At 34.5% G+C, this 72089-nt stretch overlaps 1 protein-coding gene across 1 annotated transcript; it reads left to right on the forward strand.

Moving 5' to 3' along the window:
* Positions 1-1981: 1981 nt before the first annotated feature.
* LOC128236247 (homeobox protein Hox-A7-like) lies at positions 1982-21691 on the forward strand. Its single transcript, XM_052951130.1, has 2 exons — positions 1982-2560; positions 20552-21691. The coding sequence occupies exons 1-2, from the start codon at positions 2044-2046 to the stop codon at positions 20869-20871; spliced, it is 837 nt and encodes a 278-aa protein (XP_052807090.1). The 5' UTR covers positions 1982-2043; the 3' UTR covers positions 20872-21691.
* The last annotated feature ends 50398 nt before the right edge of the window (positions 21692-72089 follow it).

Genomic DNA, 72089 nt, shown 5'->3' on the forward strand with positions numbered 1-72089 from the left:
CGTCACTTTTCCGTTTTTTCAAGTTCTCCGAACGCGGATTTAGGTTAGTTTCATAATAAAGGGCCTGTTCACATATAAATTGTAATATGAGCGATAAACGCAAGCCAATAAAATGTATAATTAAAGTTCGCAAAACTGGTCTGTCGGCAGTATTTAGGTCTGTTTGTCTGATTTTGATGTATTATATCAATTCACATAAAGCTGGCAAATTTCAGCGACATGTCGAGGGTAGTCTAATATTGCCTGATAAAATGTTAACACAACCCTGAGCCTCTGTTGTTTTACAATTGTTGCTCAATTTAACGACGTGACACGCATTTTATTGGGTTAGTTCAAAGTAAATCATATTCCTGGAATGGGTTGCATGTTTATTATGTGCAAAGTATATATAAAAAAACAAAAGTATGATACATTATAAAGCAAAAAATATGTAAACATAAATTACACCTTCTCTTACTGCGAAGATAGAACAAATTGTTTTGTACAAATTCTGGTAAAGATAATAATTATACACTTCTATGGTAATACGGTAACCATTTATATGTCGTAAATACTTCATACTTTGTTATAACTAATGCCTGATTAAGTATGGGAGGATTGTGAGTTTAGTTTGGTTTTATTTTTAATTAACATCTGTAGGTATTTCCAGTTGCCTTTGATGTGGCGGCGTTTATGATCTGGTCATTAAGGCGGTCAGTCTAATTATCGTGAATGAGTTGACACATATTTGGAATGATAAATCAAATTTTTAACCTTGTGATGATCATATATATGTGTGTGGATGTGTGAATATCATGAAAAACACATATATGGCACATACTTATTATCATTTTTAATTACAAACTGAATATAGGTATATCATGTGTTATAATATGTAATATATTGCGTGTAATATAATGTGATCCATCGTGCGATATAGTTTGTACCATATTGGGCGATATATTATCTGATATATTCTGTGTTAATTAATTCATTCATTAGTGCAAGAAAGAAAAAAGAATAACCTTTATCTACAAAATAAATTAAAATCACATATACGAAAATCAACACCAGTAGAAGTAACAGTAGCAGCATAGCACCAGCAATAGAAGCAGCTGTAGCAGTAGCAGTAATATCATTTTAAAAATTTAAATACTGTAGTTTTATTTCAGTAAAATATCATACACTCTATTTTAATAATCAAACGAATCGCCCGTCTGAATTACACTTTAGATAATAATTATTTGACTTTTATTTTTACTGTTATTATACTCAATTGATCAGTGCTAAAAAATTAAGAATAGGTTTTATCATTATAAAAATAAAATAAATTATTTTAAGTAATTTATGATGAGTATATAAACTCAATGATTATGCAATAGATAATTTCCGTTTCCTTAATGTATTTATATATAATATATCCTCTCGAAGACAAAGAGCCATAACTAATAAAAATGTTTAAACTCTCCCTTACTTATTTTAAAAGTTTATTTTATTGTAATGACTTATTAAACAATTTACATTCCTTTGCAACATAAGGTGCTATTCCTAAAAGAAACCAGACAGTCGGTGCTTAGCTTTATGAGAAAATTAACATCGAATTCAAAGTTTACATCGGCAGCAAGCACCGGAATGTTGAGAGAGGTTTCCCGTTCTTTTAGTTACAATGAAATTGATTAATCAGTTATAAAGACAATTTTCTTGATCAAGAGGAAATAAAACCAATCTTCACTGCAAATAAATGCGTAAATTTACAGCTACAAGTATAAAACAGTTTTCATTTCTATATAAATTTACGCTCTGCGCTATAAAAATCTACGTCCGCTGAATTATTTTCCTCCAACGAAGAAAACTACTTGTGCGATACGATTTGATTCGCGCGTAGTGAAACAAGCGAAGTCGATACTCCGCGCTGATTGGACGGCGCGTTTCGCTACTGACTTGTATGCAAATGATTTATACAATCCAGCAAAGGCAGGAGAACCACAAATCACGGGTTTTACTACCATCGGAATAGGTCATGTAGCCAGATATTAAAACATATAGTAAATTTATAACAGAAAAATGAACTCGTACTACCCAGCATCGCTTTTTGCTCAGTATTCTAGTGAAAATCACCATGTTGGTGCTAATGTAGGATACGGAGGTGGAAATTACGGACTATTTGCATCGAGATTCGCGGAACAAATGGGATATCATAATAGTACGTATAATAGTGAACATCAGCGTCTTGCGAACAATTATCCCGCACACCAGAACCATGACTCGAGCTCCGTCTACGCGAGGGAACACGGATCCCACGGGGCGCTCCACGGCGGCCTCGGCGGCCGCGTCCCCAGCTACCCGCCGGGGGAAGATCACGGACAGGCGCCGCACCGGAACTTTCCGAACTGTTCGACGGCCGAGGGGTCGTGGAACGGAACTTCAAATTCGCCAGATTCCACGCACAATAGCGGCAGTCCGTACTCGTCAAGTTTGGACGCACAAAACGGAAACTGTTCCGTGCTTTCGAAAGATTTGAAAGAACCGCAGAGTCCGGCGGAATCCTCGACACCATACTACCCGTGGATGGGAATCGTAGGTAGGTGATCTTTGCGTCCGTCTGTCCGTCCAACTGCCTGCTATTGAGTGTGTGTGTGGGCAAAATTTTGAACTTTCAAAGAATTAAAGACACAAATGTAATTTTAAGCTTTTGTTATAAATGTTAAGAGCTTAGAAATTGCAGATGGCTGAAATGGCATACATATTGTGTGGCTAGAATAATGTGTGCGGTAAATCTATAAGGAATTCACGCATTTAGATCAGAATCACTTTAAATTTGCCAACAACCAGCGGGGCTTTCAATATAATGTACATTATAATCATAAAGGCGGCCATTTTGCCTTTTTGTTAGTAAAGTGGTTTCGCTAACATCTGCAAAAATAAAAACATTAAATTAATTTACCTCAAGGGAAGGTTTCAAATACTCAGTTAAATGTCGGTCTTAACATTTTTAACAGGTGTGAATATACATGAATAAGTGATAAATCTTATGGATTCGGTAACAAACATTTCGCCACGTATATAGATAAATTGTGCGATCATTTACATAAATTATACATTAAATCTTCAATACCTTCTATTTACAAGATTACGTTGTTTTCAAAGATATTGAGTAACACCATAAAAATTAATGTTTACTTCAAAATAAATATGAATCAAGGATGCCACAAAATAAAAAATAAATATTCTTGTATGAGACTGAAAAAAATAGTTTTCTATCAGTCCGGTAGATAGAATTATGCGTTTCCCGTGAATAAAAAAATAATAAAATAACCAGTATTCCAGTTTATAGCATTTATGTGTGTAGAAATATAAATGAAACACGTCCAAATACCAGGGAATTCCATAACTATCGGAAACAGGGTGAAAATGTTGAAGCTAATAATAAAATCTCTATCTCTTTTATACGGGTTTTATTAGTTTTATTAAGACTTCAAGATTACTAATTTCCCGACATTATTAAAGGTCTCGTGCCGACCATATTTTTGAACAATACGGGTGGAATTGAGCACGGGTAACTGGACCCGAGTGTAAAACCCGGCCCTCTATTTAATCCGCATGTTTTATGTGAAATTTGTGGATTTTATGTGTACCCATTTTGAGGGAATAATCGCTAATTTAGTACTCGCTCATAAATAAGCAATAAACAATAAAAATAGCATTAATGGTTGGAGAAAACACAGGGACTGTTTTGTGTTTAGCCGATTCAGACATCATGTTTAGTTTCTTTCAGAAATTCAGATGTGCGGGAATTTCATGTAAAACTATTTTGGTGTTTTGACACAAGAACTATTTTCTAACACATTGGATATAAATTTGTGCTGCGTTTCTGTAAATATTGCTTTATCTTTAAGTATATTTTTTGTGTGATTTGTTTCATATACAGTGTGAATGAAAATTGCATTTATATTAATAGCGGTCAATTTCGTTAACAATTTTATTATATTTTAATGATTTTTTTTTCAAATTCTAAGGGCATAAAAATGTGTTCAGTATGTTTATAATATGCCGGTCGATTGCTTTAGTTTATCATAGCGTATTTCTTGTGTTGTTTTATTTTTCGAAATCCCAAAGGCAAAAAAATGCATAGTTGATAGACATATATTACGGTGGTCAGTTTTCAGTTTCAAATTTATGGCCTGTCGACATTAAATTTTAACATGTCGATGACATGTAAAATTACGGAGACATTTTAATTACAAATTTGAAGGATTAATATATAAACTTTGATTGAGGAAAAAAATGACAGTAGTCCATTAAATTGGGAATAAAAATGTACTTTTGACTTTTGACAAAGACGTATTGATGGGTATACCAGGGGTGTGATCAATTTTAACATGGACTTTTATTATTTCCGAAAAAAAATATTCGGCGCTTTTGCATGTTTTAAATTATTTTTGTTTAAGCGTTCATGGAATAGGAAAATAAATCCGTTTATGAATATTCAGAATATGAGAGAATTGTTTTACTGGTGAATAAAAAGATGTAATAATAATATTAATATTAATAATAATAATAATAAAAATAGAAATAATAAAAATACTACTACTAATAAAAATAATAATTAATATCATAATAATAATAATAATAATAATAATAATAATAATAATAATAATAATAATAATAATAATAATTATAATAATAAAGTTAGCTAACTGAGCAAAAGACAAAATTCAGTACAAACAATGAATTTAATGAAACAAAATTCATACGAAGTGAAACATTTTTAGCCAAAGAATCATTAAAATGTTAGTTTTAAAATAATGTTTAGGTACCGATTAATAAATTGAATGTGTCTCAATAAGTTATCAATTAAAATGGGGTCAGTTTAAAATAAAATAAAATGGTCTGTTATGTTTGTTTAGCGTTAAACAGCGCATTTATTTGTCACATTTTTCAAAATCAACACAAAAATAATTGTTTAACTTTTTTGTGTTTGACATTTTTTGTAGTTAGTCATGCGATGAGATATATCCATTTCAAAGATTTGGCTGTAAGCATAGAAATCACACAGACATGATATTTGATAAATTTGGACTACTTTTTGGCTGATGTTTTCAGAGGATATTCGTTTTTAACAAACACAATGTACATCAGAAAGATTTTTTATTTTCAAAAAGGTTCAGGGCATTTAAGATATTTCAATCGCCTAAATAATTATTCCATTTTATTTGTATTATTAAAAGTATTTTTTTATAATAATAATAATAATAATAATAATAATAATAATAATAATAATAATAATAATAATAATAGTAGTAGTAGTAGTGGGGATGAAATTAATAATATAATGATGATAATTATATAATCATTTTAGTAGTAGTAGAAGTAGTAGTGGTAGTAGTAGTAGTAGTAGTAGTAGTAGTAGTAGTAGTAGTAGTAGTAGTAGTAGTAGTAGTAGTAGTAGTAGTAGAAGTAGTAGTAGTAGGAGTAGTAGTAGGAGTAGTAGTAGTAGTAGTAGTAGTAGTAGTAGTAGTAGTAGTAGTAGTAGTAGTAGTAGAAGTAGTAGTAGTAGTAGTAGTAGTAGTAGTGGTAGTGGTAGTGGTAGTAGTAGTAGTAGTAGTAGTAGTAGTAGTAGTAGTAGTAGAAGTAGTAGTAGTAGTAGTAGTAGTAGTAGTAGTAGAAGTTGTAGTCGTAGCAGTAGTTAGGATAAAATATCTTCGATAAAATAACCTGTTTTACCGAAAGTAAATGTGACAAATAACTTCAGAATGTACATGAAGTTATTTTCAGGACTCTCGGTTTAATGTGTGTTATTCAAGTACGCTTTCATTCGACTGAGATAATCGATTAAATGCACCATAGAGTATTCCTTTAACTATCTCGTTTTTAATCAAGCATACCGCGTGTTTTTAACTCGTAAAATTGTTTTTACATCACTAATTTTACTAATATTGTTGCTGTTGTATCACAAACTGTTTGTTGCATTAAATATAAGATATGAATGCCCTAGATATTTATATATTTATGTGTATTTTTGCTTTTTTAACTAATTATTCGTTTCGCAAGATTTCTAATAAAATCTCTAGCGTCTCATACAAAAACACACTTAAAGGAGCGTATGCGTTTACTGTTTTAAGTGCTGTAAAATGTATTAATTCCTTAAAAATATTATTGTATTCCTTTTTTCATCAATATAAGACTTGAGAAACGGTTGGTTTTTAATTTTATACAAACTTAAAATAAAACAAACAGTAAAATAATATAATTGTCTGAAGACACCCATGATGTTTTTTGACTCTCAAAAGAAACAAAATATATTTTTTATTGACGTTATAAAAATCGTTATACGTACAATTTGAATAAGTGTTAAGCGAATGAAGTTGTGTTGAATTAACTTTATACTTATTAAAATATACATAATTTGAATCCAACGTAATGAAAAGTCCTATTTTTATTAAATTAACAAATAAGAAAACAAACTAACAGTCTTAAAAATGCTTAGCCGCTAGGGCATTTGTACTAACATCGCAAAAACAAAATCGGTAATACTTATACCTTTCATACATGTTTTTTAAAAATAAATTAATACCAGTGGATTTATAGAATTCAATTCTAATAACACATACAAGAATGCGTATTTCAGTATAAGATACCGTAATTTTCAAATGTGTTTTTTTCAACACCAATTTGAACAAAAAAAATCAATGAATATTCATTATCAATTTTAGCAAATTGTATATTTTATGTAAAGTCCGCCTTTGTTTCCCGAATAAAATCATCGGTACAAGCATCAAACAAAAAACAGAAATTTGCTCTACTTTTATCTTTTAAGCACCTTTAATATAAAAAGATATAGGCTAATCAGTGAACAGTACATTCTTTCAGATAGGCCACCGACCGACTCTATGACACACATTTATAGAATATTAGTATTTTTTTTTTTAAACATTAAAGTATTAAATATCCTATACATGTTTGAAACAGATAGGAGGTATTAAAATAAATGCCTTTTATAGACAAAGCGGCAATGATCTCTAATGTTCGTATGTTATTATTGTTATTAATAATTAATTCCATATAGTTTAATACCGCAAATATGCCATGAAATTCAAAGTGCACAAACGTCGCTTTTATAAGGGTTTTATAACTGTTCTTTAGCATTGTGATTAATTCGTTTTAGAATTATATTAAATTCGAATAAATGAAGCATTTTCTAGCAATAATATACAGCTATATTATAAACAGTGGAGCACATACATGTTATGTACATGATTAAACTATATCTCGTGAAAGTTCATTAAAGGAACCCGACCCCTAAATGAGGTGGGGTCTCATAGCTCTATAAAGACCTTTAATGTTAAAATTAGATGACTGGTGACCCCCATATAATTTTGGTTATTATTTTATAAGTAGTTAATGTCTGATTACTTACACTTCAAAATTTTAACCGAAAGTACATTATAAAGAACAGAACAGAACATAGCATGTATTGTTGACTTGGAACATATACAGTTAATCGTTATTACAATAATATAAACACATAAACACATAAATATATTACAGTTTGTATATTTTCTCTGTATTCACCAGAAATCAAACGAAAACAGACCTTTCTGCAATTTTGGAAAGACGTAAAACGCGTTTGAATCAAGATTTTCGGTAAAACTTTTACTTTTTAATTTCTACAGACAGACCCCTTTCGAAAAATACCATAATAATATGGGATGACCAGACATCAAGAATTTAAACATTTGCATATCCGATACCGTAACATAACGTGAAATACTTGTGTATTAGACACCTTAACGAGTTCTAGTAAAATGAAACCATATCTACAATAAACTTCATTTTCTAACAATGAGAAAATAATGTCTAAATCATTTACGCGGGGGATTCTCTCCATTTATGTGGTAAATACAACATAAAATCTCACAAATTAATGATGGGAAAATACAATCTAATGAGCGGATTTCTTGAATAGATTCACCTTAATTGTCAACTAATAACAGGGGCTTTCGATCTAATTATTTCGTATTATGCAACCTATATTTGTATCGTAGGGGCCTCAAGCATTGTAAGGGCCATAAAAATGTTTTATGTGCGTTTTTGACACAGCTCGGACAAGGGTACGCGTATGAGAGAGTTTCAGATGTGTCGTAAATAACGAAATGTTTTAAACATGATGTCCAAGCTTTATTCATGCAACAGCTAGAATATGTCAGACAAAAAACAACATAAATCATGAAAATGTACCCCGTATTTCAAAAAAAATTAGTGTTGATTTTCAACACTTTACGGTAAACAGTTTATTGACATATTAGAGTTATGACACCAAATGTTCATTTAATTGACAGCAAATATTCAAGATAAGCTACTCCGATGAAAAATGAGTTTGGTATATTCAATAGTCCAGCTGTGAGTCTTGCCAAATTAAACAAATTGACAGATATATGTAAGCTGAATACACAATCCAGCAGAGATTATGACTAAAGAACACCTTAAAGATTATCTTGTGATATCTGAAATGATATCGGGCCATTGCATTGTGTATGATATTTAGAATAGTATTTAGTATGATATTTAGAATAATATTGAGTTTGATATTAAGAATATAATTATGTATGATATTTAGTATGCTATTGTGTATAATGTACAGTTCTGATATAAAAGTTTGAAAACATTTAGATTCAACTCAATTCAGTATTTTTGTTTCCTCATATAATATACATTCCATTCGTATGCTCTGCAAGATTTAATGATCTTATTTCTATATTATAGTTTAAAGTCGCTTTCAAAAAAAGACTTAACATAAAGATCAACATATAAAAAATCGAAAATCATTGATTTTAAAACTAGCTCAAAAGCATGCTCACACAAAATATGGACAGTCAAGATAATTGTAGCATCATGTCATTTGGTGCGTAACCCTTGAAGGGTTTTGTTCAATAATTGTCAGATAATACAATAACATTATTAAAGAACATTTGCTCGGCTATCATACCTTGATAATTCCTGAAGTTTTACAGCGAGTTATGAATAATGTTTTATTGATAATATTAAATTTAACTGGCCATAAATCAACATTTCTGAAAGAAAAGATTAAACAGATAATTTCATCGGGGTCTGATCCGATCTTAAAAGTGAAAACAAAGTTGTTTTTAATGGGTATTGCTTTTCACCTTTGAAATTGAGTATATTTAAGTGTGCGCAGGGTGCATAAACCCACTATTGAATACAGAGCGATTATGATCTGGGGGTATAACCTTTCTATGTGAAAACACGACGAGGTCGCGACATTATTACGTGTGTAATGTCATTTGCCATACACAAAAGTCTTAAACCATATTGCGTGCGAGTTGCTACTTAGCAAAGGTTTCAAGTCGCCCTTTTGTAAACCATCGAGTCATTAAGAAGTATAGTATTTTAATCATTTTGCGTGGGGCATGCAAAATCATATAGTAAATAAACAAACAATTGAGATAGATGTTTATTCGTGTATTTTATTGAATTTCAGACCGAATGTCATCATTGTTTACATTCAGTTTACACATGAGTAGGTATTTGATCTTAGTGCGTAACCTTCTTCTTAAAATAACTCGCGGTGTATAAGGCTGCATGTATTTTCTTGATATAATATTATTCGTTAATAGATTTATATATGACTGTTTAATTATTTTGGTTATTTACCCATTATAATAAATATATTATGCAAACAAAACAGTATACATGTATGGGCTGAGATATATACATAATTGGGACAAATCTGTTACAATAGTTATGTGCATTAAAATTGCTATACAATAAATCGGAAATTGTTTCATGAGAAGTGTATATTTCTTAATATACCTGACAGTTTAGAAAGAGCCCACCTACCGTAACCATAGTGACTTATAATAAGTTTGGTGGCAACCTTTCTGTAATTCAAACCTGCACTAATATCATTGTCACTTGTAATGCACCAGTCAATTGTGACCCCCCCCCCCCCCAGGTCCGGCGGTATACCGGGGATAGCCGGGGAAATGGGCCGTGTTTTTACCTTTCAGGTGACCCCGCAGTGCCGGGTGAATGTGGTAGTTTTGTCTTCGTTTTAAATATAGCGGGGATTGGGCCTTACCTAGGGTCCCCTGGGTGCGGGGGCATTTGGCGGGGATTTTACCATCTGTTCGTCCCCGCAGGGTGGACATAAAGTCAAAGTCCCCGCTATTCCCCGGATCGGGGGGGGGGGGGCGTGGTTACAATTGACTGGTGCATAAACAGAAAGCATTGACCATTCAACACAGTAAGACCGAACAAATGTTTGTGTCCACTAGCGGATCGGGGGGGGGGGGGGGCGTCAAATGTTCCTATTTATTCCAATAAAGAATGAAAAAAGTAATAAAATACGGTTCTACGGGATGCAAGTAAAAGGTTTCGTCCCCAAGTTAGACACTTCGTACGTCAAGTTCTGGATCTACCCCTGGTTTCCGGTTTCGGTTGCATGACCTTACCTTCTTGTTTTGCACCAAACTTTATTTTTGCCAACGGACAAAAACATTCTTTATGTCATTTCATCATCCTTTTGCGATATTTTTTGGGTAGTTACATGCAGGGGAACGACGTAAAAATGTACTCTGACAAAATAGCGACGATTTTATGTAGAATATTCAACGCAGAAAGTCCGAACTAAAAAGTATTCGTTTCCGGTTTCTGTTTCGTGACCTACATTAATTATATTAAGAACAGAACATAACAGAACAGACAGTTTATTCGACTTATACATGTTTACATCGTGGAAATGCATACAATTATAAATAAACACATCACGCTTCTAAACTCAAATATATTATATTATATAATTGACACAGCTTAAGTATAGACGAAACAAAAACATCATGATTAACCTACCATATATATCTTTGCATTGGAGTTGGAAGCAAACATTGTTTCATGGCTGATCAGTGTGAGGAATCACGTGACATAAAGGGGTTCTCACATGGGTCACCACGGGTCACAACCGATGCAAACAAGTGACGTTTATTTCTGAATCCCTTTTTTTGACAGAAAAGATATGAATATATTTCTTAGACTATAAAATACTATGTTATTTTCTGCTTCTACACGTGAGAAATATGTTAGATTTGCTTGTATTTCCATGATGCTATCCTTGGCCAAAATTTCAACCTGACGGAACATATCTTAAATATTCAACACGTGTATAAGCAGAAAACATTATAGTTTATACAGGGTAATTTTCCATATATTTTGCGTCAAAAAAGTATTTTAGAAATAAACGTCACTTAAACGTGTGTTTACATTGGTTGTGACCCGTGTTTAACCATGTGAGAACCCCTTTAAGTCACATGATTCATCACCCTGTAATGTGAATCGAATGTACCTGCAGGGACAAACCAATGAATAAAGCAACAACAACAACAACTGGAGTTGGTCATAGTACAACTGCAGACTTTTACACTGGCCACAGACAAAATGAAGAACACCCGAAGAATCATGATTTTTGTTCTTTGTATATAAACATATATCTCCATTAATACATGATGACCAATTAAGTATGCTTTGCAAAAGTGATTGGTTAATATATTCTGGTACTATGCGTGGCTTAACACTTTGCCCAGACAAATGAGTTTTATGGTCATTTTATGATCGCCAACAAAATGATCTCCTATATTTTGTGTTCATTGCTTACAGAAACTGGAATCCCTAGATCAATGCAATTTTCATCGACCAAATCGCAGAAACATAAATTCGCCAGCAAAACTTGAGCCGGCTAACGTCAGTTCGTATGAGCTGCTGAAAATTAGTAGTATATCCCAACACGCAAAGCGGATATTGTTCGGATCCAGAAGCCGCCGACGATCAATATATCTCTCTTAATATTTATTTTTTTGGAAAACTCATGAAATGAACTATTCGCAAAAAATAATGATAATATGGCAAAATGTTGGGATTGTTCGATGTTGTCTAAACATAGTGAAGATGGAAAAGGATTAAAAATAAATATGACTAAGAAAGGGAAAAGTGTAAAATATAAATAATATAGAACAGAACAGAATGTTTATTAAACTTAGGAAATAAACAACTCATCGTTAAAACACAAAAAGAAAAAAGGCATCTATGAACATATGTGTTTTGCATATGAATAGTTTTATAAAACATTCAGTGTTTTTAAGTCATATAATATCAACGTATATATCTGCCCTCTAGACAAGACGCAGACAACATGAATCATACTCTTTTGACTCAGACATAGATAGACACACATTGGAAAAAAGAACAACCTTTATGTAGACTGTATTTGTTGAATGGTTGTCTCTGGCTGGTCCTCTGATTTGCGTTGCTCACTGATCCATATGCCATTGAACAATAGCGCAGTAACATTTAGTGCTGGACTTGTCCCTGTTATTGCCTTTGCTCTATTGACTAAGACTAAGAAATATACTAAAGCTAAGATGATGAATGAGACTTAGACTGAACAAGACTAAGAGATTGGACAAGACTTAGAAATTGACTGAGACCTAGAATTAACACGATTAAGAGATTGACTAAGGCTAATATATTGTCTTGACTTAGACTAAGAGTTTGACTAAGACTTAAAATAGACTAAGACTAATAGATTGACTAAGATAAAGAGATTGACTAAGATAGGTGCATACATCTAGAGTAAACATGACTTCAAAATAAACATTGACACGTAAGCAGATAAAATGAAGAAATCTTTAAGCATAAGTAGTAAACTTAGAAATAGACATGAAAACGAATATAGAAAACAATTGTATAATAAGTAGACATGAGAAAAAATAAAGACAAAACCTGACTAAGAAATTGACACGAGAAAGAATAAAGACCAAGCAATAGCCATGCAAAACAATACGGAAAATAACTGATTACAAATAGACATGAGAAGGGAAAAAAAGCAAAAAGTTGACCAAGAATTAGACCAGCATTAACATACAGTAAAATATAACTAAGAAGAAAAAGACAGTACACTCATAAAGAATAAACAAGACCTACCAGTAGACAACGGAAACATATAGAATGGTCGATTAAATCAATGTTCTCCTTCGCCCTAATGGTCTGTTCTTGTCTGTTCTGTCCAAAGATACCGCCACGAAGTGACCACCTAATAGTCGAGACCTCGAGATCACCAATGTTAATGTTTAGGATAATATTGACCACAAATACCGCAGAATATAATTTAGTTACAATTAACCTTCCATCCCGAGGAGTTGAACTTAAGCATACAGGGATTTGCCAAACTGATAAATGCTATTATACACAAAGGGACCATTTTCGGTGAATTATCCAAGGCACGAAGCCACACAAGAGAAACTCGAGATAGATAGTTGGGGGCATTTATAGTCCGTTTAACGTGATCCTTAGTGTTTATTGATTGGCCAAAAATAAAGAAATCAAAAGTTGATGGTAAATGAAATTTCTGAATATGATATTTATTATGAATATGCGATAAAACATTAGAATTCAAATTACAGGGTGTTTTGACTTTTAACTAAATGCAAGGAGTTTGAACGTACCGACAAGGACATTTCAGTGTAATGCAGGCGTTTTTGGATGGTGGCGGGGCCCTGTGGTAGGGAAAATGGCGTTGTTTTGGCAAAAAGGGGAAAATAGTAACAAAGTTCATATTATGTTCAACTTGTTTCCAAACCTTTCATTCAACAAACCTATCGACATATCCATGACTGGTTGAATATTGCTACATTTGCTATGTTTCGAGGTCAATGCTTTTCTTTTCCTTTTAAGGGGGATGATTTTACCCGGGTAGGGAAATAATATATACATTTTCAAGAGGAAAATTATGCTTAATTTCGGCCCTCGAAAAAGGCCGGAAAAACACTGAATGCTTAACTATATAGGGAAAAAACAATGTACGTTTCCTTGACATTTGTGTGGGCATCATAACAGAAACAAGATCACTAATAACTGAAACTATATCCAGCAGACCATTGCCCACGGCAACACCTCATATCACCAAGTGTTCCGTCAGCGGCCAACAGTACCGACGCTAAAGTTATAAAAAGGATATATGTCACAAAGCGCTTTGAGGCCCCCTGATCATCAAGTGTCTGTTCCGTCAGCGGCCATGGCTCGCGTGACAGACGGTCGTTTCGGGGCGCCTGATGGCCGATCGGCCCTGGAAACACGACGTTGTCACATCCGCTTGTCCACATGACAATTATATTGACTGAAAATATACATCTTTGCACACAACACTACGTCAAAGTCTGCTTGTTGATCTGTTGGGCAAAATGTTGTACAATAAATTTGCCTTTTGGGTTTTTGCATAACAAACGAATGAACGAACTCAGCCAGGACATGATTTTAGACAGAACGGTAGTAAAATGATGAATTACAATGTTTTTTCTGTTTTTATTCTCACTCAAACATAGTTTAATCTGCAAAAGAAGCAAGTTTAGAAAATATCCTACATTTGATATCATGTCACTGTTGGAAAATTTCAGTCTGCAATAAAACCGCTTTCTGTCCTTCATGCACCTCGGTTTCATTTTAGTAAAAACAGAGAGAGTAAAACAAATATTTTCGTTAAAAACATGTAATCAGATTTATTGTTCTCCTACCGAGATGTAACTAGCTTTTATTCGCATTGAATTCGATGCAGAAAACAAACAAGATTATCTACATGCGCATGTCTGCAGTTTGTCAAAACTGGAACATTTTTATGATTCTAAATGCATATTTACCACCAGATAAACTTATTTTTGCGTCACGTGATCATTATGGAAATAATTCTCTGAAAGAAACCATGATAAAAATATAACATTGAAAAAATGCCATTTTTTTGTCTGGTCTTAAGGCTTACCCTAGTAGGCAATTAGTTTTTGACGTTTCTAAATATACACAAACACATTCCTCATCATTATAATGTGTGCTATCTTATCTTACACATAATTACAGCGTTCCTCACTGTAATACACTACTTGATATGACATCAGAGAGAATGCATCTAAATTTGACACCAATGTGCTTATTTCCTGTGTCTATTTCATCCGACTACACGCACAGGTGTTCCACAAGTGATAAACATTCACACGCCGTTGATATAACCCATTCATTACACGCTAATGTTTACCTAAGGCAATAGTCGTGTAGAGAAGTGGAGTACAGCGGCGGTGAATTACAAAAGCAACAGAACAGGCCAACTTGAAAATGTCGCCCATAATCGTTATTTCGTTACTTTAATGTCTTAATTATTATTCATGTAAAAGGTCCCGTGATTGAGCATATGGAGCTATGTACATTAAGTGACAAATGTGTTTGCAGACAGGTGGACGGTGTTATTGGTGTTATGTTCATTACTGAAAAATGTACTAAACGTTTTTTTTCTAGACCACCCCAAGTATGTAGTAAAATTTGAAGATGGAATTCTACGGTTTGAATTAGAAAACAACAAACACAACGACGATGAATAAGACACTCTTATGCTCTTTAGTAATAACATGGCTTTGTTCCTTGTCCATAATGTTCAATTTGTCATGAATTGCTACTGAACTGTCCCTTGTAGGTTACATTTTCCCCATTTAATATAAATTTTACTTGCAATCCATCGGATACTTGAGAAATACTATTATTTGGAAGCCATGTTGAAGGAAGGTTTTCATTTTGTACGGTCGCAAGAATTGGCATTTAGTTAACATAAAACGATACTAGCATTTCGTTAGTTAACATAAGTTAAACAATACTAGCATTTCTTAAGTTAACATAAATAAAACAATTCTAGCATTTCTTAAGTTAACATAAATAAAACACTTCTAGCATTTCTGAAGTTAACATACATTAAACAAAACTAGCATTTCTTAAGTTAACATAAATACAAAAATACTAGCATTTCTTCAGTTAACATAAATACAACAATACTAGCATTTCTTAAGTTGACATACATAAAAAATAATAGCATTTCTTAGGTTAACATAATAAAATAATACTAGCATTCCTAGTTGTTAACTTTAGTGTAACATGTCCAGTTAGTTTACGATTACGTGCGTCCAATACAATTCGTGAATGAACCATCTCGGAATAAACCTTAATCACACAAGCTCGTAAATAATTTACAACGCGTCAATTACATTGACATATGAAATAAATCACGTGATATGAAATCAATATGGTTTCCTATATGCTGGAAAAGTATGAATGATTCAGGGGGAATCTTCAAAGCAAATTCAAAACAATAAATGGAACTCAAAACAGTGACAGAAAAGAAAAGGCTTCGGGGAATTCTAAGTAATGTAAGGAAGCAATTAGGTAGAAACGGGTTTCTTACGCTTCACTGTTTTTCACTAGAATGAAATGAAGGAAAAATAACCTCATACAAACTAGGGTTGACATGGCCAATGTAGCTTACACGGCAGCTTTTGTATTCGAACATTGGTTTGGAAATGTACATTAAATTCAAGCTAAAGAGTTCGAGGTATAAAATATTGATGGAGAGCTTTTATCAGTTTGTAGTGATGACGTTGACAAGATAGCTATTTCTTATCATCCATTGACAATGCATAGATTGTCATCCACATGCAACTACGACAGAGTAAATTCGGCGTGAAAACGTCAGGGTTTTTTCATTCTTGAACTTATTCTAGTCAATTATTCATTGAATCAATATCATAACTGAGCTGGTGCAATGATTATGAGCAAAACAAGCACGTGTTATTGATATGTAGGTCAAATAACATGTTGCTTGAACAGTTTAGGCGAGATGCTTCTGCAAATATCTATTTATCAGTCTGCTTCCATTTTGATTCTTACTTAGAACATGCTCGATTTTAACTCTCTCGTTAAAACATTCATTTTGTTTTTCTCGTAAAAGCTTTATATGTCTGCTTTCTGTTTGATTCTTATTTAGAACATTCTCGATTTCAACTCTCTCGTTAGAACATTTATTTTGAATCCTCGTAAAAGATTTCATGACACAGGCCATAGTACAAATTCGTATTTCCATTCTTTCTCTGGACATTGCGTGCTTAATATGACACGGTGTCCAAAAATGTCAAATCCCCGTCACTGCATTTCATTGTGGTCAATGTTATGAACGGCCACCAAGGTGTCTTCGGAATGGTTTCATGCATGTGACTTATCCTCACTGAATGCAAAACTATCTTAACTCAATATTACAAAATCAGGCATTTATTTGTACTTGGTCCTCCGAGCATCGCATCTGGTTTTACCTAAATACTAATGGCATGGAAGGCATGCCATAGAGACCCCTATGTAATGTATTAGCTTACCTTGAGCACTGAAGCGATGAAAAGGCCCGGTGTTCTCTGGCCTTCCCAATATGGTCGACTTCCCATGGACATGTGGTCAATTATTTCAAGCAGGTTTTAAACCCGGATCATATGTCCAAACATGATCTGTCCAAAGGGTTGATCATATAACCAAGATCACTGGGTCTTATGTTAACAACTTACGGCAGCCATAACACACTTGACTTAAGCTGAAAAGTTTACTTTGAACACAATAGACTTATGAAACATTACCACTCTCTATTACCCTTTTCATGATAGTGAATAAATTTCAAAGTCATGTATCAAAAGAGACCTTATAGTGTACCTTTGACCTTATAGCTATTTATGCATCAAAGTGTGATATTTTTTATTACCACTCTCTATTACCCCTTCATGAAAGTGAGTAAATTTTAAAGCCATGTACCAAAAGAGACCTTACAGTGTAACTTTTACTTTTATAGCTATTTATGCATCAGAGTGAAATAGAGTTTTTATATTTATTACCACTTTCTTTTACTCTTATCATGATAGTAAGTAAATTTTAAAGTCATGCAACAAGAATACCTTTAAGTTATGGCCATTGGACTCTTAAATGTGCACAAAGTAGGTTGATGCAAAAATATTCATTTTAATGCAAAATCGTGTTAAACTCATTTCGGTTTAATGATCAAAACAAAAAATGCATGTTATTTAGATACAGATAAAAAAATATAAGCGGTGTTTTGGCGTTTATGATAAAAAATGCATGTAGTTTAGGAACAGATAAAAATATATTAGCAATATTTTGGCGCTCTTTACGTGGTGAATTTGTGGCCACATAGCTATTAATTAAAACATTACATTTATAAAGGCTTATAATGTTTCATTTGTACCTAGATCATATATTTTTTTATTAAATCATTAATGTCAAATGGGTTAAAAATCATAATGCATTAAAACTAAAACTAAAATATTTTTGTATCAACCTTCCTTGTGTATGCATCAGAAAAGAAGTAGATTTTGTTATCTTGTATATTGCACAAATAATATTGGACTTGTTCGGGTTTTTTTTTTACTGTGTATCTTATCAGACTCATCATACATTGCTTGAAAAAAGTGGACATTAAAGCATAATATTATTTTGGAAAAAAGTTTGTCAACCATCTTGTGATCATACGGTTCCTTTTATTACAAATAGCAGACTCTGATTATCATTATAAGTTTGAACAACTGTAACGGGATATCGATTTAAATGAAATCGAATGAAATGCATTCCGTTATCTTATATTTATTCAAACAAACATTTTCGGTTATTCAAGACTTAAAGGATATTCGTTTCATTTAATTGGAAAAATGGTTATTTTTATCGATACTCGAAAGGAGATTACCAGTTAGATGTTTATAATCGGTCATATCAATATAAGAAACCAATTCATCGATGTAATAGAATGTGTATTTTATTGTCATGAAAGTGCATTTTATATGGACAGACTCATAAAATTAGCGATATTTTGCGCTTAAGCTTAAATTGAGCGTTAAAATAATAGGACATAAGCATATCTTTGGTACAAAAAGTTCTCTTTTAAAATCTTTGAATGTGCAATAGATCTGTGAGATCGAATAATACAATTTGCTTTATAACAAGGTTGTTTTTTAGCTTATGAACATTTTAATATCCATTATATGATCGTGTTCTAATAATACAGAATCGAAGAAAACGAAATGATTATGTTGTCTTAAGCTTACTTGCAAACATCTGAATAATAAATTGCTTGTTCATTTCTGCTTTGATAGTGTTTGAAATTTAAACCTATGCTTATTAATATCTGTCGGAAGTTATAACATGCAGGTTAACCCAAATTTATCAAAAGATCGCCACCTTCATTTATCAGCCCTATGAACTTGACCCTTTCCGTGCAAAAATTGTACAAAATTTATTACAAAACCCTGAACCGTCAAAACAGAGTAGACCATAAATCATGCTAACACGTTATTGATCTCTGTTTTTAATCTTTCCAATTTGGTAGGAGTCATAGCCGTTTGTTTAAATATGTTACCTTTTAACTTTAAATTTGTATTGTTTGTTCTTTCATTGATCTTGGGTTTAAGTTCGCGTGTGTTGGATTGATACGCTATTATTCGGTGATCCTCTGTCAATATGCTTGAAGAATCAGCACAATAATCAAAGCTATTCCATACCGCGTTTATCTGATAAGGTACAAACTAGAAATTGGAGGCCCCGGTGTGGTTTATAATTATATACAATATAATTGCTATGCTATTTTCATGATATGGTAATTATTTTATTTCATTGTGAGCTGCATATGTGTATTAAAATGGAATTTGTGTACAAATTATACCCATAATTAAGATCAAAGGAAGGATTTTTACAAACATGGGTGGTTATCTCTCCGAATAAAAGAAGTCAACTTAATTGGGGCCAGTATTCATAAAAAACGAATTGAACAATTTCAATTTTGTGAAAAATTCTTATTTTTTGTTAAAGATGATTTAAAATCCCTTCCATTATCAAAAATTGTATTTAAATACATGCAATATGTAGAATAAGTTTTTGCTTATTTTCATGCTTTTGATGCACAACCATTGTTGTTTTACTATAAATTGCAACTTGTAAAATGGCAAACATGTTTAGCATGATCAACATTAAACCTAATATGCATTCATAAATAATGAAAATATTTTTAAGTAACAATTAAGTACGTTTCTTTCACACATATGTGTTCAATAAAACAATGTAATCTACAAGGACAACCACAGGAGCGAAACAATTAACAACGAGCTTGTTTTAAGGCACAATGCTAAGGCCACAGGCACTGAACAAGATACAGTCGAAACCCGTTGGCTCGATATCGCTTGGCTCGATTTCCTCTTTGGCTCGAACTTGATGTAAAGGACCGATTTTTTGTAACCTATGTAAAAATTCCCGCTTGGCTCGATATTTGCGAAACTCGAAGTATATTGGCAGGTCATTGGGATATCGAGCCACAGACACTGGAAAAGATAGTTTGAATTCGAATTAAAATATAAATTTATGAGCACCTTGAACTATAAAACGGTTGCTTAAATGTTTTGTGAACTTGGCACACAAATATCAAACAAACATGATTAATGAACACATTTACAGATGCAAGTTCAACGAGACACACTAAGTTTCTTATTGTGCCTGAACTGCATGTCAGTTTGTTCTTTTCAAATGTCATGCAACCATCTTTAGAACTTAACAAAACTCTCCGGAGTATTGAATACTCTTTTTACTTGTTGGCATACCATCATGCTGATTGTTTAATGTTTCACTCAAGGTATGAAAATTATTTCTTCTCTCATTCCAGGTCCAAATTCGGCACAGCGAAGAAGGGGGCGACAAACTTACAGTCGATACCAGACTTTGGAACTCGAAAAGGAGTTCCAGTTTAATCATTACCTCACAAGGAAGCGACGAATCGAAGTGGCCCACTCACTTTGTCTAACAGAGAGACAGATTAAAATCTGGTTTCAAAATCGCAGAATGAAAATGAAAAAGGAACGCCAGTCGATAAAGGACTTAAATGACGCTTGTGTTAAACCTAAAAGTGGTGACAGTGCGAGTAAAAGTTCAGATGTGAAAGGTGACGATGACGATAAAAGTATAGATAGTGACGATTCTTCGTAGAGGGATATGTGATGTTCTGTAGCTGTTCTAAACAGAATGGGAAAATACAAACAGGGCCGCGGCGTTGATTGGTTGAAAAAACAACGGGAGTTATGTTTGTGAAGTTTGGGGTTTCAATCCAATACGAACATGCAAGAAGACGTTCAGAAGTGGTCTACCGATAAAGTGACCCTCTTTTGCATATTAGTGTGCATAATATTGACACATGTAAAGTATGTGATTTAACTGAGTAATTCTTTTCTGAGATGGCATTCTGTGTTTGAAGATGCACAGTAATGGATGATTGATTACAAAAATCAGGGACGATTATGATTGCAATAGTTATGTACAATTGACAACAAAATACACTAAACATGATAATATACCACAAAGGAGGTGGTGCATGTATACCTGGTCAGTTTTATAACGAGAAGTAGTTAAGTAGTAGGGTTAGTTACCTGGTTAGACGAGAAATTAGAGGGAATTATGGGGCAGGGCGAAAGGCTTGGTTGTAAAAGGGTAGATACTAGCTGGTAGGACAGGGTACAAAAATAAAATTGTAATGATAGTGAAAAATGTTCATTTGCTAAAAACAACGTTGTTGAAAAATATCATCCTTTGAGGGTTTTCGTTGACAATTGTTTACAGGGTACTATTTGCTAATGTACACACTTTTGCACAAAAAATGTAAATTAATTTTATGTCGACTAAATGGGTATAACTTACTTACTATCAGCAAACGGAAAATGAACACTGAACTTACTTTGTTTGTGTATATTGTATGATTCACAATTATACATTGACATGTGTTATACAACTATGATAAAATTCAACAGTCGTAGCATTCTGTTGTCGTTTTTTTATTTTTTTATTTTGTATTCCGATAACGTCTTTTATTAATATTAAAAGCCTGGTCAAGTTGTTTAAACCAGTTTATATTTAGTTTTGAAAGGATGATGCTAGGTTTTACCCGATCAGTTGCCATGTAAGCTCCGCCCCACCCCGATAGGCCGCTCCGAGCCCAGGGTAAAGCCAGGACAGAGGGCCCAAAAATGCCTGTCCGTCTGTGAAATATTTCTTCGGTCAATATTGATATATTTTCTTTCTTATATAAAGAATTTATCTTCGACCACAGGGTGAAGTCAGCAAAACAATACTGAGCAATATGCTTAGACTTATGTCTTCTATTTTGGGGCACGAACAAGTGAATAAACAGCCCATTGTATGTTTATGAAAGCACTGGCTACAGATAAGTATAAGTGTAAAACCATTGTACTTTACTATGAATGTGAAAACAATCATATAGAAAAGGGATAGCAAACTTGCTGTAATCAAGCGCATTCATCTATAGATGGCTATCGAATTGATTAAAGAATATGTAATATCCCGATTTTCCTTTGGCATTAAAAGAAATCATAGCTTAACTAATGGACAATTCCTTAAACTATTCTGGTGTGGAAAAGTATTGTCATGCTAGAGTACATGTATAAATAAATTAATAACTATGGATATATAAACAAATCGTTCATTTATATATTTTGTAATTTGACCTAAAATACTTCACAGACGTGCGGACATAAGAGGCTTTTCTAGTCAAACTTATGATCTATTGGTTATAAATAATTTTGTGTTCAAAATAGTTTTTGTTATCTATTTAAGTATGAGATTTTGTTGTATATCTGAGATATAAATTATATTATACTTACATGCACGTGTGAAATTTGTATGCACGTGCTTTTTATACCCGAACGAGAACTGTTCAGCTTCTGGGTACATGTATGTAGCCTAATAAAATATGAAATGTTTTCAATAAAAATAGAATAAGTAATTATTATTTTATTACATTTAATCTCTACTCATGTGAGCATTTTAAATTTCACATGACACGGGCGTGAATTTGTTATTATTCTTTGCATTTTCAAGAACACACGTGTTAAATTTTATTCCTGTTTTTGATATGAAATATATGTTTCATTCTTTTTAATGGTTCAGTCAATTAAGATAAGAGTTATTACATTTATCTGAAGAAATTCTGTATTGTGAGTTAATCGCTTTTTTATTGGGGTATTATGACATAACAAGTATACGTCACACTTAAGATATGTACGTCGAAATATTTTCAAATTTCTAGGAAACAGAACGGCCATCGTCTTTTTTGTATGGAGCTTACACATACTGTTCATCTACTGCAATAATAACGTTTGAGTTTACAAATGACGTCATCATTTATTTACACTTACAATTACATCACTTCCGGTTCTACTTATTTTACTAACTGAGCTCGAATTGGTTTACTTACAGGACCCATTAATTATATTGGCAATCACAGATAAAACTTCTACTACTCGTCCATTTAAAATATTAATTTTTTTTTTTTTATCATAAACAATTTGCAATTATTGTGTACAACTGCCACCTGTATTTTTTTCCACAAGCAATAGCCGTGTTTCCGTTTTACTATATAAGTCAAACATTTGTTTTACTCAAAACATTTTATGGTCTTTTTCAGCAACCGATTACTTCTCAACATTGACATATATTACGATTAGTTGCAGATTAGGAGTTCTCCTTTGGGTGTGGCTATTGTTGTTTTGTATGTGGTCAAGAAATGGCATGTCATTTGTTTAACTTTTTAGAAAAAAATATACCTGTAAAATCTTTGGGAATCTGGTCGATATAGTGGGAATTCTGTTTATAAATGCCATCCTTTCTCCACCAATAATACAATAAGCATGCCATTTGCAGAATAATCCTGATGCATCTTACTCCTGCTATTCATTGAGAGCGTCGTAAGATGTGTCTTAAACACACTACCACATCCTGCAAGTAGAAATATAGAGAATTATGGAGATTGAAACATTTATAAATGTTGTATCATATGTCGGTTGTAATTTGTATTGACTTTTATGTATTAAGATTTGTGTTCGTTACTTTGTTTTATGAGGGGTGATCCGAAAGTTAATTTCAGAATAAGAAATTTAGTTAATGTTGTCACTACTTTTGGGTCAACCCTTGATATTGTGCTATTGTCAGAAACGAGAAATATGAAAAAAAATAATGTTACCTTGGTTGCTGACTTTTCTTTTGTAGAAATAAAATGTAAAAGACTAAATTGGGTTGTTTGTGTGTTTGTAATAATTCATAAGTATGTCTGTTTTACGATGAGAAACGGTCGAGCTTCTAACACGTCGTTTGGTTTGATTGTACACATTTGAACGTTGACCATGTAAGGCAGTCAACATTGACACACAAGGGACATGGATTTAAAAAAAACCCAAAAAACGAGTGAAAATGACAATTAACTCGAGCATGTATCTAGCGGAGCCAAGGTCACTTACTTGTTTGATTACATCGGTTTTGACCCGTGGTAAACAATGTGAGAACCCCGTTGTAGTCACGTGATTCCTCAACCTGAGGTCTGACTCATATCAGTCCAGCAACACTTGTTGGAGTGATGCAACATTGCAAATAAGAAATCCGGATAAGGTAACAGTACACTCTTTATTGACCAAGAACAAATACTGGTAATTTGATAAAAACAAATGAACAAAGATCTTTCAAGATTTAGAATCAGATTCAATCCCCTTCTTACAAGCGCCGTATCACTCAAATGGGAGCTGAATGAAACTTTGAGTCGGTAATTAATGTACATGTAGGTGATAAATGTCTTGTCCCCTGTTTGTCATATGAGGGTAAAACCGTTCGCCTAGAAAGCTTATCATGCATCTGGTGCAAGCACAACAGCTATTCATGTACTGTGTTATGGTATGCTGCAATGCATGGGATAGGCTCAGGTTATTATTGGTAGATCTAGAGAGACTTTCACGTGACAAATAAAAGAAGGTGATATTCATCGTCAACTAGTGAACCAACCCGCATGTGTTACAGGAAGTGAAATTTTTTAAATGCAAAGGTTGGAAATGGAATTAATGTGAGTGACGTCATTTCGGGAGCATTGAATTTACAGGCTAAATGAATAAAAAAGAATGCAGTCCAATTATGTAAAAACTAGTTGTATGGAAGATTATTACTAAAATGAAACAATGAACAATGAAACACTTTTAGGCTGATGGTATCGGTGTATAGGTCCTCAATAACGGTACAACAGTTTCTTATGGCACAAATATAAAACGTCAGTCACACATTGAGAAGCACATAAGACAACAATGACAATTCAGACGAATGAGTTTAGCATAATATGATGATGATGATGATGATGATGCTATTCATGATTAAGAAGTTACAGAAGTTTATACAGTATTTATCACGTGTCATCCATTATAAGTGTGTGTATATATACCTTCACGTGGTAAATTTCGTCATAAATGCTACGTTGGAAGGCAATATTATTCTTTGAATGAATACTTAAACACAGATAACTAATATTTTTCTTCATCATTTCAAATGAAACAAATAGATGTCTATGCTGCTTAAAGAGCCCCGTATTTGTTTTATTACAGAAGTTTGCTAAGGTGATTAGTTTTTCTCAAACATTTCGACAAACCTGTTTCCAAAAAAAATGTTTTGACAGTGCTCCATTAGATGGCGGTTTTGTGAAAAAAGGTTATTCGAAGTGTTTTAAGAAACTAAACTCTCAACCAAACTCATGTAAAAGACCGAAGGCGGGGTTCTGTAAGCGGCGTAGACTGCACTAGCTTTCATCTAAAACGGTGAAGAACTTGTTAACTTACCTTTGTTTAAAGTCTTCATTCGAAGCAAAATATTGTCTTCCGGAGGAGCATTTATGACGCAATGTATCACGTGGTATACACACACTGATTACTGGCGCAGGCCGGCTATTGAAGTATGTTTATGTAATTTAGTGTGCTTCATTAAACATTTTTGAATTTAAAATGATTTCCCGGAGGTTCGTTTTTTTCTAGTGTCTAAAGGCCAACATTTTCTTACACCGTATTAATGTCAATTTCAAACAAAGTGTGTGTCACTTAGCATAATATTAAATCCACATGAAAAACCATAAACCCCTTCCACAATTTACTTTTGTGGCATTGCATGTTGTCATTTATTGTTGTTAACCATTGTTGTGAATAAGTGTGCTAAAATTGTGTTACACAAAGAGTGGGTTTATGTGAAAATAATGAACAACTAGGGCATCTGGAATTTGTGTACCTTAGGATAAGCCATCCATCATAAGGATGCAAAGATGTGTTAGTGCATTTAAGATATTAGCATCGATATTATTTTCATGTTTAATTTATATTCATCACCAATTTTATTATTTTTGCATGAATGACATTTTTGAACAACACCATAATGACGCTACTATTATAATAGGATATATCAAAGGGAGGTAATAAAATAATACAATGATTAAATACCACATATATTAATATATATATATATATAAAGGCTCTAGGTATATTTATGAAAATATTCAAATTTGATATTTTTTGACTTGAAAATAAAACTTGACAAGCTGAATTTATTTTTTATTAATAATGAATGGATTACCTTTAAGAAATGTACACACAGGACATGTACAATTAAAATCAAAGTATAATTGTTTCCAAGTCTCCTATATGAAACTTTTAAAACGAATTCTAGCGTGCATCTTAAGGAAACAAAATGCTTCGTGTTGGAAAATGAGCTCCGGTATTTCATATTTTATTGCGTTAAACCACACGGAATGAAGTTTTTTTTAACAAATATGACAAAATGTCTACAAATATGCTGGTGTATGTCTGCAGAATGTAGATTTATTGTTTATTTTTTTGTCATATATCACTACAATATAATACATATACATATTTGCACATATTTGCACATAAAGCACCAAGTCCACAGCCATTATTTTTAAGAAATATAAGAGCTAATATTAATACAATTTTCTTCCAAATACAGTGTCTTTAGGGAAAGTGGGCGCATTTATTTACTGTTTGTGTTTATTTCGGTCTTTAATTACACGGAGAAAAATAGAAGGAAGATGTTAAATTTTACAACATGAAAGATTAGGACGTATTTCTAAAAATGCACCAAATATTCCAAATTGTTATGTTTAGGGTATATGGTAAAAACCTAGAAAGATACTTCAATATGATATATACAAAATTACTATAAAAATAAAAACATCTAAAACTGAAACATAAGATTGTTTGAATGTGTGTACAAGAGTATCTATTTAAAGTGACACACTTATTCATAATCAATACAAGCAAATGTATAACAAACATATAGTTTGACTGATACGCCTTTAACTACTTACTAAATAATGCATTTATGGAAAATATTAACTACTGATAACAAGATTGTAAGCGTGTATTTAATAGCGCAAAACTATTAAATGATTGGTGAGTGCTAAAAGATATAGTGCGATCTACTATTGTCTCATAAGGTAGAAATATCGTGTTTTCTGCACATTTCTTTCAAATAAACCTCGGTACCCTTCATAAGAACTATATATATGTACATTAAAACTATTGTATTAATTGTGGTAATTCTTATTTGGGGGCAAGAGTGCATCTTTTAATACACACTGAAAACTACAGGGACAAGCGCAGATGTCATATTCTAAAAATAAACCCAGTTTAGTGGCACAAGGCAAGGTCTTAAACGACAATGAACTAGAGACACGACATACACTCTTAAAGATGCACTCTTACTCCAAAATAAGATTTACCACAATTAATAATATTGTTTTAATATTTCAAAAATGATGAATAAATGTCAAAAACAATGGTTCTTATGAAGGATACCGGTTTTAATTTAAAAGAAATGGTCATCAAACACGATATTTCTACCTTATGAGACTATATAGAAGACTGCAGTAAATCTTTTAGCATTCACCAATCATTTAATATTTTTGGCGCTTTCTGCTAATCAAATCACGGTTACAATCTTGTTATCAGTAGTTAAGATATTCCATAAATGCATTATTTAGTAAGTAGTTAAAGATTTATCAGTCAAAAGTTCTGTTTGTTATACATGTGTATGAATTGATTTTGAGTAAGAGTGTCACCTGAACAACACAACAAACAAACCACACACGTATCAAAATAACTTAACCGATAAATTCTGGGATTGTCGCCTGTTTCTCTTAAACTCAATGAAAACATCTAGTTAGTTTCTTGATTTCTTTAAAAGGGAAGACAATTATATTTCCAAGGACAAGCCTGTATATAAAGGAATGTACAATAAGGTGGCACCAAATCGTTTTTATGCTTAGCGTCAACTCTTGGTACCTAAAGCTTTCCAGCAATCCTAAAAAAAAACGAGCCCCGAAAAAAATGAATACTAAATAAGTGATTTCATATATGGAATATAGACACTAAAGTCTCCTTTGTCCACTCCGGACCATTCTCAATATGTGTTCAAATAAAAACTTGTATTTAAGTCTATTAATCATGGAAACCACAAAGAATGTATCATTTTCTGGTATCAAATGCCAAGAATACCAGTACAAAGAATGAAGTATGTTGTTTCAAGTTAAAACTATAGTTTAAGGAAATAAAAATATGCAGCATGATCGTAATATGGAACACAGATTTGATTACATTGTACAAAGTAACATTATGTATCTTGTTAGATGTTTGTTTTGTCTTGCCGCTTCTATCTTTTACCAGTGTCTTGGTGAAATCGTATGCTTCTTGGCTTGTCCTTGTAATTTCCGCGGTATAATTATACAAAAATAATCTAAGACATACATTGCACTATACGTAAATGGTGCTAACATATTTTTCTTTTAGATACTAATATCTTGTTTTCGAAAACACAGTAGTTTGATGGAAATAAACTCCTGCTTTGGTGTCATATGACATTTAAAATTAGTGACTATTTAGTTATTTAGGTCTTTCGATGTTTTCTTACATTTTTGAACTGCAGTAATTCATAGTTATTATATGCAACATCATTGAAAGGAGTGACCCATTTGATAAATCTGGGGAAAACAAAAGAAAAAAAAATCAGGTCAAATATAACTAAAGTTTTTAAAGGTAATATGACACCAAAGCAGGAATTCATTCCAAATGCATACACTGTGGTTTCGAAAACAAGTTATCGGATAATTAGGATTGAAAATAGGAACCGTCTTAAATGATACTTTTGGTATGGTATAATAGAAACTCTGAATTGTTTAAAAACGCGAATTCTACCATTCAACTTGAAATACATTGTCAATTACACTGTTGGCATGGCAATCAACGATGTTTGTTATGCTACCCTTTTGTCAGTTTTTAGTGCTGCGAAAGTGCTATTTGTTAATATAGACGTGAACTTCAAATCTCCTCGGAGAATGAACCAGTACAAATCAATTCCAGAGTTTTAATTCAGTCGCAATAAATAAGACAAACGGACAATTAAGATTGTTAGAAAATTACATGTTTCGCGGGACCACTTTGGGTATGGCCTATCATTATGGTGGACGTGTATTCTACTAAATCATGTCTCTATTACACAATCCAAGCAAGAAGACTTAGCTTCAAAGACAGACATTTAAATAAGGCTCCGAGATCCAGGAAATAAATCCGTCTGATAGTTAAACATCTTTCTTTGTATTTCTTAATTAAGTTGAATGCACCTGTAGTGTTTCATTCTATCGTAGGAGTTCAATGGATCCAGCAGCATCGTATTTGGTGCGGTCAAAAAGGAAAGTTTTGAAGACATTTGAATATTATCTGGCAATTTCTTGGCCATGTTAATTTTAGGATTCATTGGAGAAGAAAGTTTAGATGACATACGCTTAGATCTATTCTTAATGTTATCTGGCAATTTCTTGGCCATGTTAATTTTAGGATTCATTGAAGAAGAAAGTTTAGATAGCATTTGCTTCGATGAATTTTGAATATCATCTGGCAATTTTTCGGCAATGTTAATTACTTAATTCACCAGTGAAGAAAGTTTAGATAACATTTGCTTCGATGAATTTTGAATATCATCTGGCAATTTTTCGGCAATGTTAATTACTTAATTCACCAGTGAAGAAAGTTTAGATAACATTTGCTTCGATGAATTTTGAATATCATCTGGCAATTTTTCGGCAATGTTAATTACTTAATTCACCAGTGAAGAAAGTTTAGATAACATTTGCTTCGATGAATTTTGAATATCATCTGGCAATTTTTCGGCAATGTTAATTACTTAATTCACCAGTGAAGAAAGTTTAGATGACATTTGCTTCGATGAATTTTGAATATCATCTGGCAATTTTTCGGCAATGTTAATTACTTAATTCACCAGTGAAGAAAGTTTAGATGACATTTGTTTAGATTATTTTTGAATATTATCTGTCAATTTCTTGGCAATGTTAGTTATATTATTTATCAGTAAGGCAAATTAAGATGATATTCGTTTAGATGAATTTTGAGCATTACAATGGTACTATGTAAACTAAAGGGAAAACCTCAGTAGACAAACAATTTACGATGACCCTGTTTGAAGGGTCAATGTCAAAGCTAAACATACATTTATCGGAATAAAAACAACGTGCAAAACAATACAGGCAAAGCTAAAACAAAACACAACCGACTAAGCATAAAACACAACATATTGAGCACAAACAAGCACAATTTACTAAGCACCAACTAAACGCAACAGACAAGAACACAAAACACAATATACTCACCGCAAACAACATGTAGCATACTCAGAACAAACAAAATACAACAGAAAAAGCACAAGCAACGCACAACATAAAAAGCACGAACAGCTAACATAAAACACAGCAGACAAAGCACAAACAAAACACATCATTCTAAGCACAAACAAAACACATCATACTAAGCACAAACAAAACACATCAGACAAAGCACAAACAAAACACATCATTCTAAGCACAAACAAAACACATCATTCTAAGCACAAACAAAACACATCATTCTAAGCACAAACAAAACACATCATTCTAAGCACAAACAAAACACAACAAAAAAAAGCACAAACAAACATAGCAAACTAAGCACAGCCAAAACACAACATACAAAGCACAAAGAAAAAAACCCATCATACTAAGCACAAACAAAACACAACAGACAAAGCACAAACAAAACACATCATACTAAGCACAAACAAAACACATCATACTAAGCACAAACAAAACACATCAGACAAAGCACAAACAAAACACATCATACTAAGCACAAACAAAACACATCAGACAAAGCACAAACAAAACACATCATACTAAGCACAAACAAAACACATCATACTAAGCACAAACAAAACACATCATACTAAGCACAAACAAAACATAGCAAACTAAGCACAAACAAAACACATCATACTAAGCACAACCAGCACAAACAAAACACATCATACTAAGCACAAACAGCACAAACAAAACACACCAGACTAAGCACAAACAAAACACAACAGACTAAGCACAAACAAAACACATCATACTAAGCACAAACAAAACACATCATACTAAGCACAAACAAAAACATAGCAAACTAAGCACAAACAAAACACAACAGACTTAGCATGAATGCATCAAAATATATTCATTAACAAATGTTAATCGAACGACGTCAGACATTCGATATTATTGAACAATCATTGCACCGTATGCAGAATTTATTTAACACATTCTTGTTCTCAAGCTCATGATTAATTTGATCATGATTCATTTGTCTTAAATACATACACTTGTGTACGATTATAAGTGAAATAAATCAAATAATAAATTAACCATATATTTAAGTAAAAACTGTAGATGCCTGAAAAGCGTTAAGGTACATATTTAAAAATATGCAGGCTTATGTAAGATTAAACATTCGAACTTTAAAAATGAAAAGTACATTTAACCTGAGGGCGATCAACAGGTGTAACATAGTTACTTTCCAGTAATGTAAGACACATCAAGCAACACAAAGATAGTGACATAAGATAAGATAAGATAAGATAAGATAAGATAAATTGTATTTCAAATCATGGCTCATGTTATATCTGACATGTAACTTACAGTATATAAGCAATATATAAGTAATGTAAAAATGATTCATATATGTAACAAAGATTGTAATGCAATTAAGTTTTTGATTATTTAACTACAAAAAAACGCCAAAAACAGTTCTATATTTCCTTTCCACTAATATTCCCTTTCCCTCCCCCCCCCGAAAAAAATATATAAAAAATAAATAAATAAAAATAGATAAATAAATAAATAAAAATAGATAAATAAATAAATAGATAAATAAATAAATAAATAAATAGATAAATAAATAAATAAATAAATATATAAATAAATAAATAAATAAATAAATAAATAAATAAATAAATAAATAAATAAATAAATAAATAAATAAATAAATAAATAAATAAATAAATAAATAAATAAAATAAGGCAAAAAAGTGTAGGATTGGGGGGGGGGGGGAAAGAGTCTGTCGGGTCAGTGGAAACAAACAAGTTTGTTCGCATAACGGGACCAGCAGGGTAAAAATGTACATTTTCTTTACATTTCTTTATTTAATGTCACATAAACTATTTTCGATTTTATCCCTCGATGTAAGTACTTTTATAACTGTTGACAAGATCACGATGCTGACCTCTGTTTCAACAACGACAACAATAACAATAACAACAACAACAACAGTAGCAGTAGCATCAACAAAAACAACAACAACAACAACAACAATCATCATCAGGATATATCAAGCGAACACCTGTTACATCATCCCCAACATAAGCGATCAATGCAAAAACGATGATGATAATCTGGGCAGATCGAGAACCTCAGAGATATGGCCCGAGGTCAAGCGACGCCCCGAAAGTCGATGAAATGCCAAACTGATTAATAACGGAAAACCTGTAGAAACCGGTGTCAAAAAGACGCAATACTTAAAATAAAACTAATTATAATGTAAAGTTATATAATTTATTATCATGCTTCACATTTCCGATATATACAATTAAGGTAATCTCGTATTACAATGCTAAAGAGAAGAGCACATTATTAAGACATAGATCAGATGACTTCAGTCTGGCGGGAGATCCATGAATATATTAGGTGATATAAAATTGCACTTTGCTGTTTAAATGAATAGAAATGAACAATGCTGTTAAATGAATAGAAATGAACGATGCTGTTTAAATGAATAGAAATGAACGTTGCTGTTTAAATGGATAGAAATATACGATGCTGTTTAAAGGTATATTAATGTACGATGATATTTAAATGAATAGATATGAACGATATTGTTTAATTAAATAGAAATGAACGATGCTGCTAAAATGAATATAGATGAATTGATATACTTTGGTCGCTTTGTTTTACGTATGCATATTCTCCATTGATAAGCTTGTAGGTTTCTTCGTGGAACTCATAAAGGTTTTAATGGGTCAATTATAAAACACGGTATTGGCCGGAAGATATGGGAAACACAGCAAAGGATGGACAATAGTTTCAGTATTGTTCGGATAAGCTCCTCCAAAGGTATTCAATTTAAGTTTGCATTCGTGTTTTAACTTTCAGGATTGCGAAAACAACATCGAATAATTTCTGTCGAAATCACGCCATACAGCCCACAATAGCACGAAACTCCCTTAGGATCATTGCCAGTGGATGTGTTGATCTAAAACACGAAACGCGATAGTACGATGATGAAAACGCAAAATTACGGAACTACGATATAGAAAACGCGTCAGCACGACGACGATAACGCAACAGTGCTAGTACGATAACGAAAACGCCATAATACGACCATACGATGACGATAATGTACTGACATCGTACTGTCGCTTTTTACCATGTTTATATCGTGACATCGCGGTTTCGTTATCGTAGTATCGTGCTGTCGTTACTTAAACGTTATCATTATCGTAGTGTCGCGTTAAATCATCGTAGTGTCGCGTTATCATTATCGTAGTGTCGCGTTAAATCATCGTAGTGTCGCGTTATCATTATCGTAGTGTCGCGTTAAATCATCGTAGTGTCGCGTTATCATTATCGTAGTGTCGCGTTAAATTATCGTAGTGTCACGTTATCATTATCGTACTGTCGCGTTAAATCTTAGTAGTGTCGCGTTATCATTATCGTACTGTCAATACAATATGTACATCTTCTGTATTTCAGTTATCATTATTCATCAGTGGCTGTATCGGTCAGGGATGGCAAAAATATAATCGTTATATAATGGTAAACATACTTATATAATGTAATGATAATGTATTTGAATACATTAAAAAATGTTCACTATCCCTGACCTTAACTCCAACCTTTTTAATTACACACCCGTTCCAGAATTATACAAACAACATCAAAATTATCTTAATAATGAGCCAATTTTTGCGTTAATGTCTGGAAATCAGTGGTTTTAAGACTTCAGACAAATTATCGCTGTTTATCATACTTTCCTTCGAAATTTGATGTTTTGTTGCTAAACGCGTTACAAACGCTTTAAGAAAAATGAAAGTTTCGGCAAGTATACAAAACTTTTAAGTTCTGGCCTATTTTGAATGATCTAATCTGACTTAATTAAAGAAATTGATGCCGAAATCAGCCAATATTCTGAAACAAATAATTTTAATAATTTTAACAGTGTGAAAACTCGCAATCTGAATACATATGAATATATATTTAAATGAACTTGTGTTTTGTGGTAAGGCAATCTTCACTAGTAAACAAGTCGCTTAAGTAATCGTCAACGGACTCTGGATCTTATTCACCGTAAGTGCGCCCTTTTACGGATTAAAGAGATATCAACAAATGTTTTCCGGCTTTACTTGACGACGGAGGTCGTAACCACCATCAGAGGAGGCCCGCAAAACACATTAGCCACCCAAGCCCAAAATGGGGGCTTGCCGTATGGGCAGAGAGCCCCCATTAAAGACACTCCACACACAATATGTTTCAAGTTGGCGATTAAACGCGCCCTACAATGTGTTTTGATGGAAGACATTAATTTTAGCGCAAGACGAGCCGTGGAGAACATTAAAATGATAAATGCGAGGGGTATATGGAGAATATGGTGATCTCTTTAAATATTTACAAGTTCATGGGCCAACATTATGATTTCATGGAGAATTTTCACATAATTGCTAGATCAGTTGAACGTCGAAGAAAAGGCAGTTTGATTTTTGAACTTTAAAAGCAAGGCCAAAGACCGTTAATGCTTGAAATTTAATGTCCTTCTTATGAAACTACGGAAGATCACGTTGGCCTGTTTGCGCTGTTGACTGGTATGGGGTTTATTTGTTGCGGTCCTGTCTACTCATTAATAACGCTCGCGAGGGGAACATTATTGCATGATAATGGCTTCAGAATATAGGGACAAAATGTATCACTACTGTTCCAAAACACATTTGCCTCCATGAATTAATGGGCAAATAAAAAGAAATTGTGATTGTAAAGGCGTTGCAATGGAATAGCGTTTTGTGTGCAGGTGTTAAAATATGAGTTATGCTAGCTATGCGCTTAGTCTTTGTACGTTGGTGTTATTTGCAAAAAAAGAACATGATAATTAATTATATTTTTAGCTAAGATTGTTGTGTTTAATAATAGATCAAAAGGACACATTCAAATTTTATTGCTTTTGGCATAAAATTAATTTTCCATCATTTTAAAATACTTAGTTCTTATATTTTTTGCACAAAAATACATGATAATTAATATTTTTGCGACGAATGTGGTGTTGGATAATCAATCCAAAAAATAAAGTTCTATTGATATTGGCGAACAAAGAAAACCCTCCATCACATATTTTAATATTTTAACATACTCTTATTTTTTTCCGAAACTACCTCCAAATAAGGACATGATGAAAATAATACTCAAGAAAAAAGCTAACAAAGAAATATGAAACTAACGTTGTACGTTTTATATCAGAGGAAACATTGGCATTTATTTTGAATATCTTGTATTTTATGTGCAGCCCCTTCACTTGTAACGCAAACTGCGATCACATTCCTTATATCGTTACATTTTATGTTTTTCTTGTACTTTTTCTCATTTAACGATGTCATGAAAATCTGTGTAGAGCTTCTCCGGACCTTTAAACATTGGCAAGAGAAGACACTTGTTTGATGTTTTAGCCTCAACGGATCCGTTCCAGCATTAATTGGTGGCTAACCATAGTCATTGGATTGTCCCATGTTGACATTATAACATATTTAGACTGCTTGGTGGCTAAATATAGTCATGGGAATCTCCCATGTTGACATTATAACATCTTTAGACTGCTTGGTGGCTAAATATAGTCATGGGAATCTCCCATGTTGACATTATAACATATTTAGACTGTTTGGTGGCTATTTATAGTCATGGGAATCTCCCATGTTGACATTATAACATATTTAGGCTGCTTGGTGGCTATTTATAGTCATTGAAATGTCCCATGTTGACATTATTACATATTTAGGCTGCTTGGTGGCTAAATATAGTCATGGGAATCTCCCATGTTGACATTACTACATATTTAGACTGCTTTGTGGCTATTTATAGTCATGGGAATGTCCCATGTTGACATTATTACATATTTAGACTGCTTGGTGGCTAAATATAATCATGGGAATCTCCCATGTTGACATTATTACATATTTAGACTGATTGGTGGCTAGATATAGACATGTCCATTGTTGACATTAACACATGTAAAGACTGCTTGGGTGCTTAGTATAGTCAAAGAAATGTTCCACGTCCACACAATTACGCATTTATACTTCTTGGTGGCTAAATATAGTCATGGGAATGTCCCATGTCAAAAGCATCACATATTTAGACTGCTTGGTGGCTATTTATAGTCATGAAAATGTCCCATGTCAACATCATAACATATTGAGACTGCTTGGTGGCTAAATATAGTCATTGGAATGTCCAATGTCAACACCATCACATATTTGGACTGATTGGTTGCTAAATATAGTCATGACAACGTTTTATGTAAATACCATCACCTAATTATATAGAATGATTGGTGGCTATTTATAGTCATGAGAATGTCCCATATCAATGCCATCACGTATTTGCATTTTCCTGTCTTGGAACGAGCCATACTCCGCGGAAATGTCTGAAAAACGATGACGTAAGCCTGCTGATAAAAGATCAGATCGCAGTTTTGAATATTTACACTCGAAAATTGATGTATTGTGGCTATAATCGTTAAGAACTTTTAAGAAAAATGAAATTTTCGGCAGTTTTCGAAACAATTGAGATATGTTCTATTGAGAATTGTCCTAATATGACTGAATTGAAAGCGTTGATGCCAAAATCACCTGATTCTGAGACAAAAACAATGAAAAACTTGTCAAATAGGGCAATCTGTGCCAACTTGTACATAGAAAATTAAGACATATGGATTTCCTAGCGATATTGTTATGCAAGAAAGCTAAAATAAGCTTTAACTTTACGGACTTTCGCGGTAAACATTGATCGCACAATCAGTAAAGGAATTTTCTATAGAACGTCAAATCAATTTTGAAAGTGGTAATTTTGTCATAACAGCTAAATGGTTAAAAAATGCATATGGTAATGAACAGAACGTATTTATTACGCAAACATGACTGATTATTTCACTGCATATTGCATTACTGTATCATTGTTTTCAAAAGCTTCTGTAGTGCTCAATTTGTTTAAATGTCACATCAAAGCGTCCGTTTTTACATCCCAGATAACGAAACAATGGTCCTATTTTACAGCAGCGTAATCATTTAAAGTACACCTCTTGCAAAAAACATCATCACCAATGCCGTTATTTAATTCCAAGGGATCGATTAATAATGCTCATAGGAGCGATTGCGTAGAATGTCTACAGTAGTATTGCACTATTTAAATTATCTTCAAGGTACGTAATTGTTCATATGACTCTTTAGGAAAAATGCCCCTCTGGTCTTTCATGTCATCTGATTCTTGAACCAGAATACCACTCAATCCATTGCAACCTGGCATTGGTTGTATAACACATTTGACACATTCATTGCTAGCTGTCAATGCCTGTTTGATACCTTCATTGCTAGATATCATTGCCTGTTCCTTCATTGCTAGCTGACAATGCCTGTTTGATACCTTCATTGCTAGATATCATTGCCTGTTCCTTCATTGCTAGCTGGCATTGCCTGTTTGATACCTTCATTGCTAGATAGCATTGCCTGTTCCTTCATTGCTAGCTGTCAATGCCTGTTTGATACCTTCATTGCTAGATATCATTGCCTGTTCCTTCATTGCTAGCTGACAATGCCTGTTTGATACCTTCATTGCTAGATGGCATTGTCTGTTCCTTCATTGCTAGCTGTCAATGCCTGTTTGATACCTTCATTGCTAGATATCATTGCCTGTTCCTTCATTGCTAGCTGACAATGCCTGTTTGATACCTTCATTGCTAGATGGCATTGTCTGTTCCTTCATTGCTAGCTGACAATGCCTGTTTGATACCTTCATTGCTAGATATCATTGCCTGTTCCTTCATTGCTAGCTGACAATGCCTGTTTGATACCTTCATTGCTAGATATCATTGCCTGTTCCTTCATTTCTAGCTGTCAATGCCTGTTTAATACATTCATTGCTAGATAGCATTGCCTGTTCCTTCATTGCTAGCTGGCATTGCCTGTTTGATACCTTCAATGCTAGATGGCATTGTCTGTTCCTTCATTGCTAGCTGGCATTGCCTGTTTGACAACTCAATTGCTAGTTGGGAATGCTTGTTTGACAACTTCATTTCTAGCTGGCATTGCCTGTTTGATACCTTCAATGCTAGATGGCATTGTCTGTTCCTTCATTGCTAGCTGGCATTGCCTGTTTGACAACTCAATTGCTAGTTGGGAATGCCTGTTTGACAACTCAATTGCTAGTTGGGAATGCTTGTGTGACAACTCCATTGCTAGTTGGCGATTGCTGTCTGAACACTATGTTGCTATTTTACAATTGTTGTGTGACAACTCCATTGCTAGTTGACGATTGCTGTGTGAACACTATGTTGCTAGTTGACAATGCTGTGTAACAACTCCATTGCTAGTTGACAAAGCCTGTGTGAACACTCCATTGCTAGTTGACGATGGCTGTTTGACAACTATGTTACTTGTTGACAATTGCTGTGTGACAACTCCATTGCTAGTTGGTGATGGCTGTGTGACAACTCCATTGCTAGTTGGTGATGGCTGTGTGACAACTCCATTGCTAGTTGGCAATGGTTGTGGGCGCTTCATTACTATTTGGCGATGGCTGTGTGACCACTCCGTTGCTAGTTGGCAATGGCTGTGTGACATATCCATTGCTAGTTGGCAATGGATGTGTGTCAACTTCATTGCTAGTTGGCAATGGCTGTGTGCGGTTCATTACAATTTGGCGATGGCTGTGTGACCACACCGTTGCTAGTTGGTGATGGCTGTGTGACAACTCAATTGCTAGTTGGGAATGCTTGTGTGACAACTCCATTGCTAGTTGGCGATTGCTGTGTGAACACTATGTTGCTATTTTACAATTGTTGTGTGACAACTCCATTGCTAGTTGGCGATTGCTGTCTGAACACTATGTTGCTAGTTGACAATGCTGTGTAACAACTCCATTGCTAGTTGACAAAGCCTGTGTGAACACTCCATTGCTAGTTGGCGATGGCTGTTTGACAACTATGTTACTTGTTGACAATTGCTGTGTGACAACTCCATTGCTAGTTGGTGATGGCTGTGTGACAACTCCATTGCTAGTTGGCAATGGTTGTGGGCGCTTCATTACTATTTGGCGATGGCTGTGTGACCACTCCGTTGCTAGTTGGCAATGGCTGTGTGACATATCCATTGCTAGTTGGCAATGGATGTGTGTCAACTTCATTGCTAGTTGGCAATGGTTGTGTGCGGTTCATTACAATTTGGCGATGGCTGTGTGACCACTCCGTTGCTAGTTGGCAATGGCTGTGTGACAACTCCATTGCTAGTTGACAATGGATGTGTGAGAGCTCCGTTGCTAGTTGACAATGGATGTGTGACAACTCACTTGCTAGCTGGCAATGGCTGTGTGACAACTCAGTTGCTAGTTGACAATGGGTGTGTGACAACTCAGTTTCTAGTTGGCAATGGCTGTGTGACATCTCCATTGCTAGTTGACAATGGATGTGTGAGAGCTCCGTTGCTAGTTGACAATGGATGTGTGACAACTCAGTTGCTAGCTGGCAATGGTTGTGTGACAACTCAGTTGCTAGTTGGCAATGGCTGTGTGACAACTCAGTTGCTAGTTGGCAATGGCTGTGTGACAACTCAGTTGCTAGTTGGCAATGGCTGTGTGACAACTCAATTGCTAGTTGGCAAGGCTGTGTGACAACTCCGTTGCTAGTTGGCAATGGCTGTGTGACAACTCCATTGCTAGTTGACAATGGTTGTGTGACAACTCCATTGCTAGTTGACAATGGATGTGTGACAACTCCATTGCTAGTTGACAATGGCTGTGTGACAACTCCATTGCTAGTTGACAATGGATGTGTGACAACTCCATTGCTAGTTGACAATGGCTGTGTGACAACTCCATTGCTAGTTGACAATGGGTGTGTGACAACTCAGTTGCTAGTTGACAATGGGTGTGTGACAACTCCATTGCTACTTGACAATGGCTGTTAGACAACTCCGTTGCAGGTTGCCAATGGCTGTGTGACAACTCCATTGCTAGTTGACAATGGCTGTGTGACAACTACGTTGCTAGTTGGCAATGGCTGTGTGACAACTCCATTGCTAGTTGACAATGGCTGTGTGACAACTCCGTTGCTAGTTGGCAATGGATGTGTGACAACACCGTTGCTAGTTGACAATGGCTGTGTGACAACTCCATTGCTAGTTGACAATGGCTGTGTGAAAACTCCATTGCTAGTTGACAATGGATGTGTGAAAACTCCGTTGCTAGTTGGCAATGGCTGTGTGACAACACCATTGCTAGTTGGCAATGGCTGTGTGGCAACTCCGTTGCTAGTTGGCAATGGCTGTGTGACAACTCCGTTGCTAGTTGGCAATGGCTGTGTGACAACTCCGTTGCTAGTTGGCAATGGCTGTGTGAAAACTATGTAGCTAGTTGACAATGGCTGTGTGACGACTCCATTGCTAGCTGGCGATGGCTGTGTGACAACACTTTTTCTAGTTGGTGATGGCTGTCTGACAACACTATAGCTAGTTGGCGATGGTTGTGTGACATCTACAAAGCTTTGCAAGCTGGCAACTACATTGCTTGTTTGCATTGACTGTGTGACATCTACATTGCTTGGTTGCATTGACTGTGTGACATCTACATTGCTTATTCGCATTGGCTGTGTGACATCTACATTGCTTGTTCGCATTAACTGTGTGACACCTACATTGCTTGTTCGCATTGACTGTGTGACACCTTCTTTGCTAGTTGGCAATGGCTGTGTGACAACTCAGTTGCTAGTTGACAATGGGTGTGTGACAACTCAGTTGCTAGTTGGCAATGGCTGTGTGACAACTCAGTTACTAGTTGGCAATGGCTGTGTGACAACTCCATTGCTAGTTGGCAATGGCTGTGTGACAACTCAGTTGCTAGTTGGCAATGGCTGTGTGACAACTCCGTTGCTAGTTGGCAATGGCTGTGTGACGACTCCATTGCTAGTTGACAATGGCTGTGTGACAACTCCGTTGCTAGTTGACTGTGTGACACCTTCTTTGATTGTTCGCATTGACTGTGTGACACCTACATTGCTTGTTTGCATTGACTAAGTGACACCTACATTGCTTGTTCGCATTGACTGTGTGACACCTATATTGCTTGTTTGCATTGACTAAGTGACACCTACATTGCTTGGTTGCATTGACTCTGTGACATCTACATTGCTTGTTCGCATTGACTGTGTGACATATACATTGCTTGTTCGTATTGACTGTGTGCCACCTACATTGCTTATTCGCATTGACTATGTGACACCTTCTTTGCTCGTTCGCATTGACTGTGTGACACCTACATTGCTTTTTCGCATTGACTGTGTGACATCTACATTGCTACCCTATTCATTTTGTGTCAGCAAATACTAACAATCTTTATGTTATAACTGGTGTATATTATTTGTAAAGTGCCGATGAACTGGCTGAGAATTTTATGAATTCCGCTTAACTTGATTTTTTTTAATCAGACTGTGTTTACTGTTTTGGCACTTATTTATCATTTAAATTACGTTCGTAACTATGTCAAAATCGACTAAATTGTCTACTTCAAATTATTTTGAAAATATACCTTTGTTAAAAAGATGGGGTAAAAACACTTATAAATGTAAAGGAAACATTTAAACATCAAAAGAAAAGAGTGCTGTGTCCTCTTACTTCAATCCATTTAGCTTTTGGACACACACGTTACATTTTCGGACATAAAACAACCGGTAAACACGTACGCACTTGGTTCAACCCAATGTTTTTTGCTAATTTTACAACTCTAGATTCGTTTGTTGTTAAGGAATACAATGCGGAAAAGTGTCAGAATGTTTTAAACCAAATTTGCAAGGCTTTGTACACTCTGACGTTTTTGTCATCCGCGGTGGATCGACCACACAGGAAAGCATTTGCAAACGAAGGTGAAAACAGTTCTGATTCTTATCGAGTTGACAGACGTCATTTAACGTAACGTTAACGTAAAAACTAGAAATGACGGTCTCTTGATAGGTATGCATGTGATAAGAGGTCGAGAATGTCATAGTGACAAATTTTAGAGCAATTTCTATTTTTCTTTCCCGAAGACCTTCTTCAATGTCAAAATAAAAATAAATGTTTAACGGCGCAAACAAGACATACATGGCCTGGTTAAACATTCTAGGAATGAAAATAAGGTCATTTATCTATATGTAACTTATTTAATAAATTTAAATTCTTTACGATCAAACCCAATGACATCACTTCATCATTTGTTGTAATTCTACTTTGGGTTATTCTATGTTTAACCATTAAAGGGACTGTGTCACAGATTGGCATCAAAAAAGTTTTTTTTTGCTGTAACGAATCTCAGGTCAATTATCTAATAGAATGTGTTACACTTTGATATCATAATTGTAAAAAAAATACCAAAAGGTAAAAAAAAAATGTGTCGGAGACCGGGTTCAAACCCGCGGCACCAAAATTGTAGTCCAGCGTCTTACTCACTGCGCTACAAAGGCTTATTCTAATCGAGTGATATAATTAAGCTATACACCTTCCTCGGTAATATCACGTGATAACACTGACTAGCCAATCACGCATGAATGAATTCTACCTGGTAGACATACCCAGTAATCTTTTTTAATCGTTTAACATAGAACTTAGTTAAAGTAAACAACGTTGCTAACGTCATTGGTAACTTTTGAATACAGTCGAACCCCGTTGGCTCGAACTCCAAGGGACCGGCGAAAAAAAAACTCGAGCCTCGATTAATTCGAGAAAAGCGGGAATGGTTCCATTCAGCAGACAAAAAAATCGAAAATTTATATCCAGTTCAAGCAAACGAGGGAATCGAGTTCGGTTCGACTGTACTTTATATTTTGGATGTTTCATTTTAACACATGTGATGTACAATTTATATAGCAAGATTCGAGATAACTGCTTCAGTTTTTTTAATATTAGCACATCATATTTCACTGTTAGCCACATTCGCAATGATGTTGTTTACAATTGTGTTAACTTTCTTATCACTCGGCCCAGTGCAAAGCACAAATATCATGCACTTCTGTGTCGATATGAATAAGGTTAAAAAATTTGCATTAATAATGACATAACATATTTAAATCAATATGTTTCATACGAGTGTTGATACCAGTAATAGCAATAACAGCATGGCGTCGTGTTTTTGCTTCCCTGTTCTGCACACTGCTAACACCATCCCTTAATTCAATGGTTATTATTCCCGTAAACATTTATACTAACTGCCGAAAATATTTCCAAAATAATCATGAACAATTTTCCATCCATTGTAGTAAGTGTTTTAATTAAATCTGAGCAACAACATAAAATCAGAAAAAAAAACAGAAACATTTTTATACCCGTTTTTCTGCTGGTTTTGGAGAAGTTTTGACTGAGGTTTTATACTTCCGTTTTTAGATATTTTAAGAAATGTTTGGATTGTTAGTGACTTTTCAAAAAAAACATTACCGGAATGGACGTAACGTCAAAAAGACAAGCATTAACGCTAGAGATATTAAATGAATGGATTGCAGGAATACAGCCATTCGTTGTGACGAAATTGGAATAAACAGGCAATAGACGCCAACGCGTCTCCGACAAGAACAAAGCATTACTTGCACAGTTTGATACCTTCGCTGTTATTACTAAAACAACACCGTAGAAATTGTTAAAAACAGTGCCGCACAGCTTACCAGCGTGTCACATCATAAAAAGTGTACCGGGTAAATCGTTCGACCAAGGAATTGAAATGGACATGGCGTCAGGCAAACATCGATATGTTTAATGTTTGAAAGCAAGCATCACGGAAACAATTTTGTTCTGAAAGGGAGGGCAGTTAGGTAATTTAATTCTGCAACAGGGATACGTCAGGCTATTCCATTTTAAATTCTGAGAAAGGGGCCATTCAGCTAATTACATTCTGAAAGAGGGATCAGTCAGGTTTTTCTTTTCTGCAAGAAGGGTCTATAAGGTAACTACATTCTGAAAGAGGCTCGGTCAAGTTATTTCATTCTGAAAGAGGGTTTAATCAGGGTATTACATTCTGAAAGAGGGTTCAATCAGGGTATTACATTCTGAAATAGGGATCATTCAGGGTATTACACTCTGAGAGTGGGTTAAGTCAGATTATAGCATTTTGGAAGAGGGTTCAGTCAAGATATTACATTTTGGAAGAGGAATCAGTCAGGTTATTACACTCTGAAAGAGGGTTCAGTCAGGTTATTGCATTTTGGAAGAGGGATCAATCAGGTTATTACATTCTGCAAGAGGGATCAATCAAGTTATTACATTCTGAAAGAGGGATCAGTCGGGTTATTACATTTCGGAAGAGGGGTAAGGCAGGTTACTACATTGATTATGATTATGAACAAGTTTCACGCCCAAGTTTTGACTCAGGCTCTAAATAGCATATGTAAAAGATAACAGAGAATCATCTCAATCGCATTCATTGTACAAAAATAAATATGGATAATTGTACAATTGCAATAGTAACAAATTTAGGAAAATTCATCATTAAACTAAAAATTTATAAAGAAAGTTACAATGAAATGAAAGATTTGCAGTTTTACCACTTGAGTCTGAATTGAGACTTAAGACTGTTCGTAAGCATGGTCCCAGAACAAGATCCCAGAACATACTACACCGTGGACGAACAAGATCCCAGAACATACTACACCGTGGACGAACAAGATCCCAGAACATACTACACTGTGGACGAAAAAGATCCCAGAACATACTACACCTTGGACGAAAAAGATCCCATAACATACTACACCGTGGACGAACAAGATCCCAGAACATACTACACCGTGGACGAACAAGATCCCAGAACATACTACACAGTGGACGAACAAGATCCCAGAACATACTACACCGTGGACGAACAAGATCCCAGAACATACTACACCGTGGACGAACAAGATCCCAGAACATACTACACCGTGGACGAACAAGATCCCAGAACATACTACACCGTGGACGAACAAGATCCCAGAACATACTACACAGTGGACGAACAAGATCCCAGAACATACTTCACCGTGGACAAACAAGATCCCAGCACATACTACACCGTGGACGAACAAGAACCAAGAACATACTACACCGTGGACCAGGCACTGACAGTATTTAAGGCTGCCACAGAACAGTTAATGTCAGTTGTAGTGAAGAGAATAAATGCATTTTGGAAAATGGACCCCTTCATAAGTGGAAAACCTGCAGCGTTATTACGAGATGAGCAATATGCATCATGCAAGTATCGAATTGTATCGGCAATTATGTTTTATCTGATCTAGATTCTACTGTATATTTATGGTTTGTAGACGAATTATCGAGTTTGTATTTATGTGCGTTGTATTGTATGGTGTTTTTTTTAATGTTGATGGACGAATGATTGTGCATGTATAGAGACAAATCTAATTATAAAACATTGACAGAGCACATGCAACTTCTGACAAATTCATTTATCCAGACATCACTGTATTTCCACAACAATTTTTGATGTCCTGACAGAGAAGAGATGCTTGTTTCATTCGTAAGTATAAAGGCATATCAAAGATGGTGAGGTCGGGTGTTTCCATACCATGGGTTGCTTTTTTGACGTGGGTTCATAGACATATGAAACATTATCATAAACATGTCGGTAATTATTGTCTATATATGTTTGATATTTTTGTCACAAAATTATACGCAATTTCATTATCGACCCAAGTAGCATCAATGGAACAGGACATTACCAAACTGCCCGGCGACAGTCAACAGTTTTAATATAGGTGGCAAAATCAAGACTTATATTAAACACTAGTATATTGCTATCGAATGAGCTACTTAGTTATGTAATACATGTAGCTGGATGACATGAAGTTAATTCTTAATGATTAAGAAAGGGCGGAGTGAGGATAGCAAACTAGCCCTTCTTAATCATTAATATATTGCTTCAGGTCAACTAACTGATTTCAAATACAACCTCATTGGTTGATACATTGCCAACGCAAAATCTGACGCAGGGAGTGTGTGTGTCGGATGAGTGGCAGTAGGCGGACCTTTAAACACCCGGGAAAGTTTGAATTATTAATGATTAAGTCTAGTTCTTAATGATTGCCTATGTGCAATTGCATTGGCTGTAAATGTAGGTTGCATTCTTAGTGAGGAAAAAGGTTAGTTATTCGCCAATGTGCGTCCTCGTTATGGGCTCGTACACATATCTTCAATTACTGATTTTCCAATTATTCAAACGCGAACTAATATCTATGGTGCCGACGGAAAACGTGGGAAGGTGACTTCATTCCTAGAAATGGAGCAGAAAGGTTTCCTTTGAGAAAACATCCACGAAACAATACTACAAACATTTATACAAAACCACCACATCTTAGCAAACATTTATAACAAACGTTTCGCCTTGTCGACTGCATTGCATGTTCTCTTTGAGCATCGAAGCACCCATACCAAACCCTTTGCTTTACATCCGTTCGTCCTGGAACTATTTCCCACTATACTGCTCAAAATTCAAAGGCATTTTATTATTTCTCTATAGGTTTATGTTGCCAAGAAGTTTCAAAGTGCAGCCTTACAAGTTAAGGTTTGCTATTATTGATAAATGTCTAAAAACATTTACAAACATTTGAAAGTACATGTATATGTTATCTGGCCTTGTTGCATTCTAACAAAGTATATGTTAGGCCGTAGCGTTGTGCCTTTAAACAAGTTGTTCGTTAAATTGTTGTCCTCTGATATTGTCTTTGTATGGTCTGCTAGATGGTTGCCCAGTGCCTTTACCCAGGGCATTCGTTAAATTGTCGGCCACTTGGACTGTCCAAAAAGCGTCTGTTAGGCCGGAACCGTATGCCTTTAACCAGAGTATTCGTTAAATTGTCGGCTATTTGCCCTGTCCCTGTAGCGTATGATAGGCCGGAGCCTTAAGCGTATTACCAGAGTATTCGTTAAATTGTCGGCCATTTGGCCTGTCCCTGTAGCGTATGTTAGGCCGGAGCCTTAAGCGTATAACCAGGGTATCCGTTAAATTGTCGGCCACTTGGACTGTCCCTGTATCGTCTGTTAGGCCGTAGCTGAGTGCCTTTAATCCAGGTATTCGTTACATTTTGACCACTGGGTTTGTCCCTGTAGTGTCTGATATGCCAAGCCTTGTGCTTTGATCCAAGTATTCGTTACATTTTGACCTCTGGGCTTGTCCCTGTAGTGTCTGATATGCCAAGCCTTGTGCTTTGATCCAAGTATTCGTTACATTTTGACCTCTGGGTTTGTCCCTGTAGTGTCTGATATGCCATAGCCTTGTGCTTTGATCCAAGTATTCTTTACATATTGACCTCTGGGTTTGTCCCTGTAGTGTCTGATATGTCAAGCCTTTTGCTTTGATCCAAGTATTCGTTACATTTTGACCTCTGGGCTTGTCCCTGTAGTGTCTGATATGCCAAGCCTTGTGCTTTGATCCAAGTATTCGTTACATTTTGACCTCTGGGTTTGTCCCTGTAGTGTCTGATATGCCAAGCCTTGTGCTTTGATCCAAGTATTCGTTACATTTTGACCACTGGGTTTGTCCCTGTAGTGTCTGATATGCCAAGCCCTGTGCTTTGATCCAAGTATTCGTTACATTTTGACCTCTGGGTTTGTCCCTGTAGTGTCTGATATGCCAAGCATTGTGCTTTGATCCAAGTATTCGTTACATTTTGACCACTGGGTTTGTCCCTGTAGTGTCTGATATGCCAAGCCTTGTGCTTTGATCCAAGTATTCGTTACATTTTGACCTCTGGGTTTGTCCCTGTAGTGTCTGATATGCCAAGCCTTGTGCTTTGATCCAAGTATTCGTTACATTTTGACCTCTGGGCTTGTCCCTGTAGTGTCTGATATGCCAAGCCTTGTGCTTTGATCCAAGTATTCTTTACATTTTGACCTCTGGGTTTGTCCCTGTAGTGTCTGATATGCCATAGCCTTGTGCTTTGATCCAAGTATTCGTTACATTTTGACCTCTGGGTTTGTCCCTGTAGTGTCTGATATGTCAAGCCTTGTGCTTTGATCCAAGTATTCGTTACATTTTGACCTCTGGGCTTGTCCCTGTAGTGTCTGATATGCCATAGCCTTGTGTCTAAAATTAGGGAATTCGTTACACGTTGACAACTGGGGTTGTCTTTTTTAATGAGGCTTTAAAATAGAGTACCGCTAATGCCTATTTTACGGTTTCATTGCTATACATGAGCAGATTCAATCAAATTTAAAACTTCGGATATAATTTGTGCTTACAGAGGATCTACTTCAAGACTGTTTTTTCAGAAGCACAAAACACATACTAAGTTTAAATTTGGCAAAGCCAGTTCTGTTGAAACTTGAATACTGTTCCGTCTCAGAAAGTTGAGCAAAACGATCATGAATGGTACTTTAGTAATTGTGAGCAGTGTATATCACACTGATACAAGGCCTGGAATATCGCTTAGCGGAGTTTAATAACTTCGCTGACGGATGAAGCGCCATACCTCGGGCGGGCGTCGGACGCGAGGAGGCCTGATTGTCATCTCAGATGGCGGGCCGACTTGCCGTCTTCCGGGAAGGAACAAGTGCCGAGGAGTATTTGCCTTTCTTATGGTCCATAAAATTTGTAAAATATCATAAAATGGCGATAAACCCACACACGCCGTGTGGAGGAAAAGTTCTCTGTTGTGTATTTTTGCAGATTTTTCTGCAACTCCTCGGATTCCATTTTCCGATTCTGCAGGTTTGGGGTTTTAAAATGTCTAATTAAGTTGATTTATCTTTTGAGCGGCACCTACAGAAAGTATCAAAGTATATGTTATGTATTTCTTCAATGTTTTTGTGAAGAAAATGGTTCATTTCGAGGTGTAATAATAGCGCATGTGTTATATATCCACATAACTTTTAATAAGCATCCCTCATGACATGTGCTTTACGTCTTAAAAGTACTTATCTTTCAACTCGATAGGTTAAATATTGAAACTCTGAAAAGCGATTTTGATTCAAGAAAAGAAAATAATGTGTTTGAAACATGTCTTAACATGTAGATTTACTGTCTAAATGCTTTATCATTTCTTTAAAGAGAAATGGAAGTTGGCTCAATCGTAAATTCAAAAAGTAGTCGCAGAGTCAACCGTGAAGAATACCATCATATAAAGACCTTATTAAATTCTGTATTTAAATGAATATCCATTCTGTCTATCAATTTTCAATGGAAATTGTTATATGATATTGTTATATAACAAATAACTGCTCACTAAGCATAGACCACTTGCACAGAAAACTCATTTTGTCTGGCAGACACCAAAGTGTGTAGAAGATAAAATGCATATGTTTGTCCGGGCTGATATTAAATGGGTCTAAGAACGATGTAGCTAATCGGATTACTTGTTATTAATAACTGACCAATAGAGTGAATGAAGTCAATGATGCATGAACATAAGATTAACTTAAGTTGAATATTGAATAGCACCACTGGGCCAATATTCTTAACTTATCTGAAGTCATTCGTTAGCTTAAGTCCACTTCTATTATTTAACATAAAAGTATGTATTTTGGAAAAAACAATGAAAAAAAATATTTCAGAAATTATAAAGTAATTATTTCATGAAAAAACACTAACTTTTAAAGTTTAAGAACTTAACTTAATTCAGAAAATGACTTAAGATGTTATATGAAAAAAACCTGCCAAGATAGACCAATGCTTTCTTTTATCTTCGACAGAAATGAAGATTGCACTCCGGTTCGCATGTTATTAAGTCCTAGAATGATCTGTTTTTTCCTATGTATATCTGGTGTATCTTACGTGTCTCTGAAATCATATCAGGAATTTAGAGATCTCTACAGAATATTCTACTTCTCACCTACACCGCGCAAAATAATCTGTTTGATAAATTACCTTTTAATGCATAATGGCGTTTTAAATAGCGTTTTGTGCAAAGGTTCCACGAACATTCTTTCGTTCGTCTGCGAGGCAACCGCCATCGGCTCCATGTGGTCCGGCGCCGTAATTTTTTTAGTCTGTAAGAATCGCAAAGGATAGTAATCTTGCGTCGGAATCATCTTTGCGTGACATGAGCTCGCTGAAAGAGTAAAATGGTTGGTGATTTATCGCGCAGTGTTTTTATCATCAACCACGAGAAATGAGTCTTTTAAGGACTCAGATTTGTTTGTTTAAATACGTATCTCCTTGCGAAGTCCTTTCATCTATGATTTTGGCATAATCGACTCAATTTAAGCTGTCACGGAGGCTACTTAGCATAGAAACAAATGACTGTCAGGGAATTTAAGTAAGAAGAAACATGGAAATCCGTACTTTAGAAAAAAGATTACGTTTTCTTACAGATTTTAATAATGCGAATCGCTTCATCGGGCGATTGAAGGGAGACATTATCTTTTCTACTGCAATCAAAAGGCCGTATACACAAAATTTATTGAAAAATAGACATTTAATTGCGGAATGGGTATTATATGAAAAAGTTCAAAGGAAGGGATGTTGTTCGTCGCTGAGCAGGACTTAAGTGGACCCTGTGCCTTATCAAAGGATAGTTGTTTGGGGATTTTGTTTACTGATATTATATAATCGTGCTAGGCTCTATATCCTGACTGGACGATTCAAATTGGAAAATCATGGTCAGATAGGGACGATTATTTGATAGGGAAGTTGTATTGAAAGGGAGAATAAATACTGCAGGGTTATAATAGGCGGAAGGAGACATATAAATATTGACAGTGATGAAATTTAAAAGTGCTTCAATTTTATCTGAGTCCAATAACCTGGTAGGCGTCGACTCATCATTTTTGATAGCATTAATTTTAGCGAGTAGATGTATTATAAGTAGACTAAAGAATCGATGCGCGAACTTAAAAAAATAAACAAATAAAGACATTCCAATCTTTATTTCGACAACACCTGTAAAGATAAGTTTTTGTATTGAAATGTATTACTTAAATGCATAAATTGTTTTCTAATCAAAGGACTGTTTTTAGAATACCTCTTTTATTGAAATGTATTACTAAAATGCATTGACTGCATAACCAAAGAATAGTTTTTAGAATACTACGGGATTACGGTGGCAAATGCTGTAGTGATATGTCAAATAATTACTCATGCTGCAATTCTAAGATCGTTAATTATAAAATGTGAATATTTAATATGGATGGGTTTCTGTTCTGCATTTCGACGTTATGGACGTTATGGGCGGTTTCTTTTTAAGTTATACGACCACAATGACATATTTATTCCATACTCATCAAATTCACACGTTTTTGTTTCTGCAAACGTGTAAAGCTAATAACGATGGCGCAGAAAAGCTTGCAAAATATCATGAAATATAATAGGAAATAACTTTTAATTCAAATGATATTAGTAATTCAGACATTACCATCTATCATTTAAAGATTTTAAACGCCATGTTTGTGTTAATGAATTATGTGCGCTTAAAGAGTAGCGCAGGGGGGACTATAAATAACCACTGTTATATGATTTGCGCTGTATATGTATATTGGGAGGTCTTTTGTAACGCTGCCTACATTATGTAAATTAAACGGATAAATAATTGGAAATAATTTATAATACGGCAAAGCAATGAAAATTGCCTTAATCAGACTAATATGGCCGCACTAAACTAATTCCTGAAATTCGTTCCTGTGTGTGAACTATTATAGCAAGCGAATTAAACGAGACAATGATGGGAGTGGTCTTGTGGTATAAGTGATCTAGTGGTATAAGTGGTCTAGTGGAATAGGTGTTCTAGTGGTCTAAGTTGTTTAAGTGGTGTAAGTGGAATAAGTTTTCTAGTCGTATAAGTGGTCTAGTGGTAAAAGTGGTATATTGGTTTAAGAGGCCTAGCGGTATAAGTGGTATATTGGTTTAAGTGGTCTAGTGGTATAAGTGGTCTAGTGGTAAAAGAGGCCTAGTGGTATAAGTGGTATAGTTGTATATTGGTTAAAGTGGTCTAGTGGTATAAGGGGTCAAGTGGTTAAGTGTTATAGTGGTATAAGCTGTTAAAGTGGTCTAAGTTGTTTAAGTGGTATAATTGGTCTAGTTATATAAGTATAAGTGATCTAGTGGTCTAGTGGTCTAATTGTATAAGTGGTCTAGTAGTATAAGTGTTCTAGTGGTATAAGTGTTCTAGTGGTATAAGCTGTTAAAGTCGTCTAAGTTGTTTAAGTGGTAAAAGTGGTCTAGTGATATAAGTATAAGTGGTCTAGCGGTATAAGTGGTCTAGTGGTATAAGTGGTCTAGTGGTATAAGCTGTTAAAGTGGTCTAAGTAGTTTCAGTGGTATAAGTGGTCTAGTGATATAAGTATAAGTGGTCTAGTGGTATAAGTGGTCTAGTGGTCTAATTGTATAAGTGGTGTAGTGGTATAAGTGGTCTAGTGGTATAAGTGGTCAAGTAGTATAAGTGGTCTAGTGGTATAGTGGTTTAAGTGTTATATTGATATAAGTGGTATAAGTTGTATAGTGGTATAAGTGGTCAAGTAGTATAAGTGGTCTAGTGGTATAGTGGTTTAAGTGTTATATTGATATAAGTGGTATAAGTTGTATAGTGGTATAAGTTGTAACTGGTATAAGTGGTCTAGCGGTTTAAGTGGTCTAGTGGTATAAGTGTTCTAGTGGTATAAGTGGTCTAGTGGTATAAGTGGTCTAGTGGTATAAGTGGTCTAGTGGTATAAGTGGTCAAGTGATATAAATAGTCTAGTGGTTTAAGTGGTCTAGCGGTATAAGTGGTCTAGTGGTATAAGTGGTCTAGTGGTATAAATAGTCTAGTGGTATAAGTGGTCTGGCGGTATAGTGGTAAAATGGTCTAATGGTATAAGTGGTATAAGGGATCTAGCGGTATAAGTGGTCTAGTGATATAAATGGTCTAGTGGTATACGTGGTCTAGTGGAATAAGTGGTCAGGTGGTTTAAGTGTTCTAGTGATATAAGTACTCTAGTGGTTTAAGTGGTTTAGTGGTATTAGTGGTATAGTGGTATAAGTGGTCAAGTAGTATAAGTGGTATAAGTGGTCCAGTGGTATAAGTGGTCTAGTGGTATAGTGGTATATTGATATAAGTGGTATAAGTTGTCTAGTGGTATATGTTGTATAGTGGTATAAGTGATCTTGTGGTGTAAGTGGTATATTGATGTAAGTGGGTATAAATTGTCTAGTGGTATAAGTTGTATAGTGGCATAAGTGGTCTTGTGGTTTAAGTGGTATATTGATATAAGTGTTTATAAATTGTCTAGTGATATAAGTTGTAAAGTGGTATAAGTGGTCTTGCGGTATAAGTGGTCTTTAGATATAAGTGGTTTTGTGGTATAAGTGGTCCAGTGGTATAAGTGGTCTTGTGGTGTAAGAGGCATAAGTGGTATTAGTGGTATTAATGGTATAATTGGTATATTGGTTCAGTGGTATAAGTTGTCTAGTGGTGTAGTGGTATATTGATATAAGTGGTATAAGTTGTCTAGTGGTATATGTTGTATAGTGATATAAGTGGTCTTGTGGTATAAGTGGTATATTTGTATAAGTGGTATAAGTTGTCTAGTAGTATAAGTGGTTTAGTGGTATAAGTGGTCTAGTGGTATAAGTGGTCTAGTGGTATAAGTGGTCTCATGGTATAAGTTGTCGTGTGGTATAAGTGGTCTAGTGGTATAAGTGGTCTAGTGAAATAAGTTGTCGTGTGGTATAAGTGGCATAGTTGTATAAGTGGTCTAGTGGTATAAGTGGTTTAAGTCGTATAAATGTCCACCTCTCACTGCAGTGGCCGTGGGTATTAACCCCGTGAGCAGACCGTTATCTTGTCCTCAAAACAAGAACAAATTACCGGAATTTGACCAAGAAACGTACATGGGAGTGATTCATATTAAGTTCCAGATATCTTTACAATCGAAATTAAGTTTGTCTCCACGTAAATACCAGTAAATCTAAAAATAGCGTTTATAGTGTGCATATTTAGCTTTTGAAAATCACGTGATTAGTACAGATACACAAACCGACGCTATTGTTGTATTAACTGGGTTTAAAGCTGCACTCTCAAAGATATACCATTTTTACAACTTTTTTTTTATTTTTTGTCTTGAAAATATTTGCGTAAATATATTCTACCCAATGATAAAAGATTGCTGACAAAAGATAAGATCGCTGATGTTCATATTTCCGTTCGAAAATTTATGTTTTATGCTAACGTACTAACGGTTTAAAAAAAATAAACAAAACATCAATTTTTTTATTTAAAATGTAAAATCTGTGATATAATTTTTTGTCAGCAATCTTATAACTGGTTTCCATGGATTTTCGCAAAAATGGCTCGTTCCAAGACAAAAAATAAAAAAAGTAGTCAAAACGTTCGATCTGTGAGAGTGCAGCTTTAACGTTTTAAATTTAGGGACCATTTAGTGTCTCGTCCCTTTAAGAACATTTAAGAAATGATATCTATCTGTGGTATGCACAGTCACACATTGCATTGTATAAAAACATTACTATTTTATTTAAAGTCCACCTATAAAAGTGTCATAGTAAATTCAAACAGATCTGATGTCATCATCAGATAAATTATGGGTATCTGTAATTTCAAATCCGATTCAGCATAATGGCGTTTTTACAGCCACATTCGGACATGTTTTAGTATTGAAGGTGGTCGTAAAACCGTTGCCTAAAGAAAGTGGCTCCCTTCACGCCGTTAGCAAGAGCCCGAAGTGTCAACAGGCCTCTTTGGTTGGGTTTCATGTTGATATATGTTCAAGTTTGCCCAGCACTCACAATAAAGCACAAGTAAAAGACGGGAAATAGCTTGTCTCCTAGTTTGATGGTTTTACGACATTGGTAGGCACGTAAATCATTTAATTAGAGGGTACTTGATATAGTCACCCGTTGACATGGTATTTTGTACCTCAATTTGCGGTGAATATAGGACATAGGACGTCTTTTAAAAATTTACATATTGACTGTCTCTTTGGACAGCAAAATATGTGCAATAAAAGAAGATCGCCGTTCTGAATGACAATGTCTGAACTATTTAAGAGTTTGCGAAGCATAAGGTGTTCCTGTATTTTGTATACTTAGCTACGCGAACGTGTAGGCGTTGCGCTTTGGACAGCAGCATATGTGCAAAAAAGATCGTCGTTCTGTCTGACAGTGTCTGAACTGTTAAAGAGGTTAAAAAGCATAACGTGTTCGTGTATTTGTATGCTTAGTTACACAAACGTGTACATGTACTTGTTTACTCGGCTACGCGAACGTGTATGTTTTGCTCTTTGGACAGCAAAATATGTGTGATATAAAGATCTTCGTTCCGGCTGACAATAATCTGAACAGTTAGATAGGTTTAGATGCTACACAAACGTGTACGTGTACGGGTATACTCGGCTACGCTAACGTGTACGTGATGCTCTTTGGACAGCAAAGTATATGTTGTAAAAGAACATCTTCGTTCTTACTGACAATGTCGTGCTTATTCCTACTTGTTAAAAGAACACACACCTGGATGACGTAAAAATACGTGCACTTATAGATAAGCAACTTCTCGAGGTGGCGAATCCGTGATCTAGCGGTAACACACTTGACTGTCAATTCAGGTTCGATTCCCTGCCGCAACATTACAAAAATACTAATTGTCTTTGGGAGGAACACTAAATGTGACAGTGCTATACACTGGTGTTTGTTAAAGAACCAGGGCAGCTCCAACCAAAAAAAACCCCTAAAATGACTAACAATCTTATCAGAGCACTCGTCGAATTGGCCTTGCGAGAGTGCGAGTTTAAATATGCTTACACACCACCACCACCACCACCACCACCACCACCACACCTTGTTAATAAACGAAGGGCCCCTCCCTTGAGCAGCCTCACTATCTTCTATTTGTATTTGAAAGTAGGAGCATGATTACTTCACTTAAATCATAGTGCTAATGCATCGACTGATTTCGTTTCCAGAATATGCTTTCCCCGGTTTGCACTTTGCAAACACATTTAAATAATCACCCTTTTATTTTTCCATTTAAATCGGCCAAATAGGTACTTTCTATAGCATTTTCGGAAAACAAATAATACGCAACACGAACATGAAAGAATGCTTATGTCACGTGACATAATATCGAATACAGAAAGGCATCTTAGTGAAAATAATCCTTTTTTGCTAAGTTGAATTTAAATAAAACGAAAATTGCTCTTACGCCAAAAATATGAAACACGCAAGAAAATATTAAAAATAATAATAGTTTTTTAACAAAAATCGCAGTTAAAAATTCGAAAAATGTCACAGAGTTTATGAACTTTTTCACTAAGACGTTTAGTTTTCTAAAAGCAGTTTAGGCCGTGGCCTTCACTTTCTTTCCGAAAAACCCAGGGGTGGTATGCAATATGCCACTTTAGTAAGTCTTACGGTCATACATCATTGATTTCATGTACTCTATTAGTCAGTTATAAATAGCATGTAATCCGATTAGCTACATCGTTCTTAGATCCAATTCAGACTCCGTGGTATAATATTGAATACCAGCCCTGACATATAGATATAAGATTTTAAATGAAATGTATGGAAAGTGGTAAACCTGTAAATATGTTAACTGGTAAGATATATACAAACTCCAAAATATATATGTACTCCAAACTGCAACTCTAACAATCTAGCTGAAAAAATGTCCAGCGGGCATGCACGGAAGCCGTCATAGAAATCGACATTCAGTCGAACCCCGTTGGCTCGAACTCGCTTGGTTCGAATTCCACGTTGGCTCGAACTTGACGTATAGGACGGATTTATTTACACTGAATGTATGCATTACCGCTTAGCTCGAGGTTTTTTTTAGGCTCGAGGTATTTCGCCGGTCCCTGGGAGTTCGAGTCAACGGGGTTCGACCGTACACATCATTTTCAGCCAAACTACGCCCATGTACCTATAGGAAACAAATGAGAGGCAAGTGCTGTAAAAAGTCAGTTTTATACAACACTAAGTATTGCTTTCAAAGCTTGCTTTGAGAACGCCCTTCAAACTTATGTCATTTGCGAATACCGCTGGTTTAAAAATAATTATCCAAATATGATAAATAACATGTATTTTTAAATGAAAAATATATATTTTTTGGAGTTTGTTTCTTGTCTCGTTTTGGTCATATTCAAAATGAGCGGCAATGAACTGACTGGGTTTTTGATAGACGGGACTCACTGGAGGTCAGTTTTATGACCATTTCTGTCTCGTATTTGATCGATTAACTTGTTCCCAAAATGAAGCGCGCCGACAGGCATCTAATCCATCTTCCGCTTTTTCAAGTATTAGACTTGATGTTTGGTGTTAATTTAATTACCCTACTTAATTCAATTATGTTTGCTTAGAAATAGTAATATTTTTGGAAAAATACGATTTATGCATCTAGAATAATCAAAAGCTCTTCTTCAATGAAAGCTAAAGTAGAATTCCAACTACTTTAAATTTCAAGTAAAAACATAATAATGTTACAGGAAACTTATTTTTAAATTTTATCATTATCACAATTGCATTGACAGTTAGTTCGTCCGTCGTTTATAGAATGTATATCAGCATTAGCTTTTGTAGAAATAGACATATCCTTTGAATAAACGGAAGCTCCTGGTGAATAGGTCATGTGCTGGTCACGTGATAATGCACATTTAACCTAATACTTTTATCAGCAGTATATTAATAATTATAAACTATATGCTAGATTTACAATACATAAATGTTTATATACTGGTCGATTTAAACATTATTTCTGTTGAAGTATCATGTATGTGTTAATTACAGATACATATTTAACCAGATACTTTTTTCAACAGTATATCAATAAGTGTATACCAGAGATATACAATACATAAATGTTTATATACTGGTCGATTTATACACATTTCATTTCTGTTCTAGAAAAAATAAAAGAGCATATACACACTTCTTACCAGCTTATTTATACAACTAACAGTGTATCTATGCAGTAAATATATATTACAAAGTCTGCTGAATTATATATAGAGAAATTATACCAGGAAATAGTTATTTATTGAGCGTCGGGGGCGAGTAAAAACAATACAACTTACAATAACCGACTACCATAAAATGACATACAGAGGTTTTGTCAATGTTCAGAAAATCACTAACATCATATTTAGAGATCGAAAGAAAAACGTCAAGCGTATATAGAAGCTACATTGCAACATAGCAGATGTAAGTGCAATATGGCTGACCGCTGGTCAGCAAGCTAGGGACGTTTTTATTGTCCTATAAATCCCGCCAACCGGCCGATATGGCAGATCACCCCACGCGAAATTCATTAAGGGCATTAGTATAATGAAGCAAGGTGCTAAAAGCAAAATAGACTGTCAAGTTTCCATCGCAATCTCTCTGTGTGGCGGTACTTTGGTATTGTTTTAATTAATAGATGCGTCCGAGTTGACCTATGAGATGCAATGTAGCCACTATGGCGTATAACGCTCAAGGTATCATATTATTTTCGTCCATGGAAATCCATAATATTAATACTCAATTCTAGTTGCGTCGGTAATAGTGTTATATTGGTGGTCTCCATCATAATAAAATTCACCATATAATGTAGAGTTATATTGTCAGGTCTCACTTAGATTTAAAGACCAATGTTTTGTCGTATTTTGCTGAAACTTGTTATATTTATCACGCCTTCAAGTCACTGTTTTTGTTCCCATGATTTGTTTACGTCTCTAAGGTGACAAGAAGCTGATTAGTAGCAGTTGAGTAACAAATTTTATGAACATTTGCTGTTTAATATCGAAATAAGTGACAAATGTTTCAATTTTGCAATGAAATAAACAAATACAGATGTTAGTTTGTAAGCAAGGCAACCATCACCTTGTACAGACAAAAACAAGCAGCGCAGTATTTGATAAATTAAATATAATCCATTTTAATATCTCTCAACTCTATGTCAATATGTGAAATGCATTTCAAGATCTGAACGAATAGAATTCACATAGAACCCCTCTTTTCAAAGCAGCATCGCGCGACTGGCCCATAAACAACTTTGGAGACAATACCAGAGTCATCTTCTCAAATCATAAACCATCCAACTTCTTTTGGAATCCACTTTTAGCGTGACAGTATTGAATTTCCTCTACAAACAATTGCCAAATGACTCCTTAAGAATTTTGAAGAACCATCTTCATGGTCTATCCTCGACGCCATAAACAGCGGAGCAAAGACGGAATGAGAGCAAATGAAAAACATCGGGCGCTAGGGTTTGAAATCTGTATCCCTGCCATAGTAATTAAATAAAGGCCACTCTCTGCTGTCAAAATGGTGTTATTGTTATATGAAATTTACTACCTTGGTCCACAAGATGTGTGATCGTCTGCACGAAGATTGGAGAATATTCAATTGTCTAAAAGCGTTTAATTAAGGACATAAATCCACGCCAGTCAAACCCTGAGTCGATATTGACCTTCCGCCGTTTCATTACTGGAAATTCGTACGCGAGTGCTATTTGCAAACCTGTATTCAATCGAAGATGACGATCATTTTCAATTCAGAGCACCTGGCGGTTGCATTTCATCCATCGGTGTATCGGCAATACTGATAACAATAGCATCAATGGAAACATATTCGTATGAACTCTTAGCGTAAATCACGGATACTTCCGTCACCTCTTATTTAGACACAACGTCTTTAATCAGCATCTGACTTCGATGCTTCTACCAATTTTTCGGTGTACCTGTTCCGGAAACGACCAATGGCGACCTCTCACGCACAATCGTGACGTAAGTTCGACTACCATTGAACATAAAACGATTAAATCCAATCAAAAATCCGTGTTCATACTGGGCGGTTTTACAGCACTCTTTATGGGCTAAGAAAGCACCGTCACTCTGAAAATATGCGTAAGACGGTACGGTATGTATATCTGGGTGTTAAAAACGTCTTAAGAATAGTACAGGAGTATGAGACTGACTGTTGAAATTTTCTCTTAATGTCAAGGAATGTGTAAGACCGGGAAAGGCTTTATAAAAGTTCATGGCCCTGTTGCCATAGGGCAAATTCAAACATTAATGAGTACACCTACTAATGCATTAGCACAAAAACAAACATTAACATAGAAGTGACAACCCTACTGTGCTAAACGGCACACGAGCTGACATTCGGAACTCGTCGGTCATTTTCCATCGAAAACAACCTCCGATGTATGACGGTATATGAGAAGAAGTAGTTCGTAAAATTTTAAATAGTATTAATTAATTGTAGTGTAATAATGTGTATTTTGTTTTACTTAGTTTTTAACCAATTGCCAGTGAAGTGTTTTATTGCATAAATAATTAAAATGACTCAGAGTAAAGTCATTTAGTTAAACTGCTAAATTGAAATTACTACGCGATCTACTTAAAGCGTAGTTAAATGTAAAGACTTCTGACATTGTAAACCGTACATGTATAAGTATATATTCACCCATTGCCAACTTTGGAGCTTATCAGGCTAACGGCGATCTCTATCGATTCTCCTCTCAGTGTTAAGACTAGTTTAGCAATTATGAATCTATTGGACGCATTGGCGAGGTTATTTTCGATGGAAAATATCCAAGGAGTTCCGATTGACGAGCAGGAGGCCAAACACATCAGGAAACAAGAAATAACACAGCAGTTTACACAGTAGTTTATACATTGTGTTTTATATTTTTTGCAAATAACCGCTGATGTATGGAAATGTCAGTATTGTAATATGAATCAAGTATGCACGTTTAAAGTGACACTCGTTTTAAAAATCAATACATACACATGTATTACAAACAAACTTTTTGAGTGATGAACCTTTAACTACTTACTAAATAATGCATTTATGGAAAATATTTATTACTGATAACAAGATTGTAACCGTGTATTTAATCAAGCTGAAAACGCACAAATATTAAATGATTGGTGAGTCCTAAAAGAGTCAAAGTGATCAACTATCGCCTCATAAGGTAGAAAAAGCGTGTTTTCTGCACCTTTCTTTCAAATTAACCTCGGTACTCTTCATAAGAACCATTGTTTTCGTTATTTATTCATTCTTTTTGGTATATTAAAACAATTGTATCAATTGTGGTAAATCTTATTTGGGAGTAAGAGCGCATCTTTAAAGAAATACACACTACATAAATTCATCACCCAAAAGCAAATGGTGATAACTAACATGCTCAAGTAGTTGCAGATTTTAAAACGGCTAGTCCTGATATGATTAAAAAGTCTGATCGATGGCTATTCGAGAGTCCATCCTTGCGAATCTGGTTTCAGGCACCGTGCCATGACATCTGACGACGTTTATGTCGAAAATGACCCTTATCCAAGTAGCCGACTGGTGTACATTTCTCTGACGTCAAGTTCCATCCCTCGACAAGTCGTAGAAATGTCAATTTAAACCAGCATAGATTCATTCCACGTGTGCTTGATTTGCGAAACCGGTCCAAAGGGAACGTGGCGTGCTTGATTTACGAGACGAACCGTCACGTGATCATTAAGAATACAGACGTGCTTGATCGAAGAACAAGATCGCAGAATTTCTAATCGAGTAAACTGGATTGAAGTGTTCGATTCTCGGGAAATCCTGAGACGCTGAGCTCACTAGAGAGACATAAGGATGGTCATAAAAATGTGCGGAAAATTGTTTTGGCGACCTCGGTCGAGAAATGATAACATAATTTCCGCCTGGAATAATGATTACAGAAATTTCGTCTTACGATTTAATCCAAGTAAATTAAATTTGGATTCCATAGAAGTCCCAGTGTACATCTAATCATCTTTAGTTCTTTTTCCCAGAAAATGTCGTCCATTGAACATTTTTAACGTTGGAAACATTAATACAGGCCATCAGCGATTGTTTAGTAAGATACGGTAATGGTTATATCAAAGATCGTATAACATGTCAATTTTAACACAAATTGCATTAAATTTTAAATAAAAACTGCCCCTAGCAAAGATGGCAATTAAATTAACAGCAGTGCTTAAGTAATTGGTGAAATAGACAAAAAAACATCTCAAAAATATCTACATTATCTGATAATTTTCTTATATTTTCTAATTTTCCGCAAAGCCAAATTCCATCTTTTTCTACAAACAATCTTCATTCTCATCTTCCAATCGTCTTTTCTTTGTTCCTGAAAGGCTATTTTCCACTGCGGCGGGTTCACAACAACATCCCAAGTTCGTGACACAAGACTGTGCTTGATTCTTAGCGACCCCATAAAGAACCGGTTTCTGACATCTGAACCGCTGTTCCCTGAGCCTCCGACAGTAAATCAAGCTCGTCTTTCCAACATGACTGGGAAATTCCCTCGGAACTTGGCGAGACCTATGCATCTGTCGGAGAGGATTAGCTACCACTACAGACAAAGATATCCTGACCAGGGGTATCCTTGTTTAAAACTGATATAGTCTTCTGGAGATTTCAGAAGGCTTAGTCATGGCTGTTTTTGTAGTTTAGTATTTTCATTATTAAAATTATATAGTCGGAAAATAAATTGGGCATACTTATATCTACATTTGAGCAAGTAACCTTGTTTTATACTAGAACAGTCTTATGGGGATGTCAGAAGTCTTAGTCATGCTTGTTTTTTGTAGTTTTGTATTTTCATTACTTGTAATATTATAATAGGGTCGGAAAATGAAATTGGGCATACTTTTATCTACATTTTGAGCAGGGATATTTGCTTGAGACTGGTAGACTTCTGGAGATTTCAATATGCTTAGTCATAGCTGTTTTTTACAATGATTAAATATGCAGAAAAGAAACTCAGATTGCCATTATGTTAGGCATACTAAATTTACATTTTGAGCAAAGTTACTTGTTTGAGACTGGTAGACTTCTGGAGATTTCAGTACGCTTAGTCATGGATGTTTTTGTATTTTCATTGCATTGAGTCAATGTTCAGAAACCTTTTGAGCAAGTTAAGATCATTTTTTGTGGACTCAATGCTTTTTTGCTGCCATATCTAGATTGATATTGGCCTTGAATCATCATGAAAGGTAAACAATTAAATTGAACAAATGTTCACTGCGGATACATTCGTTCAGGAGAACACAAGTACATTTTATACTGATTGTTTCTGTATTTATGAGAAACGTAACTAGTACGTGGACGTTTGACTACGTCAACAATGGTACGTTATCAATGTGACGTCATCAATGTTTCTCTTAACTAATGCACGCTAAACCGTGAAGACGGTAACAGGACTCATATACGAACAAAATTGTGACCTACATTATGTATAATGATACATTATAATATTATTTCATACGAGGGTCAGTCAGCCTTTTACGTGTTCGTGTTCAGATATAGTTCGCAACTTTTAAGGCCAGCTGCAACTCAATCGGAGAATCTCGGCCATTTTCCATTGTAAACAACCTCTGATGTTTGCCGGCGTGGCAGAACTAGAAGTAGTTCGTACAATTGATTATAATTATATTAAATAAGTGTCGTGTTTTAATGTGTAATTTGTATTACTACTGTTAAAGTTTATTCCAAGTGAAGTGAATTATTGCATAAATAATTCGGATTCATAAGAGTAAAGTCCTTTAACTGGGTAATTGAATTAACAACGCGATCTTCTTGCAGCGTAGTTAAATGTAAAGTATTCTGAATTGTAAACCGTCCATATACATCCGAGGTTGTCTTCGACGGAAATTAGCCGAGGTGCTCCGATTGACTGCAACTTTGACGAGTACGGATAACTAGCAATATGTACAGGCATGTGGCGACTTTTCTTGTGTTGCAACTAAACCAATAGTGTAGTCAATCAAGCTCAATTTTCTTGGAACTTGGCATTACCTCTGCCTCAGTTGATGTGGATTAAATCCAACTACAGACAATGATCTCCTGATCAGGTTATTACTTTCTTTGGAGAATGCGTCTTGCCCTCACATTTGCAAAACAATAAATGATAAATGGAAATGATTAAGTTTACTTAAAAGCTATAAATACATCATAACATATAATGGATTAAAACAAATGCATAATTATTAAATTACTTAAAGCCAAATTAATAAATAAATTAGTGAATGTACTGTTACAAATGAAATAAATAAAAATTAAGTCATATAATGAATAAATGGATAAATAAATGGATACATAAATGGATAAATATATGGATAAATAAATAATTAAATAATTAAATAAATAAATAAATAAATAAATAAATAAATAAATAAATAAATAAATAAATAAATAAATAAATAAATAAATAAATAAATAAATAAATAAATAAATAAATAAATAAATAAATAAATAAATAAATAAATAAATAAATAAATAAATAAATAAATAAATAAATAAATAAATAAATAAATATAAATAAAACAAGACTAGCAAACAACGAATTGAATAAACTTTTGTTATTACAAGTTGCGGTATTTCTTTTTCTATTAAACTCAATTTATTTCTTTGCAACAAATGCTCTCTAAAGTTATTTCAACGTTTCACAAGAAAAACTTCACAAGATTTTAAACAAGAGTGTCATATATTCTGAAATGGTGACAATTATTAGATCCAAAGTACTCGCTAAGGAGAAAGAGAAATTTATTTCCCCTCAATAAAATAAATATAAAAGCTGTCTCTTTTCAACAAATAAATTAGTCCATCTTCGATCGTAAAACCAACGAAAATACAGTTTATGTGTGAAAAGTTCTGAAAAGTTGAATTGTAGAACCGAAACTCCCCTTACAATAATTAGCGTTAACTCGTTCTGATTGTTTTGAAATAAGATTGTTTCTAACCGAAATGGGCAATTTCGTCTAACGTTACGTTGCCACGTGGTTTAAGTGAACGTTTTACGTCCGAAAATTGGCTTTTATCTATTTATTACGCGTAACACGCGACCGTTTCATTACTCTGGACATTTAAGCCCCGGGCGTCCATTTTAGTTCCCAAATTAGTGATGTACGTTTATTGTTAGGTCTCAGACCGCGCTCGGAAATTGCCCCGAAACAGTTAAAAGTCACACGGTAAACTAGTTTTAAATACAAAGAACTTATTATGATTTGTACATGTTAAAGGTGCACTCTTACTCACAAATAATCAGTACCATAATTAATACGATTGTTTTATTATTACCGAAAAGGATAAATGAATATTAAAAACAATGGTTCTTATGAAGGATACCGTGTTTTATTTGAAAGAAAATTGCAAAAACACGGTAGTTCCACCTAATGACTCGAGCGTTGATCTCTGTAAATCTTTTAGGACCCACCAGTCATTTAATATTTGTGCATTTTCTGTTATCAAAGACAATTTTACAATATTGTTATCAGTTATCAATATTTTCCATAAATACAGTATTTAGTAAGTAGTAAACGTTTTTTTTTTCATTCAAAATTTACGATTGTTTTATTGATAATAAATACGACTATCACTTTAAATTATTGACTAAATAAGTTTCACTTCTAAAATATTTGCTAAGTACTTTTGGTTTTCAATAAAGCCATTAAATGGAACCGAAATGATCCTTTCAGGTTGTTGTTTTTTTCGCTGGTAAATTAGTGGCACATAATATTGTTTCTCTGTAAAGCCATTGTTTACTTTCCATAATAGATACAATGGTTATATGTTCCTTTATCGCTGTAGTATTTGCACGGTATGTTGGTATTTTGCAAAACTGCTTTAAATAATACTTCAATTTACAGTTATAACATACACAGCCATGTTCTTGTCCGCAACTTTACACGACCTTATACAATATTACAATAGTAATGACAATTCCTAAAGAAACTGTGTTATATTATGTATGTTTTCGTGTTGTCATGTATGTATGCACAGCATGAGAGGAATAAAGATGTTAGTATTGCATTCCATTGAAGTATATTGTAGTGTAGTACAGTGTCTAACAGTGTAGTGTAGCACAGTGTCTAACAGTGTAGTGTAGCACAGTGTCTAACAGTGTAGTGTAGTACAGAGTCTAACAATGTTGTGTAGTACGGAGTCAAACAATGTAGTGTAGTACAGTGTCTAACAGTGTAGTGAAGTACAGAGTCTAACAGTGTAGTGTAGTACCGTGTCTAACAGTGTAGTGTAGTACAGTGTCTAACAGTGTAGTGTAGCACAGTGTCTAACAGTGTAGTATAGTACAGAGTCTAACAGTGTAGTGTAGTACCGTGTCTAACAGTGTAGTGTAGTACAGTGTCTAACAGTGTAGTGTAGCACAGTGTCTAACAGTGTAGTGTAGCACAGAGTCTAACAGTGTAGTGTAGTACCGTGTCTAACAGTGTAGTGTAGTACAGTGTCTAACAGTGTAGTGTAGCACAGTGTCTAACAGTGTAGTGTAGCACAGTGTCTAACAGTGTAGTGTAGTACAGTGTCTAACAGTGTAGTGTAGTACCGTGTCTAACAGTGTAGTGTAGCACAGTGTCTAACAGTGTAGTGTAATACAGTGCCGAACAGTGTAGTGTAGTACAGTGTCGAACAGTGTAGTTAGGACATTGTCGAACAGTGTAGTGTAGTACAGTGTCTAACAGTGTAGTGTAGTACGGAGTCAAACAATGTAGTGAAGTACAGAGTCTAACAGTGTAGTGTAGTACAGTGCCTAACAGTGTAGTGTAGTACAGTGCCGAACAGTGTAGTGTAGTACAGTGTCGAACAGTGTAGTTAGCACAGTGTCGAACAGTGTAGTGTAGTACAGTGTCTAACAGTGTAGTGTTGTACAGTGTCTAACAGTTTAGTGTAGTGCAGTGCAGTGCAGTGCAGTGCAGTGCAGTGCAGTGCAATGTAGTGAAGTGAAGAGTAGAACAGTGTAGTGTAGCACAGTATGTGTAGTGTAGTATAGTGCAGTGCAATGTAGCCAAGTGAAAGTAGAACAGTGTAGAGTAGCACAGTATGTGTAGTGTAGTACAGTGCAGTGCAGTACAATATAGTGAAGTGAAGAGTAGAACAGTGTAGTGTAGCACAGTATGTGTAGTGTAGTACAGTGCAGTGCAATGTAGTGAAGTGAAGAGTAGAACAGTGTAGTGTAGCACAGTATGTGTAGTGTAGTACAGTGCAGTGCAATGTAGTGAGGTGAAGAGTAGAACAGTGTAGTGTAGCATATATGTGTAGTGTAGTGCAGTGCAGTGTAGTGCAATATGGTGAAGTGAAGAGTAGAACAGTGTAGTGTAGCACAGTATGTGTAGTGTAGTGCAGTGCAGTGCAGTGCAGTGAAGAGTAGAACAGTGTAGTGTAGCACAGTATGTGTAGTGTAGTACAGTGTTGTGTAGTGTGCTTTATTGTAGTGTAGTGTAGTGAAGTGTAGTGTAGTGTAAAGTAATGAAGTGAAAGGCCAAACAAAATCATAATAAAAATATGCTATCAAAATATGCTAATCATAGAGGTTAGATGAAGTTAAAAACACATTTGCATGCACATTGGTTAGTTTCAAGCGGTTCTTGTATATTAGCTGAAAAACTTTTAAAATTCACACGGTAAAGATGTTTTAGTCCATAAAATGATAAATTGTTTTAATTTTAACTTTAAGACTTCAATATAGTTTTTTTTTTTTAAATTACACGAATATGTGTCTGATTATGAAGGATTTAAATAATTAATTTCCTTAAATTAATATTCATGACATTGGTAAATAAAAAATACGAGTAATTTGACGTTACTTCTGTATTTAGAAATGCATTCAACGTCCATAAAAATATAAATTGGAATTATTTTAAAAATCTTGAGAAAAACTCGGTTATGAAAATATGAAATTAATTGGTTGTAAAGTATAAATTCCAAAAATAGACGACCTAAGTAATTAACAGATTTATTTTTTATAACAGGTCATAAAAAATAAAAATAAAAAAATAGTAAAAATAGTAAAGAGATATGTAAATTATATATAACATATATTATGGATCTAGACCACATTGTCAATTTTATCTAATTTATTTTTATTATTATATATTATTTGTGGCGGCAAAAGTTAGCAAGATTGTAATAAATACAAATACATTTGTTTTTGTTAATTCGTTCAAAAACTCCACAACATCATTAATTCAAATGATTAATTCAATTATAACTAAAATTTCAGGAATACGACCAACAAATTAGATTTTCCCCTGAAAGTTGTTAGAATAATGTTAAATATTGATGCAAGGGGACCTCATGTTATTTTAGCTACTTCAAATTTTCAAAAATGGCCATAGGCAAATTATTTCGATTGCAAAGAAACTTTTTATTTAAGTTACTGTTGAAAATGTGTTGCTTGCTGAAAACTAAAATGTTAGGTAATGACCAAAACAAAATTACACATAGAGGTTTTGAAGTTTGTATTTTTAGTCTTTATTTCAATGAAATTGTACATGGATCGATAAATTTATCTATATATTCTTTATAAATATGTACATCTTAAACATTACTTGTACTTGTGATGTAAATATGTCTTATACGGCCGTCAATATGTTTCATGGCCGACGGTATTGTTTTATGCCGATGTGTCAATAAACTTTGAAGTCGATATAATTCGATCAAGTTTCGACAAGGCTAAAAATGGTTTGTTTGCAACACTATGCTCAATCTAATCTTCATATATCCTTTTCTTGCACATTAAACACCTTCAAATGATGATGGGCATTCAAAATTCACATATTTTCCTTAATACGATTGTAGTAATTATAATTCATATCTTCTTCAACCCCCAGCACTGGTAAGGTTATTTTACAAATAAATGTAAATAAAATTAGGTATTAAAGTTATTCCATCAAGTAATGCCGAAATAATATTGGATGACCAGGCATTAAAAATTCACATATTTTCCTTCATACGAGTGTAGTAATTATAATTCATATCTTCTTCAACCCCCAGCACTGGTAGGGTTATTTTACAAATAAATGTAAATAAAATTAGATATTATAGTTATTCCATCAAATGATGCCGAAATAATATTGGATGACCAGGCTTTAAAAATTCACATATTTTCCTTAATACGAGTGTAATAATTATAATTCATATCTTCTTCAACCCCCAGCACTGGTAGGGTTATTTTACAAATAAATGTAAATAAAATTAGATATTATAGTTATTCCATCAAATGATGCCGAAATAATATTAGATGACCAGGCATTAAAAATTCACATTATAAATGTTCATAGGATGTCTTAACCATTAGGCTGCTGATGGCGATTTTAAAGGCTTTGCAAACAGCTTGGAACCAGACCAGACACCGAGTAACCCGGCGCCTGGTCAGGTTCCAAGCTGTTTGCCACTCAATCAATATATCCCCAAAGTTTTAAGCAAATTGAAAGAAATTTAGAATAAACCAGACGACATTTTTTAGCAGACGACAATTTACCTAGCATGCAAAAGGTTAAACATGCGCTCTCACAGGTTGGCCGTTTTGACCAGTTCTTTGTCTTGGAATGAGCCATTTTTCCGTAATGTCCGGATACCAGTGATGCAAGAATGCTGACAAAAGAGCAGATCTCAACTTTCATATTTACATTTGAAATGTAATGTTTTATGGCTAAAAGCGTTACTAACCCTTTACGAAAAAATGAGATGTTCGGCCTAAAACGTCAATTGATTGGACGTAAATATAAAAGCCTTCTTTCTGATCTTTTGTCAGCAGTCTTATATGACTGGTTTCCAGAAATTTACACAAAAATTGAATCATTCCAAGACAACAAAATAAGAAAAGTTGCCAAAACGATCAATCTGTGAGGTTGTACTATTTAACACAATTATAGCAATAATTCATATCTTTTTCAACCTTCCAGCACTGGTACGTTTTATTGCAAACAAATGGAAATATAAATAAGTGTACACTATTATTTCCTACTTTGAATTCTCCAGAAATATTTTCCAATGAGTTGGTTGATGGATGCTTATTGATAACCCTTTTTATTGTAATTAATTACATAATGAAAAGTAATCGGCGGCATATTAAACTCGGACTGAACCTGCAAAGATGTATAACCTGTTTTAAATAATTTAGAACACAATAAAAATCATTTGAAAAAAACAAACATTTGGAAAAGATGAACGCATCAGTTTCAATTACTTAAGATCACACATGTAATTCTGATATATGTTTTGTTTTTACATATTTGTATATATAAATAATACACAAAAATCATGAACGAAAATAATTTAAAAAAAATAACAACAAACAAAATTTATTCAGAAAAAAACCTGAGTAACACAAGGGAAATAACTTCAAAATAAAAGTTATAGTCAGAAGGAGTTACATTTCTTTCTGACCAATCATTGGTCAAAGGGAGATAAGAAAAAATGATCTCAAAAGTCATTCAGTAATTCAGCCCCTTGTGTATTTCCGCAGTTATTAATGAGTTATTAACAACACATGATGCATAAAAGTGCAAATATCGCTATTTTCAACACATACTTCCAACATTTATCGCTATTAATGGTGTGATTTCCTTAATTTCAGTAACGATAATGGAACCGTCAATTCATCTAACTTGAAACGCGTTATGAACCCGAAAAGATATACTTTGGCATTGATAGTATCTTTTTAATATACTTGGTAATGAGTTAAAACGATCGTAAATTACAATCATGCAGACATTTATGCGATGTTTATATGAATCTTATATCTAAAACGCACTTAAAAGTTACACCGAACATTCAAACAACATAAAAATGTACGTTTTATTTTCTTTGATTATCTCACTATTACGTTGGCAATTATTAAACACTAGTAATAACTTGCATGGAATGCTGATTTAATCTTACAGGATTTCTTTCCTCTAATACATGCGTTAGAATATCATAACTCAGTATTCTGATATTTTTTTTAAAGATCATGCAAATGCGTCTTAATCAGTCATTGAGTTCTTTGATTAAGCCTTACTTATGTAAAAAAGGCTTATCAGCTCACACGATTAGGGAATAGAATCAGCTTATTACTTTCACGTTTTTGAACCATATATATTTCCTTAGCTTCTTCAGGAACTTAAGTTATGGTTAAAGATAGTTATTATATATTTATCAAAATAAATGGTTTACTGCGACAGATGTATTTCGTTAAAGACATACTTATTACCCTTTCTTGAGTTTACATTGTGCCTCTGAATAGATCTACAGATTCACCTGATTAAAAAAAATGATGTTCGGCAGATTTCGAAACTACTACCACTCAAATGTAATGAATTCAAATTTTATAGCTTAGACAGAAAGTGAGCTCAAAAAAAATATTTGCATCATAAAACATTATTTGTGTATAAAAATTATTTTTAGAACATGATAAGACCACAATGTCAGTTTCGGCATACTGGAAGATAACACGTCTTTAAAAGAACTCCCGTACATAAAAGTACACCATATTCTAATTCAAACGACTACAGTCGAAACTTGCTATGCCAAACTCGGTTAACTCGAAGTTCCGTTATGTCGATTTTTTTCGAATACTTTGAGTTTAGTTAGACATGTTTCGTATTTTTGTTACTAGAATATTAAATGTTCGTTTTCTCGAAGTATTTCACGAGGTCCTAACGATTTCGACTATTCATTTATTTTGTGGAAATACAATTATGCCACACACTTTAATTCGATTGTAGTGTACTATCTATGTATGTTAATTATTTTATGTAGATGCATTGCTTATCTTTCCGCATAAAGTGGCCTGAGAGATTCATCCAGTGTGCTTGATTTGACTTGATTATGCAACACAGTTTAAGGGAGATAATCAGTAGTAAATGAATGGCACAAAAGCGCAAGTACTGATTTATACATTTCAGGCAAAGTCGCACAAGACAATGTCACATAAGGGATGGCGTATGGACTGTAGAAAATGTCAAATAAGGGATGACGTATGCACTGTAGACAATGTCACATAAGGGATGCCGTAAGCAA

Source organism: Mya arenaria, chromosome 5 (genome assembly GCF_026914265.1).
Source record: "Mya arenaria isolate MELC-2E11 chromosome 5, ASM2691426v1".
Taxonomy (NCBI): Eukaryota; Metazoa; Mollusca; class Bivalvia; order Myida; family Myidae; genus Mya; species Mya arenaria.

Coding starts and splice junctions, on each gene's coding strand:
- LOC128236247 (XM_052951130.1), top strand. CDS start 2,044: ATGAACTCGTACTACCCAGCATCGCTTTTTGCTCAGTATTCTAGTGAA. Junction 2,561..20,551: donor CCCGTGGATGGGAATCGTAG/GTAGGTGATCTT, acceptor CTCTCATTCCAG/GTCCAAATTCGGCACAGCGA.